We start from the raw sequence: 72089 nt of genomic DNA on the forward strand, positions 1-72089 counted from the left end.
TTGTATTTGCTCCCCACTAAATTTTCATTTTAATTGTACAGATATGAAATCTGCACTTGGCTACATAGCTAGTAAAATGAGATGGGGTTGGATTCACATAAACGTGAATGAACCTAGAGGGTATTATGTCAATTGAGGAAGACACAGAAAAAGGAATACCACCTGGGGGAATCTGTTAGAACTCTCAGAAGTGGGGAGATGAGGGAGGTATTGGCCAAATTGTAGAAATCAGTTTTATGATGTTCAGTTTTCTTTCTTTCTTTCTTTCTTTCATTCTTTCTTTCTTTCTTTCTTTTCTTCCTTCCTTCCTTCCTTCCTTTCTTTCTTTCTTTCTTTCTTTCTTTCTTTCTTTCTTTCTTTCTTTCTTTCTTTCTTTCTTCCTTCCTTCCTTCCTTCCTTCCTTCCTTCCTTCCTTCCTTCCTTCCTTTCTTTTTTATTGGTCATAGGGTTGAACTCTGGGCCTGGGCACTGTCCCTCAGCTCTTCAAGGCTAGTGCACTACCACTAGCCACAGTGCCACTTCTAGTTTTCTGGTGGTTTTATTGCAGAGAAGAGTCTCATGGACCTTCCTGCCCGGGCTGGTTTTGAACCATGACTCTCAGATCTCAGTCTCCTGAGTAGCTAGGATTACAGGCATGAGCCACCGGCTCATGTTCAGTTTTTATTATGTTCTGTTTTAGGATGAATCACTGATGTTAGTGATACTGCATTCTTCACTAAACTTGAAATTCTCTAGCGCGTGCGCATACACACACACACACATACACACACACACACATACAATAGCAACTAGCATACTGATGACATGTGTTGATTTCATTGTGGCAGTCATTATATCAAATTATTGCACTGGATAACCTTACATATATGTATAAAGCTCAATAGTTAATTATACCTATAAAGATGAAAGGAAATAAAAACCAAAAAGTACTGGCACAATTTTGTTAGTACAAAATAGTACTTCCTTTTTATTACACTTATTTCTTTTTTCATGAAAATGTTTTCAAATACATTTATTTACAACTTTCACAACTCTTGACAATTATTTAGTTATGTACCTGGTTTGTTTTTCCACTAGATTTTTAAAAAAATGATTTACAAGAGTTCTTATGTCTTAATACACATTTATAACAAGATCCAGAAGAATGTAAAGGGTGTGGGTCCTTTTGAAATTATAGATGCAGCAACTACTTTGATTTGTATTTTAAACTGTGTCTGACAGTGTGGAGGTTGATGCCACTGATTGTGCAATCTTCCCTGTGTCCCCAGCCGGGCTGTGGTGAGGTGGGCAGGAAGGAAAATGTTTGAGTTTATGGGAAATGCTGAGACAAAACAAGCCCTCGCAAACAGAGAAACCATAGCCTTAAAGCAAGACTGATTCTCATGCTAATAGTCATCTATTGTTAGAACCCTGGGCAGACTTTCAGGTCTGAGTTCTCTGTCTACAAGAAAGACTGGAGAAGGTGGTAGCTCAGTGGGAGAGTGTTTGTTTACCTTGCTGTACCTTAAGTCTCCAGCATTGGAGAAAAAGAAAACAAATGTTTCAAGGAGACTTAAAGGTCTTGATTCTTGAGGACCTTACCTGCCCAGGCTGGCTTTGAACTGCAATTCTCAGATCTCAGCCTCCTGAGTATCTAAGATTACAGGTGTGAGCCACCAGTGCCAGGCTATAAAGACTTTTATCTCCAACAAACCAGCAAAAAGCTGGAAGTGAAAAGGATGTAGCTCAAGTAGTAGAGTGCCAGCCTGGACTGATAAGACTTTGAGATTCTTATCCCCAATTAACCACCAGAAAACCAGAAGTGGAGCTGTGGCTCTAAGTGGTAGAGCGCTACCCTTGAGCAAGAGAGCTCAGGGACAGTGTCCAGGCTGCAAGTTCAAGCTCTACCACTGACATAAATTTAAAAGTTTTTACTATTTGTCTGCCTGGGACTGGCTTTAAACCATGATCTTTAGATCTCAGCCTCCTGAATAGCTAGGATTACAGGTGTGGGCTAACAGTGCCCAACATACTTGGGGATTTTTATAGACTTTTTTTTTTTCCTAAAAGAGTTACTGCTCTGATTTACTCATGTGATACGTGGATGAAAAAAAAATAATTAAATACTGTGCAACAGAGAAGAAAAGTATTCTTGCACTTTAGCAAATTACCTCCTCTCTCTTCGCTTTCAGTAACCAGAGACCAACCAAGCAATCAGGTCAAGCCAGAAAAGAAATTATTTTGTTGTTGCTGTTGTTGCTGCTGCTGTGCTGCTGTGCTGTTCCTGGGTCTTGAACTCCAGACTTGGGCATTGTTCCCGAGCTTTTGCTTAAGGCTAGTGTTCTACACTTGAGCCACAGTTCTACTTCTGGTTTTTTGGTGACTAACTGGAGGTAACATTCTCACAGACTTTCCTGCCAGAGCTGGCTTTGAACTGGGATCCTCAGATCTCAGTTTCCCAAGTAGTTAGGATTACAGGTGTGAGCAACCATTGCCTGGCTAAAAAATTGTTTTTATATGGCAAACCTTGAGTATAATGTTCAAAGTCTCAAAAGTGGTGATTTTTGCATCTTACTGCTCCAAAAACTAGATGGGGAGTCCTGCAGCTATTATGAGAGCTATGTGTGACCTCATCATTTATTCCTACATAACTGATTAAAATGTAGGCCAATAGGTAAGAAGAACACAATGTTTCCCGTGGGACTGAACACATTTCCATTGATAGCTGCATTATCTCATGCTCAGGTGGCCATAACAGGAAATATCTCTTTTTTACATTTGGTACAAGGACAGACACATTCATGCCAGATAAAGTCTCCATATTTGAACTTTGTCATTCTGTGTTGCACTTTGATTTGTCAGGTGCCTACTAATAACTTTTTATCTTAAGTGTCCTGATTATTATAGTAAAACACTTGAAAAACATTCTGTATACCCATCAATGCTTGCGAATTATCTGCATGTACGGTTATTTAGTCTCAGGGCCTCTCTGCTTTCAAAGCCCCTGTCAGAGCCCTCAGTCTACTAGTGTGCAGGGGTTGATATCTTTTCTCTCATTGGTATGTGTGTGTGTGTGTGTATTTGTGTGTATATGTGTGTGTGTGTGCTGTATGCTGGGGACTTATACTCAGGGACTGGGCACTGTCCCTAGCTTTTTTGCTCAAGGCTAGGGCTCTACTCCTTGAGCTATAGCTTCACTGCAGCTTTTTTGGGGTGATTAAATGGAGATGAGACTTTTCTGCCCAGGCTGGCTTCGAATTTCTCAGCCTCCTGGGTAGCTAGGATTGCTGGCATTAGTCATCAGCACCAGCCTTTTCCTCATTCTTGATCCTCAGACCTGCTAATAACAGCCCTTGTGATATGTGCTAATAATATAAACAAACACTTTCTGCTTCTTGGAACTTTCCCAAAATGACTCATCTACCTTAGAAGGCAAGAATGACCTTCTCTAATAGGGTGTTTATTAAAGAAGTCATGTCAGATCTTCAGGTAGTTAAAAGAAGAGGACCTACCTATATTTTCCTTTTGTCTTTTGTCATTTCTATTTTGTTAGCCATTTCTCCCTGGATGCTAAATTATGAATGGTCATGTGTGATAATAAGAATAAGTCAAGGGTAAGAAAAAGGACCAAAGGGGTGGAAAGAGAGTGAGGCGGAAACAGAGTTTATGTGGAAGGAAAGCAGACAGGCCTACTGAATGCTGTCAACATGATAGAACCTTTTAGAAACTCTTCAAAGGTCTTTAGTTCTACATAAAAGCAACAGAGAATGGAGGAGTCTTCCTTCTCCTATAAAGAAATATTACCTCAGGCAGTGGAGGCTCACACCAGTACTCTTAGCTGCTCAGGAGGTTGAGATCCCGAAGATCATGGTTCAAAGGCAGGCAGCAAAGCCTGTAGGACTCTTATCTCCAATTAGACACCAAAAAGCCAGAGGTAGGGCTGTGGCTCAAGCAGCAGAGCTCTAGCCTTGAGCGAAAAGAGCTCAGGGGTAGAGCCAAAGCCCTGAGTTCAAGGCCCAGACCAGTGAAAGGAAAGGAAGAAAGAAGGAAGGAAGGAAGAAAAGAAGGGAGGGAGGGAGGGAAGGAGAGAAGGAAAGGATAAAAGAAAATAAGTACTAATTATATAATGTCTGTGCTAGGCCACTCTGAGGACAGGGTCATAAAGTCTGGAACACATAGATCTATGTAAATAGAGAACACGATGTACATAAGTCATGCTTGCCTAACTCTGAGTTACTTGCTTGTTCAGGTTGACCAGGCTGGATGGAGGCTATTGGGGTGCAAACTGGGACTCCAGAAAAAGTAGGAGAAAGAGATGATTTTCAAGGCAAAAACACCAACTTTTTTTGTACTAGCAATGTAAAAAGAAGATAATCCTATGAGCTTATCACTCAGAACCCACCAGTGAAGCTGTGTATAACTTAACAATATCAGGCCATCTTTTTCCATTTCAGAATTATGCTGCTTCTTTTTCTTTTTTATTGTGATGATACTGAGGAGCTTGAATTTGGGGGGGGGGGGGGAGGGGGCCAGCAGGGCTGGGCGCTAATCCTCAGCTTATTTGCACAGAGGTTCTCTGTTGCTGTTTCCATTTTCTTTCCATTTTGTCTTGTTTATCTGTCTTTGGGAGAGCAAGGGGGCATAGACCTGGAGGGACAAAGGGTAACTGTAACTTTTCTGTATATCACTTTTCTAATAATATTTTTTTTTAATGTGATGGTACTGGGAGTTTGAACTCTGGGCCTAGGCCCTATTCCTTAGCTTTTTTTGCTCAAGGCTACTGCTTTCCCAGCTTTTATTGGTTAGGTAAGAGTGGTTAGGTAAGAGTCTCAAGACTTTCCTTCCCTAGTTGGCTTCAAACTGTGATCCTCAGATCTCAGCCTCCTGAGATATCCTTGTGAATATCTAGGATTACAGGTATGAGCCCCTTCACCCAGGCTTCAAGTCTATATTTTAACCTGCATTCCAAATTCCAACTTCCATTTCCTTTGCTAACAAAATTAAGTCACAATAAGAACATTTAGTAATAGTTTCTCAAGTTCCTCTTGTTCAGAGACAACTATATAGACATACAGTCACCGTATATGTAGCTCATGGTCAGGACTTTTATCTGCCTATCTCACTTGAAAAGTTGTCAAGTTGAGCATTTTCCCTGGACTTTTTAGAAATCGAGACATTTAGACTGGAGAATTTTTAAATTTTTTATTTGTTTTTTTGTTTTTGTTTTTATTTTACCTACTGACATACTTATTTTTATAGCTCTAGTCTTGGTCTCAGTTCAGATTTAAGTGTTGGCTACAGTTATCTAGCACACACCTTTCCTGGCTGATTCTGAAAAGCCAGGTTGGAGTAATCTAATCTGAGAGGCTGATTGTTTACCAGAAAGGCACCCCCACGGAAAAACACTTCCCAGAGGACTACCTGGGAATCACAAAACAAAACAACACGCCCGGGACCTTCCCAGGACCTTGGTTCATTGTTATGTAATGAACTTGTGAAGGCCATAGCAGGTGCATGGCCCTCTAGAAAATGCAAGACTCCAAGCTTTGTGTAAATTACAAACTGCTGATTTGGGCTTTCCATCTCAGGCTTTTGGGATTTTGGACTGATGGACTTCCACCAGAATTTTCCCTCCTCCATCCCTCAAGAAGGGCTGAAGCATTTTTTTTTTGGGGGGGGTGTCTGGTTGTGGGGCCTGAACTCTGGGCCTGGGCACTGTCCCTCAGCTCTTCAGCTCAAGGTTAGTGCTCTACCACTTGAGCCACAGCGCCACTTCTGGCTTTTTCCTTTTTGCTTATGTGGTGCTGAGGAATCGACCCCAGGGCCTCATGCATGAAAGGCAAGCGCTCTACCACTGAGCCACCTTCCCAGCCCCAGCATATTTTTTTTAAGATTTTTATTTGGGGGCGGGGGGTTCAGGCTGGGCATTGGTGGCTCACACTTGTAATCCTAGATATCCACAAGGCTGAGATCTAAGAATTCCAGTTCAAAACCTGCCATGGCAGAAAAGTCATGAGATTCCGATTACCCACCCAAAAGCCTCAAGTGGAGCTGTGGCTCAAGGGGTTGAGGGCAAGCACTGAGCAAAAAAAGCTCAGAGACAGCACCCAGGGCCTGAGTTCACATCTCAATATTAGCAGGACTTCAGGCTCACAGCCAAATTGAGACAATGGGACAGAATTTTCCTTCTTACCCTCAGCCCCGTGCACACAGCTTCCCCACAGGCACCGGAGAGACACAAGGCTCCTGTGGGTGGTGGTGATGATTCCAGGGGTTTGCACAAAGCATGGAGACACATGTTCACCATTGCAGAATCCCGTAATTTTCACTGCTAGAACTCCTCTAGGGGTGGGGGCTAGGCTGGGACGTGCTTCCTTTCCAGTGGGGGGGTCCTCTTATTCCTCTATTTGGAGGTGATGTTGGTCTGGATGCTAATTTCTCGGGGCCAGGCCAAACCTGTCCCAGAGACCAGAGAATTTAGGCCTGCATTCTTTATAGCTTGTGACAGCTGTTTGACTCCCTAGATAACCAACCCCAGTTCCCAGATCTTAGTTTCCCCGAATGACTGGCTCTTTAAGACTTTGGCTCTGCGGGAGGCCGACTTGCAAGCTTGTTTACCAACAGCTTTATGGACAGAAAACACTCGACTCATTCTCCTTTTGATTTATAGCTCTGTAGGACAAGTCTTATCTTCTCCGCTGGATAACAGCTCCCTCTCCAGAGAGATTCCAGCCCAACTCCTTTGTTTTGCCTTGTTTTTGTTTTTGTTTTCATTGGGGGGGGGAGGAGTTATCCCTAGGGCCTTGTACTATAGCTAAGCTAAGCCAATGCTTTACCAATTAAACCAAGTCCCCACCCACCTTTTTCTTTGTAGAAATAGTTTGTTATTGAGACACAGATTCCCTACCTTTGCTTAGGCTGGCATCACACTTGTAATCCTTTGACCTCTGCCTCACAAATACCTGGAATACAGAATGATGAGCGCCACCCTGGCTCTGTCCAAGTGTTTGGAGCACCCAGTGTCAGGGGCAGAGAAGGCCTTCAATATTTATTGAGTGGATCAAATGAAATATGAGTATAGACACATTATGAGCTGTTAGAATGGTTAAACAAGCCAGGCAATGGTGGCTCACACCTGTAATCTTAGTTTCTCAGGAGGCAGAGATCTGAGGATCATAGTTCAAACCCAGCTGGGGCAAGAAAGTCCATGAGACTCTTATGTCCAATAAACCACCAGAAACCAGAAGTGGTGCTATGGCTGAAAGTGGTAGAACATTAGCCTTGAGCAAAAGAGCTCAGGGAAAGTTCCCAGGTTCAAGCCCACAAAAGCCATCAACCTCAAAAAAAAAAAAAAGAAGAAGAAGAAATACCTGATTCAGTCTCTCCAATTATTGGGTAATAATAGTTGCCATTTATTGATCTTCCAGCAAAGTAGCATAGTAAACACATATTCCCAGTCCCTGCAACCACTCTTCAAGATGGCTAGAAAATCTTCTTTGTTTACAAAGACAAGAAACATAGGGGGGGGAGGGGGAGGGAGGGAGGGAAGGAATGGGAGAAAATGAGGGAAGGGGTAACACTATTCAAAAAGAAATGTAGGGGCTGGGAAGGTGGCTCAGTGGTACAGTGCTTGTCTTGCATGCATGAGGCCCTGGGTTCGATTCCTCAACACCACATAAACAGAAAAGGCTGGAAGTGGCACTATGTTTCAAGTGGTAGAGCACTTGAAGTGGTACTGACAAAAAGAAAGAAAGAAATGTATTCATTACCTCTGTTCATCATCTTTACAATAAAATTTAAATTAAAAAATAAACCATGTGGGGAAGGGATGACATTATCCAAAAAGAAATGCACTCTTTATCTGACTCATGTAAATGTAACCCCTTTGTACCTCATGTTTATAATAACAATAAATTCTTTTTTTTAATTTAAAAAGAAAAATCCAGGCACAGGGCAACTCAACCTAATCCTGTGCACTGTGAGGCGCTGGGTCGGGGGTTGGCTGGGCTTTAAAGCTCTTGGGTCATCTCAGACACAGCCAGCTTGAGATGTGAAAGACGACCCCGAAGTTGGGGAGTTCACAGTCCAAATCGTGGCCTCCTGAAACAAATGCCCCAGGAAGGCCGTGGGAGGGGTCTTGGTCATCATGAAAGCCACTGCCCAGCCCTGGGAGTGAGAGAGCCTTGACTGGCCTCTTCCCTTGCTTGGGCGCAGGACGTTTGGCAGCGCGATGGGCAGCCTGTGACACCCCCCCTGCAGGCTGTCAGCTCTCTACCCTGCCAGCCTCTTGCTGAGAAGCTCTAAACACCAGCCTCAGCCATCCAGATTTGGTGGTAAGTGGGAAATAAACAAGCACGCAAGAGCAGGCACACCACAAGCATCCCTGCACTCCTAAACTCAGTCCTGAGACTGGAAACAGAGGCAGTTATTTTCTTCCTTGACTCCATCCTTAACTCAGCTGCTCCCCTGGAGTTTGCAGAACTAATGGGAGCTAAGCTGCGTGTCTGTATTCCTAGCCACTCAGGAGGCTGAGATCTGAGGATCAAAGTTTGAAGCCAACCCAGGCAGGAAAGTCTGTGAGACTTACCGCCCACTGTGAGACTAACCACAGAAGGAGCAGAAGTGGAGCTGTGGCTCAAGTGGCAGTACACTAGCCTTAACCATAAAGGCTCGGGACAGTGTCCAGGCCCAGAGTTCAAGCCCCAGGACAGGCAAAACAAAACAAATCCCCCAAACCTAATGTGACCTTTCCATCAGATCCTATGGATTACCTTGGTTTCCCCTCAGTAAATCACTGGGAAGAGTGGGGGTGGGAGAGGAAGGGGGGCGTTGCTAGAATGATCTAGAATCTAGAATGACCTCATCCTACCAGTCTCTACTGGAGTCCAGAACTGCTCAAGGCTCTCTACCCTGTGGCCTCAGCCCTTTAACCCTGATGGGACTCATTTCTACAACACTGTATATATTGAGGCACCTAGAAAGAGCCCCCCCCCCCGCCAAGAAAATTCCAGGAGCTTGGGTTATAGAAAATGATAATAACCCCTGCAGGTTAGAACTCCATTTGTAGTGTTTAAGCTACTGTTGCCTGTTTCTTCTACTCTTATAACTCTTTAGCTGCTACAGAAGCAAGACTTTTAAAAATCCAGCAGGTAGAGAAAGAGACACGGAGTGGGCTACCATTAAAAAATCATGGGGGGCTGGCAATGTGGCTTAGTGGTAGGGTGCTTGCCTAGCATGCACGATGCCCTGGGTTTGATTCCTCAGTACCACATACACAGAAGAGCCAGAAGTGGCCCTGTGGCTCAAGTGGTAGAATGCTAGCTTTGGGCAAAAGAAGCTCAGTTACAGTGCCCAGATCCTGAGTTTAAGCCCTAGGACTGGCAAAAAATAAAATAAAATCATGGTCTCAGAAGTGAGAGAGTTCGAGTCCTGTCTCAATCAGGATGGACCCTGCAACCTTAGAGCAGCTATTTAATTTCCTTTAGCTCTAAAGAAGGAATCGCCTCCCAGGGATGACAGATTACTCTAGAACAAGTATCACAGCACATCTGCATCACTAGGGATCAGCATGTGCCCACGCCAGACAGGGGTCCACAAAGAGTCCAACAAAGAACAGTCAATGCCTTCCGTAGAACAGGTTAAAGAAACATCACCACTGACATCAAAGTTCTGAGCCAGTAGATGACTTACTTTAAACTTAAATTGCTAAAACCAAAAGACGAAAGAAAAGTAGAAATGGTAAAGTTTTCTGGGAAGAACATCAAGGAAAAGTCCCAAATGTTCTTGAACTCCAAGTTTCTGGTCTAGGGAATCCTTCCAACACAAAAGCATGGTCTTACTTCAAACCCGCAGTGACTACTGAGATCTGACTGTCAAAAACAGGAAAACAGACTATCACAAAAATAGAGAACAGCTGGGCACTGCTGGCTCATGCCTGTAACTCCTAGCTATTCAGGAAGCTGAGATCTGAGGATGATGGTCCAAAAGCCAGCCAGGCAGCAAAGTCCATGAGACTTTTATCTCCAATTAACCATCAGAAAAGACGTGGTGCTGTGGCCCAAATGGTATAGCACTTGCCTTGAGTTGAAGAGCTTAAGGACAGGACCCAGGACCAGAGTTCAAGCCCCCATGACTGACAAAAAATAAATAAATCAGGTCTCCCTGATAAGTAAATGGATGTTAAATCCAAAACGTAAGGTGATAAGACAAAATTAACAAGGCTTAAGAAACAAAGGACTTCCACTCATCTGGTCGAATCACTACTAAATAACCCCATGCTGCTGATTACATATATGGTGTATATGTGCACACTGGGGGGAAACCAGGAGGAGGACACAGAGCTAGAGGGAATCAGGGAAAACATTCAACAGCAGGACCCAGCAGCTGCACTGGACATTGATCAAAATGAACTAAGCAACTCAATGGCAGCGATGGGAGGGAGGGAAAGAGTGGGAAAGAGGGAACAGGTGATGCTATGCAAAACAAAAGAAATGTACATATCACCCAATGTGGAAGAAATAACTGTATTGCAAAGCTCATAGAACTCATAAATATTACAAACCATGATAGACAATTTGCCCCATGAAAGTTAGAATGTGTTTGTGACTTTAACTAAGCATCACTGTCCTACAATACTGTGAAATTTGGGAAATTATGTAATCACTTAATCACAATAAAGAATTTGAAAATAAATAAATAAGTACTAATATAAAAACAGAAGAAGGAATCGTAGTACCTACTACCTCCCTGAATGGGCAGCTATATTATTAAATGGCCTAATACATAAAATAAATGAAAAGCATTTAGTATATAATATGTGTTCAATAGCCCCTGGACATCATAATTGATCCTGGGTAAATTCTTTCTCATTTTTGCTGGGTTAGCTGTGGTACCTAGCAAGTCACAGGTCCAGTATCTGGCTTGCTTCAGTCTTGCAAATCTGTATAACTCTCTCTCTCTCCCTCCACCATCTCCTTAAAACATTCAGCAACATGGGGATCTGCAAAAAATAGGAGTTAAGAGATAATACGAGGGCTAGGATGTAGCTCAGTGGTAAAGCGCTGGCTTAGCAAGTATAATGTCCTGGGTTCGATCCCCAGTACCCAAAAAGAAAAAGAGTAAAAAAAATATGAGAGGAAGGTGCAGGCTGTGATGTGGCTTGGTCTTAGGGTCCTGAGGCCCACCTGGGCTCTAGAGCAAGAGTATGCTTCCAAAAATGAAAGTGGTTGAGGAAGAGAGGGGAGAAGGAGGGAAAGGAAATACAGGGGACTTTGTTCCTTGAATTTTTCTTGACCTCTAGGAACTTTGTTTTTATCGTTTCTGGATTTTGTTTCGTTTTTAATTTTCTGCGATGAGGCCAGAAGTGTCCTGTCAGAAGCATAACAGTAAAGAACCAGCAGCAAAAACGAAGAGCAAATGAGGCTTGGGGATACAGACATGCCTAGACCCTGGGTTCAATCCTGCACTGAAAAGTAATAGCAGCAAACCCACCCAGGTTCCTACAGCACACAGGCTTGTGTCTGTTTTAAAGATAAAATCCTAACTAATGACCTATATTGGGCTTGGCAACCTTTGATCATCAACTTGGTTTCTTTTTGTTTGTGTGTAGATGCTGCTCCTGGGGTTTGAACTCAGAACCCGGTGCTTTCCCTGAAATTGTTTGCTCAGGTCTGGCACTCTACCACTTGACCTACAGCTCCACTTGAGCCTTTGGTGGTGAATTGGAGATAAGAGTCTCATAGACATTTCTTCCTGGGCTGGCTTTGAACTGCAATCTTCCATTCTCAGTCTCCTAAGTAACTAGGATTTCAGGAGTGAGCCATTGGCACCCAACTTTCCTTTGGTTTCTTGACACAAGAATCTCACTGTGCAAGCCCAGGTTAGCTTTGAGTTCACAATCTCCTCCCTCAGTTTTCTGAGTGCTGGGATTATAGGTTTATGCTCCTGTGCTTGGTATACTCTAGGTTGAACATGTCCAAAGCCTTGAGACAGTCTGATGCCAGCCCATTCCCCATTACTCCTTCCCTTTTCCTTCTCAGCCTTGGTGCCCCTCCCCCTGTGCATGTACAGAGCCTGCCGCCAGAAAGCTTTGTCCTTAATTGCATACCAGCAAACCCTTGGGCTAAATTGGAGAGTCGACTTGAATGTGTTTCCTCCACAGAGAAAGGCCCTCATTTAGAGGGCTGGTTAGACAAGGTGGGAAGGACTCCTGCGATTTGGGTTGTCATGGGTCTGCTGAGCTGGCAGCTGGCTTCTCTCTCAGTAGCTCAGGCAAGCTGTCTATTCATATCACCTGGGGAGCTAAAAAGGAAGGAAAAGTTCCGGATGCCAGACCCCACACCGGGAGACTTCATCCAATTTGTCTGGGTTGCAACCCACGGTAGTTTAAAAGTTCCCTGCGGCCACAGAAATGTTCAGGCCTGGCTAGGGGCCAGACACCACACCACACCAGACTTGTGCCCCAGAGGCCCAACATTTGCATTTTTAACTTGCTCCTTGGTGGTCCCAGAAGCTGCATCTCCCTGAGGTCATTCTGTGAGGACCGTGGGGGACCCCAGCTACTCCAGGGAGCCCCAGCATCAGCTGATTAAAAATAGAGACCTTAGGGCTGCAACCTGGCCCTACAGACTGAATGTGGTTTGGACAGGTCTGCAGCGATGCCCGTGCAGGTCAGGGTTTGAGAAGCTGCGCTCCGGACAGTGAGTTCCCTGGAGATATATCACAGGCTGCAGCAAGCACAACCTGACACGGAGTCTATACTGATCAAATGATCACATGCCCACAGAGGGGTGGGTTTTCCCTGTCAGCTGAGCGATCCCACTGTGACACCCACAACGCTCACTACAGAGGGTGACTTACGCAGAACAGGGATCCCACGTGGGACCTCTCTCCTGAAAGATTCACACGGCTTCCCCAACCACAGGTGCACACAATAACTGTAACACTCAATCTCCCAGAAACTAAGATCTAAGGCAGCTCTTTTGGACCCAGCCCAGTGTGTAAACTGCTGAGAAAGACTTTAGTTCCCGTACAAGATGAGCTTACCACGAAGTCATCCTTAAAACATTGCTTCATTCCTGGTCAGGACCAGTGCAGTGACGCATTCATGGAAGAGATGGCAGGAGGGAGTGCCAATGGTATCCTGATGGCTTGGCAGAGTGCGGTGCCACTTCAGAGCCAGTCAGCCGTCAGAAAGCCAGGGCAGGCGGCAACTGCCGGCGGGTGGCCACCCTCAGCAGGGGGCTGGCCAGAATGAAAGGAGGGGGCTTAAGAGGCTAAGTACTGGTCAGACATCAGAAACACCAGAAAAGAAAGAGAACTGGGTGCTGGTGGCTCACACCTGTAATCCTTGACACTCAGGAGCCAGAGATCTGAGGATCAGGGTTCAAAGCCAGCCCAGGCAAGAAAGTCCATGAGGCTCTTATCTTCAATTAAACTATTAAAAAAATCTGGAAGTAGAGCTGTGGCCTTGAGCACAAAAGCTTCAGGGACATCAACCAGGCTCCCAGTTCAAGCCCCAGGATTGGCACAAGAAAGGAGAGAAAGAGAGAGAGAGAGAGAGAGAGAGAGAGAGAGAGACAGAGAGAGAGACAGAGACAGAGACAGAGACAGAGACAGACAGAGACAGACAGAGACAGAGACAGAGACAGACAGACAGACAGAGGAGAGAGACAGAGAATGAAGAAAGAAGGAAATACAAGGAAAGAAAGAAGGATGGAAGGTAAGAAAAGAAAAGAAACCTAGTTGTCAGGACTGAAGGAAAAAATGGTGGATTACATCTTGTGGGTTGAAAAGAAGTCCAGTTTGGGCCTGGGTCACAGATGAATTTTCAGAGCGAGATCTAATACTCAAAGAAGGACAGAAGGAGGAAGGGAGAGATGGAGAGAAAAGAAAACCCATCTATAGCTAGACCTAGTATTCCAGGACAAAAAGGAAGGCAGGAAGGAGAGAGAGGGAAGAGGATGCAGTGAATGAAGGAATATATGTGGCTTTATTTTACAGATGAAGAAGCTAAGACAGTATTTTCCTGAATTTTCTCCTGCTTATAGAAATGGAACTGAATACCTATTTGGGCTTTAACTAAAAGGGAAACAGGCAGCAGTATCCATTTCTGTATCTGCATTTTCTGTATCAGTAATTCTAGAAACTTCTACAGGAGCTACAAAAAGAAATTTCGGAGGGCCTGGGGAGCAGTTGGGTCTTACCAATTTCACCAGAGTGTAGTGAAAGCAGAGGCCCTGTAATGGGAGCTAAAGGTTGACCTAGTCATTCTGGTCTGAGCCCTCCTGCCCTCCCCTTCATTATCTTTGATTGGTCCACTAAGGATAACTCAGACCAATAAAGTATCTAGGAGCCTCTCCAAGCTACTCCAGTCAGAATTGCTGAGGTGCCAACAGGCCTAGGCTTATAAAGCTGTCTTTACGACTGGTTGACTTATCTAGGGCTCCACAAGGAACTGTAAAGTTTTAAGATTCACTTTAACAGGCCGACTTTTGGAGTCAAGCTATGTCCTGGATAAAGTTTCCCCCTAGCAGCAATGAAAGTCAGCTAAATTATCCAGTTCTGCCCTGATTTCATGCATTGGTTAGGCCTTCAAATGGGTAGTTTTCTAATTCTTGGTCAGGAAATAGGCTTGTCTTAGTGGACTTTTTTCTTGGGGTCGGGGGAGGGGGAGTTGGCACATGGAGGCATTTGGCTTTTTATTTACTTATTTGCTTATTTATTCATTTATTTATTTATTTTTTGGGGGGTCTGGTTGTGGGGCCTGAACTCTGGGCCTGGGTGCTGTCCCTCAGCTCTTCAGCTCATGGCTAGCACTCTACCATTTGAGCCACAGCGCCACTTCCGGCTTTTTTCTTTTTGCTTATATGGTGCTGAGGAATCGAACCCAGGGCCTCAGGCATGCAAGGCAAGCGCTCTACCACTGAGCCACCGTCCCAGCCCCTATTTATTCATTTATAGACAAAGCCTCACAACCCAGGCTGGCCTCGAATGCAATGATCCTCCTACCTCAGCCTCTAGCTCCTGAGTACTAGAATTACAAGCCTGCAAAACTGCTTCGGGCCTCATTTAGGATTTTCTGGTTGCTCAGATTTTATTGTTGTTATATTTTTTCCTGTTGTAGAGTCAGTTACTTGGAAATAATGTTTTCTAATTTCTTTTAAATACTCTGTGTGTGTGTGTGTGTGCGCGCGCGCGCGCGCGCGCGTGCGCGCACGAACCAGTTCTTAGGCTTGATTGAACTCAGGGTCCATGAGCTTTTTTTTGTTCGAGGTTACTACTAGCACTCTACCACTTGAACCACAGCTCCACTTCTGGCTTGTTTGTTTTGGTAGTTTATTGGAGATAAGAGTATACTTTTCTGAGAGTAGACTTTTCTGCCTGGGTTGGTTTTGAACAGTGGTCCTCAGATCTCAGCCTCCTGAGTAGCTAGGATTACAGGCGTGAGCCACCAGCACCTGGCTTCAAATGCTATTTTGCAGAGATGTTGGAGATAGAATTATATGAAGAAACACAGGGCTCTTGGTGACCTGTGTCTCTGGGGCAGGCTATTAACCCAGTTATGGTTCGAGAACAATATTCTCTGCCCTCTATCACTTATACTCTTTCCTCTACAAAAACATGTAAAAATGCAAAGACCCAACAGTTATGAATTTCACATAATGGATAATCCAGACCCCCCAAATAAAAGTCATAGGCTTACATATATATGATATATATTCATTTATATTCACACATATATATATTTTATACACACACAATTTCATGATCCTCCTGAGAGGACATTTCCCTTCTGAGGATAAGAACATTGAAGAAGAAAACCCTGGAGTGAAAGGTTGTACTCAAAGTTGCATGACCAAGTTAGCATTTATTACAGATTCTGGGTTTTATTAACACTAAGGCAAGGATTCTGTCACAGCAAAATGTTTCTGGAAACCAGCCCGGCACCATGCCCTTAAAGTTTAAATCGAGTTGGGTGCTTGTGGCTCACACTTGTAATCAGCTGCTCAGGAGGCTGAGATCTAAGGCTCAAGGTTGAAGGCAGCTGGGGCAGAAAAGCCCAGAGACTCTTATCTCTAATTAACCAGTAAAATGCTGGAAGTGGCTCAAGTGGTAGAATGCCAGGCGTGAAAACAAAAAGCTGAGTGACAGCAGGAAGTCTGGAGTTCAAGCCTCAGTACTGGCATACAATAAAGTTTACACTGAAGTGAAAGTACACTAGACTTAACCCTAACGGACAAGGAAATGTCTGAGACAAAAAGCATGACTGCAACCAGGTACTTGCGGCTCACGCACGCCTGTAATCCTAGCTACTCAGAAGGCTGAGAGATCTGAGGATCACCGTTCAAAGCCAGCAAAAAAGCTGGAAGTGGATTTGTAGCTCCAAGTGGTAGAGCTCTAGTCTTGAGCACAAAACCTCAGGGACAGTGCCCAGGCCCTGAGTTCAAGCCCTACAACCAATTAAAAAAAAAAAAAGTGATGGTGTTCTCCAGCCCAACAGTTAAACTCCTTAACCTGGATTTGCGGCAGCCACCCTCCACGTGCGTGTTAACAGTGAGGCCTGCTAGCTTCCTCCGGGAAGGCGCCAGGCTTAGGCCTTGGCCTGGTGGATCTCATTCTGGGCCTGTTCCCTGGGTGAGTGGAGCCCCCCCCCCCCCATGACACCCCCTGCACTGTCAGGTCAGACCCGGAACAGACATAAAGGAAAACGGAATCCCATTCCCAAAAGCTTCCTTCTTTCCCAGAGTGAGATGGGGGGTGTATGTGGGGGTCCCCTCTCCCCTGAGGGTCCCCAGCCCCATCCTGGTGTCAGGGGCCCACCTCGGATCCCCCAAAGAAACCCACGTGGCCCCCGAGCCTGGCCAGGCTAGGCGCGTCCCCCCTCCCCTCCCCTCCTCCCCAGGGCCAGCCAGGCCTGGGGTGCTGAGTTCCGGTCCTACCAGGCCGCATCCGCCCATCCTCGTGGGCTGGAATCCCGGGTTCCTCCCAGACGGAAGCTTTTGTAAGGAAATGGAAAGGATTTAGGCTCTGGGAGAAAAGAGTCCGCGTGCATTTGAACGGGATTTGAACGGTTGTGCCTTCCCTGCCCCAAGGCCTGTTTTGACTGGGGAGAACTCGCTGGGGCCAGGGCCCCAGGCAGGGGGTGGATGGAGGCCGTGGGGACCCAGGAGGAGCTCCCTCAGCTGGGGCCTTACATTCTAATTAAAAAAGAGATCTCTGCTGAGCACATGAGTGGCCGCTGGGGATTTTGCTCTGACAGTTCCACGTGTGTGTGTGTGTGTGTGTGTGTGGTGTACCCCGACCAAGTTCACCCCTAGCCACCGCCCTCGCAGAACAGAGTCAGGTTTTCACTGTCGTATTTACATATGTACAGGTATTTATCCTGGGTCACCTTCCAGAGCCCTTGCTCCTCCTGTGATATCCACCCCTCCCCCAGCCTGTTTTTAAACCTTCCTATCAATTTAAGTGCATATTTATTAAACCTAGTTAAATGTAGTGTTTTGATGGTTTTCTCAAAGGGAGATAAAACTGACCTCCAAATAATCTGGTGCTGCTGAGCCCCGCCTGGCTTTGAACTGCGGCCCTCAGATCTCAGTCTCCTGGGTAGCTAGGATGACAGGCCTGAGCTATCAGCACCCAGCTCGGACATTTGTTTTTATGGATCTTTTGATAACAGGCATAAGCCTCCAGTGCCCGGCTTCATTTTGTTCTACTTTGTGCTGGTACGAGGACTTGGATTCAAGGCTTCCGGTTCTCATTTGGCTGCTTTTTCATTCAAGACTAGTCTACTTCTAGCTTTATGCTGGTTAAAGTCTCGGGGACAGAAGACTTTCCTGGCCCAGGCTGGCTTTGAACCACAATCCTCACTCATTATCTTCCTCAAGTAGCTAGAATTACAGATGTGAGCTATGATGTCCCAGTCCCAAGTTTTTATTTGGACCAGAATATACAGAAGATACCGCAGTGAACAGATCTTCACCAAATTCACCACTTGCTACCATTTTTTCAAATTTTCTTTCTTTTTTATTATTTTAATTTTATTGTCAAGATGATATATGGAGGTGCGAAGTTTCTTTACCTCTGTTCCTGTCTCAGAAACACACGTGTTCTTTTTCTTGCCACATGGTACAGTAAGTTGTAGAAACCAGGTCACTTCACACCAAAAACCTTCAGACAAATCTGAGAATAACCACATTTTTTTCCCCAGTAATGATGCTGTTGTCAAAACTTAAGAAAATTCCCTCCTGTTTAGCACAGAATTCCAGGATCTTCGAAATGCTTTTAATTTTTCAATCTAAGTATCAATCGAAACTGACTCTCTCCTCCTATTTGTTGTTTCTTTAATCTTCCACACCCCCCCCCCCCCACCAATACCACCCCCACTCTTTCCTACTGTCTCCTGGACAAACTAGTGTTCTGCTTGCCTGGGTGCTGGCTTTTGCAGAATACGATGCAAGGCAAAGCTTTTTTCCACCTCTTGAACAGGTGCCTTGTGGCCATTGATTGTGTCATACCTGGAGACACCTGAGATTCGTTACTCTGCTAGGAGGGAGGTAGAGAGTAAGCAGTTAATACAGTTTCTTCAGAAACCCTGGGGTTTCTCCACTAGAATAAGGTACATTTCACTCCACACTATTAATAAGTAATCCATAGGCAACTCTTGCAGGCTGTGCAAGAATCCTAGTGATTTTCCACTCCATACTTTGATGCCTACAAAATGGTAATTCTGCTCCCTTCCTTGTATATTTATTATTATATTCTTTTTTCTTTTCCTCTTATATGTATTAGTGAAAGCTCATTGTCTGTGTGTGTGTGTGTGTGTGTGTGTGTGTGTGTGTGTGTGTGTCTGTGCCAGTTCTGGGGCTTGAATCCAGGCCTGGGTGCTGTCCCTGGGCTCTTTCTCCCAAGGCTAGCACTCTACTACTTTGAGCCACAGCGCCACTTCCGGTTTTCTGGTGGTTATTTGGAGAAAACCTACATCCTCATATCTCAGCCTCCTGAGTAGGTAGGATTACAGTTATAAACCATAAACCATCTGTCCCAGGCTTAATTGTCTTTCTTATTTGCTTGTTTTGTTTTTTAGTGCTAGGAATCAGACCAGACACTTCAGCTGACACAGCTAAGAAATGCACCTGTGTTTGTCCTTGAACCTGTGAATGAATATCACCCTATGCACTCAGCAATGTCTTTGTTATACTACACCTGAGTTCACTTTGAATCCAGGTCCAAATGGATCATTCTAGCTTTCTCACCTTATTTGTCTGTACCTCGCCATTGTAACCATATGAAACCAGCCTTCCCATTGGTCACCTGTTTATGCAATTGGTAACTGATTTTTAAAAACATTTTAGTCTCATTGTTGCTATACTTTTGCTTTGGGGGGGGGGTCTTGCATTGTCACCCAGGCTAGTCTCAATTTTAATCCTCCTGCCTCAGCTGCCCAAGTGCTGGGATTTCTGATGTATGCCACTATTGAACAACCCCAGTCTGGTTTTTTTTAATGGTTTTGTTTTGCATACTTTAATTATACAAGAAAGTTTTATTGTGATAGCTGCATAGATACAATACATACAGTACAATGTACTTGAGCAGGACCACACACTTGATTATGCTTCCTTAATCTTCCGGTGACCTCATTTTTCAGATTTTAGTAGGTCTCCTTATGCTATCCTCATATAAATACATAACATACTTTGTTCCTGTTCACCCTTTCTCCTCCGCTACCCTCACTCCAGTAATTTCCTCCAGTCTTGTTTTATACCCATGTTCCTCCATCATCATCATCATCATCATCATCATCATCATCATCATCATCATCATCATCATCATCACCACCACCATCATCATCATCTCAGCTCTAGATTCCTCAAATAATTGAAAACATGTATTTGACGTTTTGACCTTGCCAGTCTCATTTGTCCATCATTTTGAGACCTGACACAATTTACAATTAAGTTTCTGTACTTTCTGCACCCTCTGGTGGCAAACAGTGGCCTTGGGAAATGTGGAGAAAAGCAGATGGGGCAGGGAGGGGTGTGTATTCACAAACAGGTAAGTACCTATCTGAAGGTGCAAATGAAGAGATGAGTCTCTTAACCACCTTGTAGATATGATTAGATTATTAGTTAATTCAAAGGTGGAAAAGAAGATTGGAACCTCACACATAAAAGTGTGTGTGTGTGCACATGTGCGTGCATGCACATGTATGTGTGCAGGTGTGTGCCAGTACAGGCCTTGAACTCAGGTCTTGGGGCATTTTCACCTGGGACACTTGAGCCACACCTCCACTTGGGGCTTTTTTTTGGAGACTTCAATAGATTTTTAATACGTAACTTGCTACACTTATTAAAAGTATAAGTTATGTAAGTTACAAAAGTATAAGTTACATTGTTTATATGAAACTTGCAAGCCCAGGCATTTCAAGATTTTATTCATTTTTTACATTGCAAATATATAGAGAGAAGGGACATGAATTTAAAACACAACGAACACTGAATCTGCCTCTTAGTCTAGATCATTTGTGACATTTCCCTCAACTCCTTGATGAATGGAAAGTCTGAGAGTAGAGGTAAGACACTGCTAAGGGACCATTTCTTAAGGGAAGGAGTCCTCTCCTTAGATTTTAATGCATAGACACTACTTGGGACTTTTTGCTGGTTAATTGGAGATAAGTGTACATGTGGTATTTTGGTGTGTTATTTTTTTGTACAAGGGGTGGGTTTGAACTTAGGACCTCAGGCTTGCTGGCACAATAGCACTGAGCCATGCATGCTTTCATCCCCATCCCTAGTCTCTTAAGGGTAACATCATATTAGGCCAAACCAAATACAGGTTGACATAAAATGACTTTTCATGAATACTCTCACCGGAAGTGACATTTCACATGAGTGAGGGCCCACATTCTATAGGAATTTTTATCTCTTTAGAGTTCAGTTTAGGACACTGTCATTAGTTGCCAGTGGGTTTTGTTTTTTGTTTTTTGGGGGGTTGGTCATGGGGCTTGAACTCAGGGCCTGGGTGCTGTCCCCAAGCTTTTTTTTACTCAAGGCTCTACCACTTTGAGCCACAGTGCCACTTCTGATTTTCTGGTGGTGGTTAATTGGAGATAAGACTTCCACAGACTTTTCTGGCTTTTTTTGAACTGCGATCCTCAGATCTCGGCCTCCTGCGTAGTTTAGGATTACAGGCATGGGCCACCGGTGCCTGGTTACCAGCATTCTTTGTAAAAATGCCAAATACAACTCTTTTCCTTTCCTGAAGAAACTACTTGGATATTTTTCCTTTGGGAATGTGTGGAGTTTGAGGTGGAAGGAGATAACTGTCCATCTTTCCTGTTCCCCCTTCTCCATATTCCTTTGTCTCTAAGGACTGAGCACAGAGGGTCTGGTTGGCTTTCTGTCTCCACCACCTGAGACTTTTTACTGAAATTAGCAAACCAAGTAAAAATAGTTCACTCTGGGCTATCAGGGTTAAAGTTACTGAGCACTTAATGGGGACTTTTGCAAATACCTTGGTATCAGAGTTGTTTGATAGTAAAGATCAAAATACCCAATTGAAAATGTTTTAAACAATGGGGCTTCTTATCGTATGTGATAAGGGCTGGGAGGGTGGTCTTGACTAGGATTAGTTTATTTTGCAGCTGCGTGAAGTCCTCCTGTAGCCCAGAGCCTCTGCGGATTTCCAGGTGTTTTGTTTAAAGACAAAACAAAGTGCTTCAGTTGGTAGCACACAAGTCTGTAGTCCCAGTACTCTGAGATCGGAGGCAGGATGGTCAGTTTGAAGTCAGCCTGGACTACAGAGTTTGAGGACAGCGTGAGCTACATAGTGAGACTAGCTGTAACATTATGATGATGATGATGATGATGATGATGATGATGATGATGATGATGATGATGATGACGACGACTACTACTATTATTATTTTGCTGGTCCTGGGGCTTGAATTCTGGGCCTGGGCACTGTCCTCCCCTCCTTTTGTTAAAACTCTACCACTTGAGCCACAGCACCACATCTGGCTTTTTTCTGTGATTAATTGGAGATAAGAATCTCATGGACTTTCCTGCCCAGGCTGGCTTTGAACCATAATCCTCAGGTGTCAGCCTCCTGGGTAGCTAGGATTATAGGCATGAGCCACCAGCACTGGGCTCTTTTGTTTTCAGCATGCTTTTATTTGTTTAAAGAAACAATATATATTATATTTCCAGGAAAACTGACTTTCCATTCAATCAGAAAGACAGATTCACAACTTGAGTTGCTATCCATTTGGGAGTTTTTTTGTTTGCTATTTTGTGAGTCCTGGGACTTGAACTCAGGGCCTGGGAGCTGTCCCTGAGCTTTTGTGCTCAAGTGCTAGTGCCCTTCCACTTGTGCCACACCTCCACTTCTGGATTGGGTAGTTTATTGGAGATAAGAATATCAGAGACTTTCTTGCCTGGGCTGGTTTCAAACTGTGATCCTAAGGTCCCAGCCTCCTAAGTAGCTAGGATTATAGACATAAACCATCTTCACTCAAGTTAGAAATGAACTTTTATTTGTTTATTTTTTGGTCAGTCCTGGGGTTTGAACTCAGGGCCTAGACATTGTCCCTGAGCTGCTCTTGCTCAAGGCTAGCACTCTATCACTTGAGCCACAGTACCACTACTGGCTTTTTCTGTTTATGTGGTACAGAGGAATTAAACAGGGCTTCGTTCTTGCTAGGCAAGCATTCTACCTTCCCAGCCCAGAAATTAAGTTTTTGTGTATTTGATTGTTTTTTGTAGCTCACTGGAAAAAATAACTAGCTGGGTGCTGGTGGCTTGTGACTATAATCCTAGCTTCTTAGGAGACTTAGATCTGAGGATCATAGTTCAAAGCCAGCCCAGGCAGGAACGTATATGAGACTCTTACCTACAATTAACCAGCAAAAAGCTGAAAGTGGAGATATGGCTTAAATGGCAGAATGCCAGCCTTGAACATGAATGCCAAACAAGATCAGGAGGGCCTAGTTCAAGCCCCAGTACTGACATGTACATACACTATAATAAAATGACTAGAGTGGCTCACAGCTACTTGTGCATGTGCATGCTGGGACTAACATGACTATTTTTTGAGTACTATTTGACAACACTTTATGTTCTAGAATGTGTGGAAAGAAAGCCACTGGTGGGCAAAGGCTGGCCCTGGTAGTAAATGTACAATAAACTCGACCTCAGTGGTGTGTGTGTGTGTGTGTGTGTGTGTGTGTGTGGCAGTGGTATCAGGATCCAAAAGCCAATCTGGAGTAGGGCAGGGTTGCTGAGTCAAAGATTCGGTTCATGATGCTGTTTTTAAGTGGTGATAGCTCTTGGAGCACTGGGTTGCATTAGGTTCTACTTCTCAGATCACAGCCAAGTGTGCTATTAACGGATAGGCCAAAAGATGGCGCTGTGGGTCTGAGAGAAAGAAAAGGCAGCAAGACTGGAGCCACCTCCCCACCAATCAGGGGCTCCCACACAGCACTGCCTGGGCTTTCTCTGATTTGCTTTCTCCTGGCTTTAGTAGTTTCTCCACACAGAATTAATGTCAATGCCAGGGGGCATGGCATCCCAGGAAGGGCTGGGATCTCAGGCTTATTTGATGTGCAAGCGCAGAGCCCACCCTGGGAATTTCTGTTTGTTTTTTTTTTTGACAAGGGCCAGGTAGGAGGTGACAGGAGGTGACAGGCACAGCTCTGGGGAAAGCTGTGCGTGTTACAAGCCAGGGCCTGGCATCAGTGACAGAGCTGGATCGAGAGAAGAGCAGATGAGCCAAAGCAGAGAGCAAACAAAAATAACTGCCTCACAAATCATCGCTGGGCTCTTGGAACATGTGGATCTGTTTTCGTGTGATGAACACATTTTTTTGTGTCACTTTCTCCAGCTGTTAATAGGAAGGCAAGTTGCTTTGACATGCGATTGCTCCATGTGATTGCTGTGAACAAAATCTTTCACAGCCTACACTTTTCTCTCCCTCTCGTGTGTGTATGTGTGTGTGTGTGTGTGTGTGTGTGTGTGTGTGTGTGTGTGTGTGTCTGTCTGTCTGTCTGTCTGTCTGTCTGTCTGTCTGTCTGTCCTGGGGCTTGAATTCAGCACCTGGGCACTGAGCTTTAGTGCTCAAGGCTAGCTTTCTACTATTTTGAGCCAACTTTTGGTGGTTAATTGGAGATAGGAGTCTCATGGCCTTTCCTGCTGGATTGCAGGCATGAGCCACCAGTGTCTGGCTCTAGATTAGACTTTTAAAATTAACTTTCCTGGTCATATTTTTCTTTTCTTTTTACATGATACCTGCTGTGAGGAGCAGAGATATTCCTTTTTTTTAAATGCAGAATAAAAGAAAAGTGAGCAGGAGGGGAGGAGCCGAGGTGGGGGCAGAGTGGGAGGGAGGGAAGTTGAGGAGAGAAAAGAATGGAAAAGAGGGAAAGGAAGGGGAAGAGGGAAGCTGAAAGAAATGGTGGCTTGGTGGTAGAACCCTTTTAGCAAGCAGAGGCCTCGGGTTTGATCTCTCCCACCACGAAAACAAGCAAACAAGAAAGAAAACTGCACTTTGAAAGAGGTTAGGGGGCAGCACAGCTGAGGGTTAGGGGAGCCCCCTTCACATTTGAGGTGGTGACAGCTGTCCATCAGCACGCAGGGACCCCATCCTTCCTGAACTCAGTGGAAGCTGTTTGCTCACAAAAGCGTTTCTTTCTCCCTCAATATATATGATAACGACCAGCTCATTTGTCCTTTCAGCCTCTTACCCCAGAACCAATCAGTGCGTTTATCCAAATACACGGAATTAAGGAGACAAAGCTGGGTGTCAAAGCACAAGAAATCCTCCATCTCTATCATGTAGAGCTCCAGGGCTAAGACTCAGAGGATGATTTCTGTCATGCCTTGTGATCAAGAGACTCACAGAGGAAGAAATAGTTATACCTCCCAAGGAAGAGCATGGCATCCCATTTATTTGGTAGATGGGTTTAAAGAGGAAGGAGAAAGTAAGGGAGGAAGAGAGAAAGAGAGAAGGAAGGGATTGGCTCAGTGTTAGAGTCATGCATGAGGCCCTGGACTCAATTCGGGAAATCTTCCTACTCCCCCCTTTTTTTGTGGGTGTCAGTCTTGAACTCAGGGCCTGGGTGCTGTCCCTGAGCTCTTATTGCTCAAGGCTAGTACTCTACCATTTTAGCCACAGCTCTACTTTTAGCTTTTTGGTGGTGGTGGTGGTGGGGGGGTAGTTCATTGGAGATCAAAGTCCCACAGACTTTTCTGCCCAGGCTGGCTTTGAACCAGGATCCTCAGATCTCAGCCCTTCTCAGAAACCCTGCTTGCCTTCCCCATGGCAAGCCAAATTACTCTGTCTTGTCTTGTGGCAGCAGGGAGCATCTGGTTGACATCGCCCTGGTGTTCCGGAAAAAGCATCATTAAATCTCACATTTGTCCTGGCAAAGGCCGTCCATTCTCTTCCCACTTCCTTGGAAAACTTGTCTTCCAAGTCTTTAATCCTGGGGTGTTTGGATGGGTTTGGAGTCCTCTCCAAGCTTTCTACACCATCCATCTTCAACTTCTGGATGTGAGAGTGGGTTCCATGTAGTGGAATGTTTTCTAACAAGTTCTAAGTGAAGAATCCTCAGAAGAGCCCGCTCTGCTTTCCTGTGCACACACGCACGGCCACCAGAACCTTCAGTCACAGCATGGGAAACTCGCGTTCAGAATTTCTGCGCAGGAAGCCAGGGGACTTCTTCAATGATGGTCCCATTCAGACACCCGAAATCCTACCTTCCTTCGTCCTCAAAAGGACAAAGGAGATTGGGGTTTTGCTGGAGAATCTGGAAACAGTCAAGGAGGCATTTTTGGAAATCCTCAACTGCTTGTTGCGTGGGAGATTTTAAGGCCATTTTAGGAATGCAAAACAAAGTAGCAATCGCTGGTCTACAGAAGAGAAAGGAACATGTCGGATTCACAGGACCCTGCTTTCTTGTCCCTGTTGACTATGTTGCCTTCAGATGCTTTACCTTATCAACATCCACACTCTTTTATTAGCCAAATTCCATTTGGAAATGCTCAAGTCATCAGAAAAAAATGAACACATACATCTACTCTTCATCTGTAGTCATTAGTTGTAAATGTTTGATTACCTTCCCTTTCTTGCTTGCTTTCTTCATACGCCCCTTCCCTACGTCCTTCTTTGGGTGAAAGATTTGAAAATACATAGTGTTCATCCTAACACTTCACCTCTAGGTATGCCAGCCCCTATCCCTGGAGAATAAGGAGGCTTCCCACATAAACATTACATGACTATCCCTCCTAATAGAATTATTATTAATTCCATGGCATCATCTAATGTATAATCCATAATATAGATTTCCCCAGATGCCCCCAAATGTCTTTCTGTATCTCTTCTATTTTCGGATCCAAGATCCAATCTAGGATTTCTAGTCTCTGGAGTCTTCTCCTAGAACTCTCCTCTCACTTTCTATTAGCTTTTAAGACATTGACTGTTTTGTTTTGTTTTGTATTTTTTGGAAGGATTCAGGTCCATTGTAGCAGATCCCATATTCTGTTTTCTTATGATTAGATTCAATTGACAGAGTTATGTGAAGAATTATCCCTTGGCATTCTTATATACTTCTTATTACGTCCCAGGAGTAGGGATTTGATGCAGTAAGAAATAACAATACTATTCGATCACTTTCCTAAGATGATGTCCATCAAATCCCTCCAAAATAAAAATACATTTTTTTTCATTTTCAATTAGCAGGTAATAATGTGAGTAGTTCTTTAAGTCTGGGTATAAGTTGATTCACCTGATGTGTTTTTGTTTGGTTTGTTTTTGAGATAGGGGGTCATTCTGTGGCTCACATTGGCTGTGAACTTGACATTTTCTTACCTCAAAGTGCTAGGTGTGCTGCAGCGAGATGATCTTCCTGTCTAGTGTTAATCTTTGCCTGTATTAATGCAAGGAGCTGTGAAGAAGCAGTTTTCTAATTTCACCCTTCCTTCCTGTTATGGGCTGGCATGGTAGAAGAGTGCTACCCTGTCTACTTTCAAGTGAGAGCCCTTGACTGTAAGAATCCTTGGCGGAGTCATTGCTAGTGAAGATGTGAAAATGGCAGTGCAGTGCCAATGAAGTCTCCTACATTTCACTGTGGTTGGCTTTAGCACTACATACTGCAGGCAACCTTTTTTCTTCTGCTTCCTTGTTAACCCCTAAAACAGGCCACCAAATGTATAGAGACGTGTGGGATGGATGGAAGGGATATGGTGTGAGTGTTTTTCTCCCCCGCCCCTTCCCCATCATAGGTTGAAATCTCAACTCTGGAGATGATGGAGTTAGTAGGTGAAGCCTTGGAAGATGGTTAGCTCCTGTGAGCACTGCCCTCATGAAGGGACTACATGTCCTTAGAAGAAAGACCCTAGCAGAGCACCAGTGGCTCACGCCTGTAGGCTGAGATCTGAGGATCGCGGTTAAAAGCCAGCCCAGGCAGGAAAGTCTGTGAGCCTCTCATCTCTAACACTGGAAAACCAGAAGGGTTTCTGTGGCTCAGAATGGTAGACTGCTAGCCTTGAGCACAAAAGCTCAAGAATAGCATTCAGGCCCTGAGTTCAAGACCCATGACTGATGAGAGAGAGAGACAGAGACAGAGAAAGACAGAGAGAGACAGACAGACAGATACCCCTGAGCCAGCTAGTTTCTTCGATTCTGTGGGGACACAGAAGAGATCTTGCAACTTCATTCTCTAGAATAAACATTGAAGTCATCTATGACCCTACTTGTTAACCTTCTGTGACATGAATTCAAAGATAGTGTAATCCCATCTGATCTACCCTTAAACACAGCCAGTTCATTGGGATTCTTTTTTCTGTTAGCTGGGGTGAGCCATCTTGTGTCTGTGTGGGCCTCCAGCTTGTTTCTCCCACTCCATCTTCCTCCCATCTAGTCTAAGGAATCACTACAGCTATATACAGACGACACCCGCGCTTCCTGCCCATCGCTTTCCCATCCCTTGAGTTCATCCTCTTCTGACTTGCTTCCTCACCTTGACCTCCTTTAGGTTTTCCTTGACACCTGGCACTTTCTACCCCCATCCTTTGAACGGTCTCCCTTCTATTTCTGCCCTCTCTCTGAGGACAGGTAAGGTCCTGCATTTATTCTCATCTTTGCTCAGCCGTTGCCTGTTCTGAGTACTCTATTTTATTTTAGTTATATTGTTATTGTTGTTGTTATTAGTGCTGGAACTGGGGCTTGAACTCAAGACTTTGGGCTCTCGCTTGGCTCTTTTCAAGGTTGGTGCTCTATCACTCAAGCCATAGTTCTATTTCTGGTTTTTGGTTGGTTAATTGGAGATGAGAGTCTCACACACTTTTCTGCCCAGGCTGGCTTCAAACTATGATCCTCAGGCTTCAGCCTCCTGAGAAGGTAGGATTACAGGCATGAGCCACTGGCACCTGGCTTACAACAAGACCTGCTGCATAGATAAGTAAAATTATCCCCCTTTTGTTAATTTGTCACTAAGCAATTTGATCAATTTTTGAGGGAGAGGTGTTTAGGAACTACTTGATAATTTGAGTGAAAACCAATCTCTTCAAGCAGATCATATATCTTCCCCCAACACATCTTTTAAATTCAGTTTTTCAAATATTATTAAGGTGTTGTCCAGAGGGTTATCTTTTCATAAGTCAGGTAATGGGTACATTCCTTTTTGGACAACGCCACCCTTCTTTCCCTTTCCCTCAGTTTCCCACTCCTATCCCTGCCCACTGAATTTCATTTATACTCTTACTACATGGATGTGTATGTGTAGTTTTGAAAGTTAAATCGTTCTAATTGCTTAAGATGAAAACCAGCATTCTCCTAACATGCCTTCCCAACTTTAATTTTTCAGCCTTTAGATGAAAGTATTTTCACCTAAATGTTTCAATGACTTTTCCTCTCTATATTTCTTATATGTTTACACAGCATTACCCAGATAGATTTAAATATACTATATAAATAGAATATATTTAACATATAATTTAATATATTTATATTGTTTCAGTATTTATTATATTTTATTATTTACATTATATATTTAATCTATAAATATAATATATTTTTTCTTTTTTATTGTTATTATAAAGGTAATGTACACAGGGGTTATAATTCCATAAGTCAGATATAGAGTATATTTATTTATGGACAATGTCACCTCTTTCCTCACTCTCTCCAAGTTTTTCCCTCCCCTCTCCACCCACAACTTATGTAGCTCATTTTCCACATAGTGTCTAGTGAGTACCACTGCTGCATTTGTTCACCCTTTGTCCCATACTTTCGGTATTCTCCTTACCCTTCCAAAGACAGATAAACTAACAAGACCAAAGGAAAAGTAAACAAAAACAGCAGCAAAGGAAAAAGTCTTGTTTCCATTTCCTGGAGTTTTAAATAAAATAGTTAAAAATATTCTTTTGTGACATCTTTATTTAGAAAATGAGGATTTATTGCTCCTGAACTATTTCCTCTCTTCAATATTTCTTCTCTCACTCCACCCTCCTCCTGAATGCAGTAAATATGTCATAGGCTTTGGTTAAATCAATATTCATATGCACATATGAGCCATGTGTAGCTTTTTGTTTTCCTTCGAGATAACAAATGCCTCATTTTATTCTCCCTCACTTAGTGGTCTTTGTGTCATTAATCTATCTTCAAACTCTGTCAGTAAACTATATCTCTGAGTGATTTGAAACATGTCTCGCAATCTCTTAAAATATAATTTTATTGTTATTATTCAGGTGTTGTACAGAGGGGTTACCATTTCATAAGTCAGGTAACAAGTACTTTTTTTTTTTGCCAATCCTGGGGCTTGACCTCAGGACTTGGGCACTGTTCCCGAGCCTCTCTGTGCTCAAGGCTAGCACTTGAGCCACAGCACTACCTCTAGCTTTATCTGTGTATGTGGTACTGAGGAATTGAACCCAGGGCTTCATGCATGCTAGGCAAGCATCAACCACTAAGCCACATTCCCAGTTCAACAAGTACATTTCTTTTTTGGACAATGTCACCCCTTCCTTTGCTTTTCCCGGTTTTCCCTTCCTGCCCCTGCCCCCAAGTTTCATAGTTCATTTTCCACGTAGTGTCCATTGAGTGCTCTTCCTGCTTTTGTGCATCCCTTCTCGTTCTCTTTCTTTTTTCATCTCCTCCTCTTTCCCCTCTTCCTCCTTCTTCTTTATTCCTTTCTCTCCCTTTCCCCTTCTTCTTTCCCTTTTCTTTTTTGTCGGTCATAGGGCCTGATCTCTGGGTCTGGGCACTGTCCCTCAGCTCTTCAGCTTAAGGCTAGTGCTCTACCACTTGAGCTATAGCACCACTCCCAGTTTTTTCTGCTTATATGGCACTCAGGAATCCAACTCAGGGCCTCATGCATGCAAGGCAAGCACTCTACCACTGAGCCACCTTCCCAGTCCCCCTTCCTTTCTTTTTTGAGACATCCCTTGCAGATCCTTTCCCGGCTGATGACGGTACCAGCCTGCTGACTCTCAGGCTCTCTAAAGATGTGGTCCTGGGCCGCTCCTTTCAAATCTTCCTGGAATTTCCCTCGCTTCTCTCCTGGTTCATCTTATTTCCTGTTATCTTTCATGGTCAGCTTACATGGAGCTCATTCCTGAACAATGATGGTAGGAGGAAAAATATTTCAAAATCTTCCACACATGCTTTTCAAAGACAGAGCTCGGAGATGCACGCCAGCGAGGTGTGACCTGAGACACCACCACAGGAGGACTCAACTTCGGGGCTGGCCTGGTGTGTGTCCACACCACTTCACACAAAAAGGGATTTGCCTTATTCTTTTTATTTCAGGTGAATTATCCTTTTTTTTGAACTCTGGGCCTGGGCGCTGTCCCTGAGCTCTTCAGCTCAAGGCTAGTGCTCTGCCACTTGAGCCACAGCGCCACTTCCAGTTTTCTGGTGGTTCTTTGGAGATAAGAGTCTTACGGACTTGCCTGTCTGGACTGGCTTTGAACTGTGATCCTCAGATCTCAGCCTCCTGAGAACCTAAGATTACAAGCATGAGCCACTGGTGCCTGGCTGAATTATCCTTTTTTTAAAATATTATTTTATTGCTAAGGTGATGTACACAGGGGTACATCATCTGTAGGAAGGAAGGAAGGAAGGAGGTTAGGAAAGAAGGAAGGAAGGAAGGCAGGCAGGAAAGAATGAAGGCAGGAAGGAAACTAATTGACAGTAACTAGGAAAACAAAGTTCATTCGATTTTGTTCCACACTTATCTGGCTCTTAGTCATATTTCACATAAAAAGTAGTACTCAACTAGCTAGGAATTCACCAAGAACCTATTTCTGGATGTTTAAAAAGAAATAGTCTCCAGAAAGTTATTGACTAATAATACACTTAACAATTGGGAGACAATTTTCTTACTTTCTTTTTCATTTTCATTTCCTGTTTCTTATCTTACATGCTCAAATTGAGGCCATTCCTTGGCCAGAAAAGCGTGTTTCTCCTGCTCTGCTCTGCCATTGATCAAGTCTGTCTTGACCCCTTTCACTTAATCAAAAGCAGGAGTGAAAACTTCACACACGGATAGGACTGTGGTTTTCTGTTTTTATATCAAGGTCAGTGTGTGTGTGTGTGTGTGTGTGTGTGTGTGTGTGTGTGTGTGTGTATGCAGGGGTGTGTGTGTATGCATGTGTGTGACTGGAGGTGGTGTTGGTGTTAAGACAAAACCATGGAATTGGCTACTAGCATGCCTCACTCAGGATTTTTTTTTTTTTTTTTTGTCGGTAGTGGGGCTTGAACTCTGGGCCTGGGCACTGTCTCTGTGCTCTTCAGCTCAAGGCAAGCGCTCTACCACTTGAGCCACAGCGCCACTTCTGGCTTCCTAGTGGTTAATTGGAGATAAGAGTCTCACAGTCTTTTCTGCCCGGGCTGGCTTTGAACCATGATCCTCAGATCTCAGCCTCCTGAGTAGCTAGGATGACAGGCGTGAGCCACTGGAACCTGGCCTCACTTAGGATTTTTAAGAAAACACCAACAAAGCAATTGTTCCTTTTCTTCCCTGGCAGGGCGATTCTGGCTTCCGTGCTGGGACACCTGATCACACCCACGACTGTGGTCCACGGGAGCCCAGCAAATGTGTCAGGGCTGTCACTCCAAGGAGGAAAGCCACTGGGCCACGACTGTGACCCTCGGAGGGCAAATGAATCATGTCAGGACAGAGGCCTGGCTTCGTTCTTGCCAGTAGTGCTGATTGGGTCAGCCTGGCTGATCCGCAGAAGTTTCCTGATGGATGGCTGTAGCCATGAGAACCACAGACACACCCAGCTACCCTCTTATCTTGCCCGCAGAAACCATCATCCCTCCCTGACTCACAGTTTTGTTTTCTGAGGCTTCACTTACCTGTGCTCAGCAGTCGTCTGAAAACATTCTTGTACTGCAGAGAGGAATTAGGATAGTGACAGAAATAAATCTCATTCACATTTTCTTAGAGGACGTGGTTAGGTTGTATTTTATTATTAGTTATTGTTGTTAGTGTCTTATTGTGCATAATTTATTCTTAGGTGTCATCTTCACCCCCCTCTCCCAGTGAGACAGATCTATCTGCTGTGAATCTACCTCTGTGTGTGTGTGTGTGCTGATACTGGACTTGAACTCAGGGCCTTTTTTTCCACTATGGCTGTCACTCTTACCCCTTGAGCCACAGATCCACTTTCAGTATTTTGGTGGTTGATTGGACATAAGTTTCACAGACTTTCCTACCTGTGCAGGCTTCAAATCATGATCCTCAGAGTGCATCCTCCTGAGTAGCTAGGATTACAGGCCTGGGCCACAGTGCCTGACTCCTTCTCTCTACTGCCCATACCCCTCCCCCCCATCCAACATCGTGGTCACCGTACCACAATCCACCACGCTCTGTCCACCTTCATAGTCTCTCCTTTCACCTCATCTGCATATTTAGATTGGGGCCCCAGATTGCTAGGCAAGCATTCAACAGCTTGAGCCACACCTCTAGCGCTTAGTCATTGTTCCACTACTATAGATAGATTAGATGTCCCTTGTATGCTTAGAATGGATCCATCCTGGAGGGGTTGTCAAGTTCACATTAGTGCTGGGCAGGGCTCTTGTAACAACTACCTATACAATACACTCTCTCCTCCCTCTGCCTTTCATTTCCCATATACAACCCCAGCCCACTGAATCTCCTAATTGATTAGGCTAAATTGGTGAGGTATTCATTTCAAAAACATTATCAGTTATTGGAGATAGACGTTTTTATTCACACCACAGACATTTGAGTTTCTGATTTTAGTTTATTACTAAATACTAATTTAAATTTAAAAATTTAATAATTTAGAAAGCTTTATGAGGGATAAAGGATATGTATGTATGTATGTATGTATGCATTAAGCCTTTTTATTGTCTGGACTTTAGTCTTAATCTTTAGTTTTCCTTGTTGTCTCCCCCTCTTTCTTCAGGTCACAGGCATCTCAGAATTAGCCTAAATCATTGTCTTTTGATTGGTTATGTTCAAGTCTCTTTTTTTCCTTTTCGAGTTCCTTTTCATCATTAGAATTGGTAGGTATTTACTTTCAGCTTGCAGGAGCAGCAAACATTTTTTCTTCTTTATCAGACTTTAAAGATCCAGTCATGGTAGCACATGCCTGTAATCCCAGCCCTCAAGAAGAAGAGGCAGAAAGGTCATGAGTTTGAAGCCAGTCCGGGATACATAGTAAAAACTATCAAAAACTGAAAAAAAAAAAAAAACCCACAAGACAAACAACATCACAACCTTAAAGATTTTTTTTTTCTAAGCAGGAACATGTAAGGAAGGATTCAAATCACAGGCAGTCTCCATCTGCAGCTTTTAAACTTTTCTTTCCTTGGCATAAAACATCTTGCTTTCTTGCCCTTCTCTTAGTCACAGATTTCTCAAACATTTTAACAGAATTTTTTTTTTTTTTTTTGGGTCCGGTCGTGGGGCCCGAACTCTGGGCCTGGGCGCTGTCCCTCAGCTCTTCAGCTCAAGGCTAGCGCTCTACCACTTGAGCCATAGCGCCACTTCCGGCTTTTTTCATTTTGCTTATGTGGTGCTGAGGAATCGAACCCAGGGCCTAAGGCATGCAAGGCAAGCGCTCTACCACTGAGCCACCTTCCCAGCCCTTTAACAGAATTTTTAAAGAATACATTCTTTTAACAAAAGAAAATAAAGTCTGATTTTTTTTTTTTCAGAAGAAGTAGGTTGCCTGCTCTCCAGCCAACAAGGCCAAAGCCTGTCAGTGGACAAGTGACTGTTCAGTGACAACCATCACCTCGTGGCCTGTGAGTACTTGAGATCTTGTTTGGTGCTGTTGGCACAGGTTTTTTGGCATACACCAGCTCCAACACCTGGCCAGAGGCTATTTGAGATTGGTGTAGAGGGGGGACCGAGCGCCATCTAGTGGTAGTTGAGGCTGCAAAGGTAGAACATGTGGAAGTGGCCTGTGCCCTTGGCGTGGTGGTTTCCAGGAGAGGGGGGAAGAGGAAAACCCAAAATGGGCAACTGGTGCTGAATGGGAGGCAAGACAGGAACCAGGAAGCGGGTACAGGGGCCTTGGACGGAGAGCAGGATAGGGAGAGGAGGACAAGCCAGTCTAATGGGAAGCAGAAGGAGGAAGACAGGGAAGGTGGAGCTGTGGCTCAAATGGTAGAAGGCTGGCCTCAGCAAACAAGCTCAGCAGGGACAGCGCGCAGGCCCCAAGCCTCGGGACGGGAACACAGAATGAGAGAGGAGAAATGTATTTTTCTTAGCCTGGAATCCAGCTATGATCCACAGCTTTGGGATAAAACAGAAACAACAAAACAAGAACACATAAACAAAGCACGTCCCCTGTCAGTATTGGGTCACTATCAAAGCATCTGATTTATCTTCTTCTCTATCTAGAAACTAAAAAAAAAAGTTTTGCATATCTGCATTTTGATTTTTAAGAAGGCAACTGAAACTCAACTATTGAATAGTTATAAATGCGATAGAAAACTGAGATGCATTTTCATTCTACACAGTGGTTAGTTAAAGAAGGCAGAGGAAAGAGCAGAAAGAGAGCTGGCAGGTCAAGAGCTAAAAGAGATGATGATGATGATGATGATGATGATGATGATGATGATGATGATGATGATGATGATAGCTTGTCCTGGAGCTTAAACTCATGGCCCTGGCACTATTCATAAGCTTTTGTGCTCAAGGCTAGCTTTCTATCATTTGAACCACAACTCTACTTCTGGCTTTTTTTGGTATTTAATTGGAGATGAGTTTCCTGCCTGAGCTGGCTTTGAACCACGATCCCTGGATCTCAGCCTCCTGAATAGCTAGGATTGTAGGCGTGAGCCACTGACACCTAGCTAAAGGAGAATCTTTTTTTTTTTTTTGTCGGTCATGGGGCTTGAACTCTGGGCCTGGGCGCTGTCCCTCAGCTCTTCAGCTCAAGGCAAGTGCTCTACCACTTGAGCTACAGTGCCACTTCTGGTTTTCTGGTGGTTTTTTGGAGATAGGAGTCTCACGGTCTCTCCTGCCCAGACTGGCCTTGAACTGCGATCCTCAGATCTCAGCCTCCTGAGTAGCTAGGATTACAGGTGTGAGCCACCAACGCCCAGCCGCTAAAGGAGATTCTTACCATGGTAAAACATTTAAAGGAAGATGCACACTGTGGCAGGCAGACCTGTAGGTGAAGAGGCCGGGCCCAGGGACATGGGCCAGTCTGCTGCACACCTACTTGTTGATAACACAGCAGGTAGAATGGTGCTCCTTGAAATGAATGTGTCATCCCAAGTTTCCAGAGGAAGAACTTCTGGGCCAACATGACTGCTAGCTAACTTACTTTCCTTTTTTCAAACACAAGTGAGACAGGCAAAGGCTTCAGAAGTACACAAATTGAACAAGTTCATGATCAAATGAATGTACCCTGGGTTCACAACCAACAAATAGCTTCAGCTGCTTTGGGCCCATGCCTTTCATGTAACCAGCTGGGATGTTGTAGGGGTTCCATTCCTTAGGTCCTTTGAGAAGCAGGATTTGCCTTTTATTTGGGAAATATGTATTTCATCATATAAATGGAACACAGTGTCCTCAGTTTTTCTCTAGGGAAATAGCCTTTATTGCACGATTTGTCAGGAATATAGCAAAGGCAGTAGGGAGGAGGAGGAGGGAGGAGATGCTAGTGAATTGATTTCAGGGATGAGAGATGAAGACATTTAAATAAATAGATTAGGAATATAAAAGCCACAGGGTCCTTTCCCAGGGCACCAACAGTCACAGAACTAACTCTCAGAAGGAAACCAAACACTGTTCATTTTTTGCTGTTTTTTATTTTCTCCATGTCCGTGAATCCATGGAGACAGGCTCAGGCAAGCAGAGAACCAGCTTTAGAAAGCATGATTGAATCAAGGCATTCAGAAACCAAAAGCTCACTTATAAAGAAACCGGAAACCAGAGCACCAGCTAGAAAAGGAAATGGATTCCTGGGCTTCTCAGATATACGTGCTTCTTTGGCTTTGGCCATTGAGAAAAGCTAAAGGCTGATTGGTCTCAGGCTCCTGTTCTGAAGTCAACTTTAGAACCAAAAGAAATTGAGATAGATAGGAAGGAGAATAATAGAAGGGGGTGACATTGATTAAAATTCATTGTACTTGTAAATTGACCAGTTGAATTGAAACCCCTTTGTAGAACTACTTAAAGATGATGATAATCATATTTATATAGTACACAGTTCTATAATTGTCATACAGAAATAGTTAACTGAAAGTAAAAACCAATGTCCAATGCTGGTTTTGTTGATAAAGGAAATGAGAGCTATACTGGACTTTATTCAAGGTTTTCTTTTTTCTTTTCCTTTAGGTCAGGATAAAAGCACTGAAAGGCAAATACATAAACCAACTTGGGAAAAGCCTGTACAAACTCCTCTTTAATTGTTTGTAATGCATTTAAGATATTTGACCAAAAAAAGCAGAAGAGCCAGATGCCAGTAACTCCTGCCTATAATCTGAGCTACTCAGGAGGCCGGGATCTGGAGGACTGCAGTGAGAAGCCAGCCCAAACAGAAAAGTCTGAGAGACCCCATCTCCAAAATAGCCAGCAAAAAAAACAGGGCGGGAGTGGGATGTCACCAGCCAGCTGAGAAAGCAAGAATTGGGGCCCTGACTTCAAGCCCCAGTAAAACAAAAACTAGTAAACAAAGTAAAACAGAACAAAAGCAAACGAAACCCAGGAGGACACTCTGCGGATTCCGAGGACAGAGGCCAAGGGGTCTGCCGTATTTCCTCCTCCCAGGTGCAGACCCGGCGCACGGCCCGTGTGCACGCAGGCCCTCAGCAGATGCTGACTTTGCCAACACGTTAATCTTGGACTTCCCACCCTGCAAACTAGTGTGTAGCTCTTCGTGTTTTTATCAGCCTTAGGGACTGAAGAAAGAGGTCAAAGTTAGCATCAACACAGAGTGACTGGAAGAGTAATAGGTACCTACCTGCACAAATTCCTCTTTGCTTCTCTCCAGAGCAGTTATAGGAAGATATTTTTTTCTTTTTGACTGATTGATTTATTTTGAGTTTGTGCCAGTCCTGGAGCTTGGACTCAGGGCCTATGCGCTCTCCTGGAACTTCTTTTGCTCTACCACTTGAGCCATAGCAACACATGTGGCATTTTGGTAGTTGATTCTCAATAAGAGTCTCACAGACTTTCCTGTCCAGGCTGGCTTCCAACCATGATCCTCAGATCTCGGCCTCCTGAGTAGCTAGGGTTATAGGTGTGAGCCACCAGCGCTAGAAGATCTTTGATCCAAAAGGCAGGACAAACATGGAAACCACATTGTGCCATGTGGAGCTAGGGATGGACACTGCTGTCCATCACTGTGGGAATCCAAAGCACCAGCGCTCTGAGCCTCCTTCCTGACCTCTCCAGCCTGCCACTACACCCAACCACTCCTCACTCTCTTTTTTAAAAATTTCTTTTTATTATAAAGGCGATATACAGAGGGGTTACAGTTTCACAAGTCAGGTAATGCATACATTTCTTTGTGCACAATGTCACCCCTTCCCTTACTGTCTCCCAGTTTTCCCTCCTGTCTCTGCTCACAAGTTGTATGGTCCATTTTCAACACAGTATCTAGTGAGAACCACTGCTGCATTTGTTCACCCTATGTCCTTCCATTTCTGTGCCTCCCCTTCACTCCCAAGTACTTATAAATGAAGAAACAGAACAAAAAGGAAAGAAAACAATAGCCACAACAATAAAAAAATCCTCACTTCCATTTCCTGGAGTTCATTTTGATAAATATCATTTTATATGATATCATTTTATATGATCACATCGGCATTGGGCCTTTGTGTTGTTCTCCTGAGAGTATCCTCCTTTGATCTCACTGTATGTGACTGTGTAGCATCCTGTATAATTTATCATGTCCCTGTGTATTTTAGATCTATCTTCTCCATATGAGAGAAAACATGCATCATTTCTCTCTCTGAGCTTGGCTTCTCTCACTTAAAAAGATTTGTTCTAGGCCCATCCATTTCCCTGCAAATAATTTAATACTATTCTTTCTAATGGCTGCATAAAATTCCATTGTGTATAGGCACCACAGTTTTTGGGTCTCATCTATTGTAGGGCATGTGCGCTGTTTCTGTATCTTGGCTGTTGTGAATAGTGCAGCAATGAACATGGGTGTGCAAGTGTCTTTATGGTATTCTGGTTCAGGGTCGATGCCCAGGAGTGGTATGGTTGGGTCATAGGGAAGATCTATTTTTGGTTTTCTAAGGAACCTCCAGATTTCTGTCCAGAGTGGTTGTACTAATTTACATTCCCACCAACAGTGTAACTGGGTTCCTTTCCCCCCACATCTCTGCCAGCATTTATCGTTTGAATTCACCATGTTGGCCCATCTAATTGGGGTGAGATGGAATTTCAGTTATTTTGATTTGCATTTCCTCATCTGTTTCTTTTCCATTCTTATCTCTTCTGAGAAGTCTGTCCTTAGCTCCTTTGCCAATTTAGTAATTGCTTTATTAGCTTTGAGGGGGGTTGGTTTCTTGAGCTTCTTGTATATTTTGGATATTAGGCCTTTGTCTGATGTATTATTGCTGGTAAAGATCTTCTCCCAGTCTGTTGGCTGTCATTTCTAGTTTAGTAACTAGGTCCTTTGCTGTGTAGAAAGTTTTTAGAAACTGTTTTTTGATGTAATCCCATTTGTCGATTCTCTCTCTTACCTTCTGTGCCCCTGAGACTCTTTTCAAAAAGTTTCTGCCTGTTGGGCGCAGGTGGCTCACATCTGTAATCCTAGCTATTCAGGAGACTGAGATCTGAGGATGGAAGTTGGAAGCCAGCAGGGCAGAAAAGACCCATGACTCTTTTTTTTTTTTTTTTTTTTTTTTTTTTTAGTTTTTCCAGAATTTTATTGGCACAAAATTACATACTTAATTATCATGAGCTGGCAACTTTAAACAATAGGACTTGATTTATTCATTTTGGAGAGTACTAGTGTTTGAATCCAAGAACTCATATTTGGTGGGCAGGTGATCTACCACTTGAGCCATGCCCCTTATTGACTTTAGTTATTTTTTTAAATATTATTTTATTTTATTTGAGAACATACTGTACAGAGGGGCTACAATTACATGGGCAGGATAATGCATACATTTCTTACCAAGCATTGCAGCCTCCTCCTTTGTTTACCCTTCACCTCCCTTCCCAGCCTCCCCCCTCCCCCCACCGACTTTGTAAAGCTGGTTTTGACATGACATTTTGTACTTCTCATTGTTGCAACAGGTCCACCTGAATCCTTAAACGACTTGTTTGCCCCCATCTCCTCCACATGTTATACTGACATCAAATATAGTGAAAGCGGGGGTTACACTGTGGGGGAGGGACATACAAAGCAACAAAGAAATAATCTTATAAATGCGTTAGAAACATATGCCTGAAAGAAACGAAAACATTAAAATACATATTTAAGGGTTCATTTTCCTAACTTCACATTATCTGACCTTTTCTGCTTGACTCATACCTATACTAGATATTGCAAATAAGGGAAACCATGGGACCTATGCTTCTTTGGGCCTGGCTTACTTCACTTAATATAATTTTTTCCAAACCTTTCCATTTCCTAACAAATGGGGAAATGTCATTCTTTCTGATGGAGGCATAGAATTCCATTGTGTATATATACCACATTTTCTTGATCCATTCATCTACTGAGGGGCATCTGGGTTGGTTCCATATCTTAGCTATGGTAAATAATGCTGCAATAAACATAGTTGTGCTGGTAGCTTTAGTGTAAGACCCATGACTCTTATCTCCAAGTAATCATTCAAAAACCAGAAGTGGCCTGCGCTGGTGGCTCACGCCTGTAATCCTAGCTACTCAGGAGGTTGAGGTCTGAGGATCACGGTTCAAAGCCAGGAAGGGGAAGGAAAGGGCAAGAAAGTCCGTAAGACTCTTATCTCCAATTAATCACTAGAAAATCAGAAATGCTGTGGTGCTGTGTCTCCAGTGGTAGAGGGCTCACCTTGAGCTGAAGAGTCCAGGGGCAATGCCAAGGCCCAGAATTCAAGCCTCAGGACGGACAAAAACAAAAAACAAACAAAATACCCCAGAAATGCTTTGGCTGAAGTGGTAAAGCATTAGCCTTGAGCACGAAGAGGCTCAGGGACAGTGCCTAGGCAAATTCAAGCCCTACAACTAACAACAACTAAAAATTTCTGCCTATGCGTATGACTTCTAGTGTTTCTCCTAAGTAATTTCAAAGTTTCTGATGAGGTCTTGGTTTTTTTTTTTTTGTTGTTGTTGTTGTTTTTTGATTAAACATGGGGCTTGAACTCCGGGCCTGGGCGCTGTCCCTGAGCTCTTCAGCTCAAGGCGAGCACTCTACCACTTGAGCCACAGAACCACTTCTGGTTTTCTGGTGGTTAATTGGAGATAAGAGTTTCACTGACTTTCCCGCCCAGGCTGGGTATTAACCTCAGATCTCAGCCTCCTGACTAGCTAGGATTACAGGTGTGAGCCACTGGCACTTGGCTCATTGAGGTCTGTGGTCTTTCTTACAATAGAGATGTATTCAGACCTGGATTCCAAACTGGTCATGAGCCATCTTTCACTCCCAACCAATTACCTTTTCTCCTTTCTCCTCAGAATTACTCAGATCTGCCAACTGACTTGCCATCTTGATCCCTTAGTCCTTTGGACCCTACATCTTGATCTGACTCCATCCACAGTTCTTGTCTTAATCTGACTCCATCCACAGTTCTCGTTAGATCTTAACCTCTCTTCAACTTGACCCACTGTGGATTCCACTGATTCATGTGATTGACATTCCATCGCACTTCAGTGAGCAGCCCAGCAAAGGGATGGCTAGGGGAGGTCCTGGGAGGGACTTCCTGTCTAGACTCAGGAGGGCCCCATGGTACAAGAGGTCTGAGCCCTTCCAAGAGAAGTCCAGATGTGGCTGGGTGACTCACCACTGACTTATTAATAGGTTCAAGGGAGAACCAGGACCAGAAAACTCCTGCAAGCATTCGGAACTCAGGCTATTGCGAGGAAAACTGGGGGAAGAATGTTTGAGAAATCTCTAACACTCTTACAACTTCTCCATAAATCTGCAGTAATTCCAAAGTGAATGTTTATCAAAAACAATGACTCCTTAATGTGGGCAATATTAAGAGACCTTGCCAGCAAGCACCCAGGAAATGGACGAGACTTTTCCTTCTCAGAGGCATAAAGTAAGCTGGGTGTTGATTGCTCACACCTGTAATCCTAGCTCTTCAGGTGACTCAGATCTAATGTTTGAGTTTCAAAACCAGCCCCGAGGGAAGGAAAGTACATGAGACTCTTATCTCCAATAAACCACTCAGAAAAAGCCAGAAGTGGTGCTGTGGCTAGAGCACTAGCATTGAGCACAAAGAGGCTCCAGGGTGGTGCCCAGGCCCCGAGTACAAGCCCCAGGACTGGAAACAAACAAGTCATAAATTAAAGTCATAAATTAATAGATGAATAGTCTTATGAAATCTGAATTAAATGTTCAACAAAATGCTTTAATTTTTTTTTTTTTGGGTCCGGTCGTGGGGCCTGAACGCTGGGCCTGGGTGCTGTCCCTCAGCTCTTCAGCTCAAGGTTAGAGCTCTACTGCTTGAGCCACAGCGCCACTTTCAGCTTTTTCTGCTTATGTGGTGCTGAGGAATCCAACCCAGGGCCTCAGCATGCAAGGCAAGCACTCTACCACTGAGCCACCTTCCCAACCCCCTTTTTAACAATCTTAAAGATAAATTGAATCAAAATTTGAAAAGCCACAAGAAAAATATGATCAATTCTTTGTTGCTTTTTATATTACAATGGCTTTTAAATTTATATGATGTATTTTATCTTAATGCTAGGCTGATGTTGGAGTGAATTAATTGAACTCGGGTAGATGTAACTTTGAAACATATATTTTGCTTCAGAGTTAAATAGAATGAAGCAGTGTTGTCAACATTAATATGAATATTAGAAGAAAATGCTGTTTGAATAATTGATTTATCTTTTTTGGCAAATTGTTAAGCGTGTTTGGAACAATTTCAGTATGCAAGTCTTCTTTTGCCAGTGTCGATGTCATGAAACATAACTGGAGATGGAATACATTTAATGAAATTTAATATCTAGATTAAGATGTTTTGTAATAAGATACAAATCAAATTACAAAGATTTTGTATGGAGAAAGAATGCGAACGCAGCTCATTATTTAGTTATTTAGATTGAATACACATACAATGTTTGAATATATTGAATTTAATATATTGCATTAAATAAAATGCATTAAAATTAATTTCATAAAAAGGGAGAAAATGGGAACGTTTTTACACTCCAAGGGCAGAGTATAGAAGAAATGAGAACCAGGCCTGGGAGGCCACTGGGAAGTCAACTACAGAGGTCACAATCAGAATTCCTCTTCTTACCCTGCATTGGGCTGTCTTGCTTTATGCTGCACCTGATTGTCCTCATTCTCACAGGTCTTCAGGTCTATGGCTGCCCTTCTTTCTAATCCCTCCCACACAGACTCTCAGCGATTCAGTTTTCTCATTTGTCAATGTCACATCAAGAGGGCGGGGGCTGGTGGGCTCAGAACCAGCACAGCTAAGGGCACCTATGAGCTTCTGTGAGGGGAAAAGGGCTCCTCTAGGGCCGAGCAGATGCCAAGAAGGGTGGCTGCCAGGCAGGGCAGGGGAGGGAGCCCTCTGGGAGCTATATGGTGGAACACACTGAAAGCTTTGCAAGTGTGCTGGCTCCTTGTGGAGAGGTTTCTATACTAGGAGGTTATTCTAAGTGAATTGTTAAGCGCGTAAGTGGGGTAATGACTATTGCAGACACATTCCACCCAAGAACAACAGAACAGCCTTGCCTTACATTGTCTGCGGGGAAATGGACTGGGGCTCTTTTAAAACTAGCTGTGTGAGTAAGATGGATAGATGCCCTGAACTTCATTCACAGCCTAGGCAGGGGGGGTGGAGAGTTCTCTAATGCAGAAAACACATGAGGAAGGTGGTGCATTCCCTGGAAATTCTTGTTGGTGGTGGTGGTTGTGGGGCTGGAACTCAGGGCCTGGGTATTGTCTCTGAGCTCGTTTGTTAAAGGCTAGCATTCTACCACGTTGAGCCACAGCTCCACTTCTGGTTTTGGGGGTTAATTGGAGATAAGAGACTTTCCTGCCCAGGCTGGCTTTGAACCGTGATCCTCAGATCTCAGCCTCCTGAGTAGCTAGGATTACAGGCGTGAGCCACCAGCACCCGGCTTTCCCTGTAAATTCTTTAAGTAGTTACCTGTGCCAGGTGCAGTGGCTTATGCCTGTAATTCCTACTCCTCTTGCAGGAGGATCACTGTTTGAGACCAACTTGGGCCACATAGCAAAAGCTTGTTTCAAAAAACAAAACTACAGGGGCTGGGAAGGTGACTTAGTGGTAGAGTGTTTGCCTTTCATGCATGAGGCCCTGGGTTCAATTCCTTAACAACACATAAACAGAAAAGGCTGAAGTGGCTCTGTGACTCAAGTGGTAGAGCGCCAGCCTTGAGCTGAAGAGCTCAGGGACAGCACCCAGGCCTAGAGTTCAAGCCCCACGACTGACCAAAAAACAAACAAACAAACAACAACCCCCCCAACTACAATTATCTAAACTTCCTGAAGCAATTTTTAAGTCATGAGTGTTAGAGTACTTTCTGAATTGGGTAATAAGTTAAGTCTTGGATAGAAAGCTATTTTTGCAGGAAAGAAATATAAGAAGTAAGCAAGTCTAGCAGTCAGCCGGATCTAGAAGTCCTGTATCCTGCTTTGTCACTGGCTCAGCTAGAAGGTTAGCAGATCTTATGATATAAATATGATATGGTTTGCCTCAAAGTGAAACTTACGGGTAAGAACAAAGACTTTTCCAAGCTCAGAGTGGTAGATCCTATGACAGCTTTGCTTGGGGTCAAATGTATGTATATATATAATACCAATATAATATTATGTATAATATAATCATAAATATATTCTGAAACAGTATATTATTATATAATTATTAATTTAGAATATATTACAGATAATAATTGTACCCTATACATTATATAATATGCACTATATAGTGTATATATAGTATATACACTATAGTAAATATAAATTTACTGTAGTAGGATAATATATACTCTATTATATATACCATATAATAGATTGCATTTAATATACTACATAGCATATATTATATATTATATATACTACACATGATGATGTACTATATATTATATGTATTATATACTATACAGCATATTATGTAGTATATATTAATATATAGTAAACAGTATATTTATATTATGTAGTAAATAATATATAATACATATATAGAATAATATACAATAAATAATATAGCAAATAATAATATAATAAATAAATATTAAATAATACTATATATTAATATATAGTAAATATAGGATACTATAATATATACTATACTATTATATATACTATATAATACTATTTGCTATATACTATGTATTTTATATATAGTATAATATATAATATGTAGTATAATATAAAATCTGTATTATAATAGTATATATAATTATACATACTATATGACATATACTATATAGTTTATAGTATAGTATATAGTATATATATCATATAGCAAGAACTGTCCTAACCACACTGACTGTAGCCAACCGTGTGTGTGTGTGTGTGTGTGTGTGTGTGTGTGTGTGTGTATGCATGTGCATGCCAGTATTGGGGCTTGAACTCAGAGCCTGGGCAATGTCCCTTAGCTGTTTTGCTGAAGGCTGGCGCTCTAGCACTTGAGTCATATCTCTACTTCTGGCTTTTTGGTGCTTCATTGGCGATGAGTCCCAGACTTTCCAAACCAGACCCTCAGGAGCTGAGGATCCTCCAATCCACAGACCTCAGACTCCTGAGTAGCTGGGATGACAGGCGTAAGCCACTGGCACCTGGCTAAGTGACCAGTTCTTGAGAATTTCACAGCAGTTCCATGAAGATTCAGTGCCATTATCATCTCCACTTTACAAGGGTAGAGGATGTCAAACACAAATTGCATCTGTGTATATGGGTGTGTCTGGATGTGTCTATGTTCATGTACAAGTATATACATCTATGTATAAATCAATCAAAATCACATCAAAATTATCAAAGTTATATCTAGTATACACAAATCAATATTCTGATTCTCTGCTCCTGGAGGAAATAACTTTTGTTTTCTCCTATCTGCATCCCTAAACAAGCAACACAGTATAGAAGCTTTGTAACTAGCCATTGACTATAGCACAGGGCACACGATAGGCATTCCTAAATATTTGTAGATTGCCCAGCATTTAACCACAAACTGGAGTCCACTCTGTGGTAGTGGGTCCACCATACCATCTTACCTGTGTGCCGCAGAAAGATGAGAATTAGAAGGAAACACAGAAGAGAAGCGAGATCAGACAAACGTCCTTCTACCTTCATTTGTTTGCTCATGACTGAAGGAGTAAGTGCTCAGCCCCTGCCCACACCAGCTGCTGGCCGGGAGAAGAGAAGGCTAAGAGAGGAGCTCCCACACATGGCCCCCCATTTGCCAGAGGAAGGTCGACGCTGCACACTCCGTTCGCTACACATGCATGCTATTTAATGAAATATTTTTTTCCTGGCATTTTGCAAAAATGTGAAGCATAGGTAGATGATATAGCTTTTCACTCGGCATGAGCCAGAACCAACATGTTTCAAGGAGAAGAAAGACACCTAAATTATTTTCTCATTGTCTCTACATCAACTGCTTTCTCATTTATTTTAAGATGATTTCAGGGCAGTAGAGACAATATTGCATTTCTCATTTTCCCCGTATGAGTTTCCTAATGGTTTCCATCTGTGGGGTCTGTCAACACCTGCCGTTCCTGTGCAGGTATGATGGCGAAGATTATTCCTCGAACTCATAAATTCCCCCCAGCACTTACCAGTGTATAGACGACTGGAACTGGTGGTTATTAAAATGTGGAGAAATCGTTATCTGAATTTAATATTTCCAAAATGAAAAGACTGCTTAGAGTTTAGAAACTGTTATCCAACAATGACTACACCAGGTATTTCATGAATGCATTTTACCCTAAAATTTAGTACAGTCTTGACATGTATCATTATGCATAAATAAAAATGTATCAACTACAGTTTTTCCACTATTCGTTTTGGATTTTTGGATCTCTTTAGTACAAAGAGAGTCCTCAATTGTAAATGCATAAGTGCATTAAGACAATGTAAAGTGTTATGAGATAAATAGTCATATCATTGATACCTAATACTGTTATAATTGAGGTATTATAGCAAGTAATATATATTATGAAGATTAGGTGTGGATAATAGTTTCTACAGCTAGACAAATAAAAGAAATAAAGGACAGAACCTCTATTAACATTGGCTTTGAACTTTAAATTTTTTCTTTCAGTCCTGGCTTTGAACTTGTGGCCTAGACACTGTCCTTAAGCTCTTTTGCTCGAGGTTAGAGCTCTACCACATTGAGCCACAGCACCACTTCTGGTTTTTCCACTTCTGGTTTCATGGACTTTCCTGCCTGGGTTAGCTTCAAACCACGATCCTCAAATCTCAGCTTCCTGAGCAGCTAGGAATACAGGCATGAGCCATCATTGAGCAGCTTGAATTTTAAGAGAGCTTTTAAACTTACCTAATACTATTTAGTATGTCTTTTTAGTTTGTAGAAAAATCATCCTTAAAGACTTCCATATTTTCTTTAACTTTATTTGTTTGTTTGTTTGTCAGTCTTGAACTTAAGGCCTGGCTCCCGCCTCTGAGCTTTTTTGCTCAAGGCTAGAGCTCTACTACTTTGAGTCACAAAGCCACTTCCTGTTTTCTGGTAGTTAACTGGAGATAAAAGTCTCACAGACTTTCCTGCAGGAGCTGGCTTTGAACCACTATCCTTAGATCTTAGCTTCCTGAGTAGCTAGGATTACAGGTATGAGCCATTGGCAAGTGGCTCGAAGTTTATTTCTTAAAATTGTATTGTAAGCTTAATATAATAATTGTATGTGTGTGTGCGTGTGTTAGTACACATATACCAGTACTGGGGCTTGAGCATTGGTCTTGAGTGCTATCTCTTAGCTTTTTTGCTTAACTCTGATGCTCTACCACTTGAACCACAGCTTTACTTCAAGCTTTTTGGCTGTTAATTGGAGTTAAGAAGCCAGCTATCAAAAAAGATGTAAGAGGAGCTTTGGCTTAAGTGGTAGAGCACTAGCCATGAGCACAAAAAGCTCAGGGACAGCGCTCAGGCCTTAGGACCAGCACACACACACACACACACACACACACACACACACACACACACACACACACACACACACACACACACACACACACACACACACACACACACACACACACACACACACACACACACACACACACACACACAAGCAAAATCACAAAATACAACATCATACACACAACTACGATTTGTCCATTAAAATAAGAAGCAAAGCCCTGCACCGGTAGAGAATGACACAGGCCCAGGAGGCCACCGACCCATGGTCCCTGGGGAATGGGTCACTAGCGTGTGCACACACAGCCATCGTGGTCCAGGGCTTCAGCGTCTGTGGTTGTTGACATTGCCTCCAGCTAGAGCCAGGCGTTGGCACGAGAGGCTTGTTGACTTCCAGTCTGAGAGCAATAAACACGGATTTATGAATGACCTCACACTTCTGCCTCATGCACCCAGCTGCCTTTTGATCTCCAACTAGAACCATCTGCGTGCTGTGCTGTGCTGCACACATTGACAGAGGCTCCTTCTTGGCCATGGGAGGGAGCAGAATGATTCGTACCCCAGAGCATCTGCTTCGCTCTCCTGTCCTGCATGTCTGCCCTTGTGGGGAGGGGCAGGGCGAGGTGAGTTCTCATCCTGGGTTGCGGTGTCCGTTAAAGCTGATGTGTGGTCATGGGTCCCGTGCGCGTACTGCGGGCAGATGTACACATCACCCTTTGCGGGCTGCATGGGATGCAGTGTTCCTGATGTCCCCTTCCCAGGGGAAAGAGAGCTGTTGCTTTCCAGTCCCCATCTTTATAACCGACTCTTTAGAATACAATGCATCTCTCTCTAGGATCTGGTTTTTATTCAAGCCCAGGTGAGGGGTGTGGTTGGAAAAATAGAGAGCTAGATTTATCAGCGTGTGTCTGTGCTGGTATTGGGGCTTGAACTCAGGGCTGAGGCCTTGTCCTATAGCTTTTATTGGTCAAGACTGGTTGGCTCTATCACTTGAGCCAAAACTCCACTTAGGAATTTTTGGTGGTTCATCGGAAGTAAGAGTCTCATGGACTTTCCTGCCTGGGAAGGCTTTGACCTGGGATCCTCAGATCTCAGTCTCCTCAGTAGCTAGGATTACAGGCGTTAGGCACCAGCACCTGGCTTTCTTTAGCAGTAATTTTGTTTTCATTGTATGCTCTGTGCCTAACAGCCTGTACAACACAGGTGCTCGGTAAAAATTTCTAGGGTGAAAAGAACGTTTCCTAACTGCAAATATCTTTTGCATTTCAGCATTTATATATTGCTGTCTACCATTCAGACTCTTGCTTCTAATACCATAATGATTTTGATATATTTAAATTATATATATAAATTTAAATTATGGTTTTTTTGAGATGGGTTTATGTTGCTCAATCTGACCTCAAATTCCTGAACTCAAGTGCTTTTCCTGTTTCAGCCTCTGATTAGCTGGTATTACAGGTGTAGCACATTGCATCCAGCTTTATTCTAAAGTTTTAAGCACAATGGTAGTTTAGATTTTTAAAAAAGTGTAAAATTAGTTGTGCTGTGTGAGTTAAACATACCTATGAGAATTGTTTCTCTTTCTCCCCCCCTCCTCTCCAATAGCCAGGATGTCGCCTTACCACCAATCAGACACCACCAAGTAGTTAGGAAAACATGGGAACATTCTCAAATCTCATCCTTCAATCGGCAAAACAAGCAATAGACCTGTCCTTAAGAACAGAGGTAATAAATTAAGGGCAGAGTGAAGCAAACAAAGTGGCGATCAACCACACAGCGTTCTGACAGCTGCAACTGCCTACAAAGCAGGAATCACGAGGTGCCATTTCTACAGCCCAGGAGCCAGCAGCTGCCCAGAATGAAGCCCTCACCCCAGGGAGTGTCTGCCCCAGAACTGACAGCCCTGCTGAGGTCAAGGACGTAGAAAGAATCTATTTAATTCTTTCTGTGTACTACACAAAGATTTCCCTTTGGGAAAGTCAGTGGAGCTAAAAGATGTCCAAGAAATGAACACTACGACAGGGCTCCTAACCTAGTGCTTTCCCTGGTGATCACCGTGGAAAGAATGGCAGAAGGGCTGGGTACTTGCGGCTCACGCCTGTAATCCCAGCTATTCAGGAGGCTGAGATCTGAGGATCACAGTTCAGCCAGCTTGGGCAGGAAAGTCTGTGAGACTCTGATCTCCAATAAACTTAGAAAAAAACTGGTAGTGATGTTATGGCTCAAGTGGTAGAGCGAGCGCTAGCCTTGAGCACACAGAGGCTCAGGGACAGAGCCTGGGCCCTGAGTTCAAGCCTCATGAGTGGCAAAAACAAAACAAAACCTCAACAACAAAAGAATGGCAGAAGGAAGGGAGGGAGGACAGGAGGGGAGGGAGGGGAGCGCCTAGTAGATGGCCAGAGTTCAGACTGATGCACCTGACTTGAGCATAGGGGCCTTGTTCAGTTCATGCTCAGTGCCCAGGGCTCTCTCATGAGATCGCTCCCATTCCTCACAGTGGGAACTCTAAATCCAAATGGCCACTTGGATTCTTCCTCCTCCAAAGATGTTCATTTCCCCAGCTCCTTCTCTACCACCCAAACTTCCTTGTTCTGGATCGTCTCAAGTCCCAGCCTGCCTGGGCTCCTTTCCCCTTGCCGACACTTGCTTGTTTTACCCCTTAGACGCCAAAGATCTCCAGAGACACCAAAGACCTCCCTAAGAGGAGCTGGCGGTGTGATCGCAGGTGGATCCCATTTGCTTGCAATCTGGAATTTGCAGGCAAGCACGCAGGTGAGATTCCCCAGCTCCAGAGGACAAGCATTGGGTTTGAGTGGGGGAGGGCAGCCTCCCCTCCCCTCCCCTCAGGTGACAGCCCACTTCAGGGAACATAGTGGATTCCATTGGAAAATCCTCCTTGAAGCTGAGGCTACAGGGGAAGGGAGGAGGGGGAGGCGGGGGGGGGGTTAGCTCAATTCTGGGCTTGATTTTTCCAAGACCAGTCAATCCAAATGTTTCATTTAAAGTTCTTTTCAGGTTTTAACTCGGCTTCTTCTGTTTATATCTCAGCACTATTGGAGAGCAATGAGGCAGTAATTCTTCTCACAACATATTCTAATTATGCAACAGAAGGCAGAACTTAAGTATTGGTCTTCCCAGGCAACGTGACTCAGTTTCTCTAGCATTCTCCTCATCAGAACCCCGACTGCACCAGGTTTGCGCAATCATAAACTTCTGGATTTGATGCAATCTTTCACCTTGCTCTCCCCCCAAACCCCCCCAAACCCCCAAACCCCATGGGTTTTGCCTGGTTGTTCTTATTGTTGTTCTCATTGGAAAGTAACCAGTGCATGCAACGTATTCCATATTCTGTATTCCTTATTCCATATTCAACAGAGTGCTTGTTTCCTTTGTAGGGGGTGCATCAAGTCATGTATCCCCCAAATGTTAAAAAAATATCTAAACTAAAAGAAAATTGACTCTCAGTCTCTCTCTTGAGCTTCTCTGCATCCCAGAAAGTTCCTAGTAAAAAAAAAAAGTCATCTGCAGCAGATAGCAGGCGCACAGCCCCGAGCCCTCGCTCTGCCTGTGGGGCTGATTGTATAGACAGTGCTTACGGCTGACCGAGGAGTGAACGGCTTTCCCTCTGTCGTAGTCCCGTGTCTTCCAATGCTCGTATTTAGCAAACAGACGAAACGTGGGCTCTGAAGCACAGCAGTGGTATTTCCACTGCTTACTCAGACCTTAATCTCTTGTCACATTTTTGAGTCTGCTTTCTAAGCGCGGGGATTACAGGAATGGTTCTTTGTAGGAAGGCCAGTGCCGTGCCCGTGTGCGTGAGCTCTGCAGGCTTTCTGCCTCCTCCCTGTTGGGGCAGCGCTGTGACTGAGTCATCAGAGGGCAAAGCTCTCCCCCGAGCTGGGAAGGGCTGGCCCGGAGGCTTCCTGAATGCTCTACTGAAACGTCTCCAGAGAGGAAGACGCCAGACTATCTTCTTTGGGGTAAGGTATCCGTGTCAACAGAAATATAGCCATGCTATGGAAGACAAGGGTTGTCTGTGCACAGTTACTTCTTTCCCTTCCTTTTTTGAGGTGGTGGTGGTACCAAGGATTAAACCTAGGGCCTTGTGCTTGCTAGACAAGTGCTCTACCATTTGAACCAGGCCCCAGCCCTGAGTCATGACTTTAGTTTTCTAGCTGCCTTTACCTCCTCCTGCTCCTTCTCTTCTTTCTTCTTGCTAGTACTGGAATTTGGATCCAAGGCCTTGCAGTTGCCGGATTATCTTCCTGAGGTCTTTTATTTCCTTCCTTCCTTCCTTCCTTCCTTCCTTCCTTCCTTCCTTCCTTCCTTCCTTCCTTTCTTCCTTCCTTCCTTCCTCTCCTCCTCCTTTTTCCTCCTCCTCCTCTTCCTCCTCAATCTTTTTGGCAGTACTAGAATTTGAACCTTGTACACACCAGGTTTCTATGCTGCTCACCTGGGACCTAACCTCCTTTGGCTGGTTAAGTGGTCAAATGCCCCCCACAGGCCGCCACGTGCTCCACACAGAGGGCAGCAGTGTGCATGTTTCTACCCGCTTAACAGTGGACAGTGCTTAGAAGCCTCAAGCCTTCCCTTTACCCTTTACAGCTCTGTTTCAATGCTCTGAGCACACACTATCTTATATAACCACAGCACAGATACCAACTTCAAGAAATTCAACAAGAACATTGTCATTCTAGGTAATCTACAAGCCATATTCCGGTATTGTCTGTGGTTCCCATTTGAGCATTGTTCTTTTTCTGTGAGCCACCATCACGACTGGATTTTATTGTCATTTAGTGGGCTCTATTGTGCAATGGGTTCCCAAAGTCTCTTTGTGTTTATGACACTGACTTAAAAAGATTCTTTAAGTAGTTGTCCAAAGAAGTTTCAGTTCAGCATGTCGCTTGAGCACTTGAACATGGACCTTTTCAAAGGCCGGACCTCTGCTTTGTAGAAACTTCTCAAATTAGGGTTTTTTGTTTTAGTGTTACCTCTTTGGGGAAAAGGCTGTTCCATGAAAAGCTAGATAGAGACTCTGTTTTCCATTATATTCAGAGTGAGGTGTGACTACTTTGTGAAAACCTGGGCAGCTTCCTCATGAGAGGCTCACGCTGCCTCAGGCCCTTTGACCCTGCTGCCCCGGCTTCTTCGTGGTCTGCTCTTTCCCAGGGATATTTGCTCCTCTTGCTCTCTCATTCCATCCAGACATATTTCTACAGAGATAATCTCAGACTCCATCCCCGGCATCGTTGCAATGCTTGAGGCCCTCCTTGCCCGCCAGGCTTCTACAAGCCTGTGTGTGTGTGAGTGCGTGCGCGCGCGCTCCTCCTCCCAGTGTGCATGCTTGTGCAACATGATTCCTAGTTTTCATTCTTTGGCACCAATCTGCTCTTCCTTTGATGCCCATTCATAGGTAAACCACTGATGATTCACTGGGGTGAGGGTGACCCCTAGTGGTCAGCGAGAACCACCATGGAGGTAGAAATTCCATAATCCTAGAAATTCCATAATTCCATGATCAAAACAAAACCACAACAATAACAAGGACAAAACACTTCCCAGGTGCGATGTGGAAACCTAGTGAGGGTCCCAGCAATGGCCGACACACCACAGGTGGTTAAGGATGTCTGAGGGTTTCGATTTCTTTGGTGAGTGGAGGAGTGGCCCAAGTGGTAGAGCCCCAGCCTTGAACAAAAAAGCCAAGTGAGAGTACAAGGCCCTGAGTTCAAGCCCCAGTACTGGCTGGCACACACACGATTGCTATTGTGTGGCTGGGGAGCTGAGTGTGGAGGGCTGGCCCGACAGGGACAGCAGTATGAGACGCTGTGGGAGGCGGCCAAAGCCAGCTCAGCTCAGCTTCCAAGCGCCAGGCTCAGCCCTGGAAACGTGAGAGCTGCAGCGGGTGTGGGTCATCACCCAGTGCCACTCTGATTAGAAATGAATGACATCTTTCATGCGATTGTGTCTAACACATTTATAAGATGATTTCTTTGTTGCTTTGTATGTCCCTCCCCCACAGTATAACCCCTGCTTTCACTGTATTTGATGTTGGTATAATTTGTGGAGGGGAAGGGGAAAAACAAATCATTTAAATAGGGATACAGGTGGACCCATTGCAACAATGAGATGTACAAGTCGTTATGTCGAAAACGAGCTTTACAACTTTGGTGGGTGGGGGAGGGGGGAAGGGGGGCGGGGAGGATTGGGTGGGGGGAAGGGGGGGATGGGAAGGGATGGGAAGGGGAAACAAAGGAGGAGGCAACAATGCTTGATAAGAAATGTACTTATTATCTTGCCCATGTAATTATAACCCCTCTGTACAGTATTTTCACAATAATAAAAAAAATTAATGACATCTGTCCCTGTGCCGCTTAGCTGGGAAAGAGATACATCTTCTTACTATATGTTAAGATCTCTGTATACACAATATCTGAATATTGGAACATCTAAAAAGAAAGCTATGAAATGGAAGATAAAGGAAGGTTAGCACATGTTTTTAATGATTTTCATTCCAATGAGTAATGCACAATGAGTCCATTTGCTTCACCCACATCCGCAAGCTGGATTTCCCTCCCTCCCTCCCTCCCTCCCTCCCTCCCTCCCTCTAACCTTCCTTCCTTCCTTCCTTCCTTCCTTCCTTCCTTCCTTCCTTCCTTCCTTCCTTCCTTCCTTCCTTCCTTCCTTTCTTCCTTCTCCTTTCCTTTCTCTCCCTCTTCCTCTCCCTTCTCTTCCTTCTCTCATTCTTTCCCTTTCTCTCTTCCTTCCCTTTTTCTTCTTCAGTACTGGTGCTTGAACTCTGAACCTTGTACATTCTATACAAGTACAACTCAGCTATACACCAGACCCCAAATTTTCTTATGGTTTGGGTTTTTGTGTCACACATAGAGAGGCCTTTCCTTTTCAGAGATTGTAAGGAGAATGTTGCAAGGGGTAACACTGATCAAGATACACTGTACTCATTCATAAATTGACATGTCAAAAGGAAACCCCTTTGTATAATTATTTAAAGATAATAGAAAAATAAATTCATGAGTTTATGAGTTCATAAACCCCAGTACTTGGGCCTATTACCTGACTATATTTTCCCTTAATTTTTTTTTTTTTTTTTTGCCAAAGAACAGACACAAAGGCCCTTGTTTTGCTTTGGGGCATTCTTGGCATTTTCACTTAGCAAAGTCTCTGCAGCAGGGCTGGAAAAGATGTTGAGTTTCTGAATGAGGATGCTGAAGTTCCTGAGCGCATTCTTCCTTTCTCATCATCCTCCACTGGACCGTTTTTGCTGTGGTTAGATAAATCTGTCCTGTGTCCATATTCAATAGAGACCCCATTTTGGCAAGGCTTTTTATCCATCAAACTCTAGGCTTGGGACTAAGGACAATATCACTATAATTGCATGCTCACAAAATCTCTTAATCATAGGCAAATTTTTGCTCACCCTATTAAGAAATGATGAGCCTTGTTGAATGTTTAGGAAAGTTGACAGAAATGTGAAATTATTAGATCAAAGAATGCTTGGAGAATAAAATGCACAAAGCCATTCACTTTCCAAAAACCCATTTAAACATTAAATCTAGAAAAATCTTCCCAACATTTATAAATAGAGTCTAATTCTGTTCCAGCATCAACCCTGGAAGAGCACTTCCAGCTTTATGACTGAGCAGTGACTGAGGCCAAATGGGTTTGGAATGGAAACTTCTTTTTCATCTGGCTTATTGTTCTCCCCTTTTGTGGCCACAGTATTTGTCTGGGCTCTGGGATTACTCAATCAATCAAATATTTATCGAGTAACCAGACAACCAATGGAAAAATGAGACTTGGATCATATTATATTCTATACTGTTGATGTGGGCAGGTTTATCTTGAGGTCTTCAGGAGAATTAAATGGCTAATGCTCAACTTTGCTTTGGAGCTTAGAGAACCCATTCATGTGGGAAAGCATAGTATGCACATGCACAAGTAAATACACACTTAGGACACTTGGCAAATGACATGCTCACACATTCACCCATTCTGTGTCTGTTTATTCATGTTTCTCACTATTTTTAATATACTAATGACACCAATGACACCATTTGAAATTGACAGCTCTATTATATTTTCAGTCTGTATCTCTGTAGAAAACCTTGGAAACTCTAAGTTCAATTTAAATGATGTGTGTGTGTGTGAGAGAGAAAGAGACAAAGAGACAGAGAGAGAGAGAGACACACACACACACACACACACACAGAGTGCATGTGTGTTGAGGGCAAGAATATCCATGCTCATCATGTTATTAAAGAGGAGTCATTAAATATGTTTACGAATATTTATTTCTCTTCCTTCTGGAGACCACTTTCCCATCCACTTGGCCACATGATTTAGCCAATGTGAGAAGGAATAATATGAGTTTCTCCTGCACACTTGTTTTGTGTTCTCTTCCTTTGTCTGTGGCAACTTCTGATGTTCCCATTGGTCAAGGCTCTACCATCTTAGTTCCCTGAGAGATGCTAATATAGAGAAGTCTCCATGAACCCAGATGAAATATATAGCAAGAACAAAAGAGGTACTTTTGGTCTAGGATCCTGAGATGTTGGGATTCCCTCCACCCCCATATATATATATGTATATATGTGTATATATATATATATATATGTATATATATAATAACACAGAAATTGACACATGGCCGGAAGAGGGGTGCCAAGAAACTGTGCCTGAAGGCGTTTAGGATGCACATCCTCATCCTGATGAAATTGTTCCTTAAGGAGAGGAGATCAGGAGAGAAGATTAGTGTTAGTCTCATGTGCTGTCTTTCCAAGGCTGTTTGAGCAGGATGTTACAAGAAAGAGGGGAGCTCAAGAAGGGTCAATTCATTTTGAAGCAAGAACATTGTGAAAATAGAGTTCAGGGACTTAGGATCCAGAAAGAGAAATCAATCTTAAATAATAGCAAAGATCAATGAGGCATTACCCCCACATTTAGGGACAAATTAAGGGTACAGTCATCTCACCAATTGTTAAGATCTATAAATAAATTGTCTCTGAATCACAGTTTAATCATATATTGTCCACAAAACTCAGTCCTTCCGGTCTTACAAAATGGCTCAGGGAAAAGAAGACTGAATATGAGGCTCTCTCACTAAAACCTGCTAGCTTTGGGGAATTGACATTAAATTGATACGAGAGGCACTAGAATGAGAAAGAAAAGTAATGTGAATATGTGAATTATGTCTCAAAAGGAACTACAGCCAGTAGCATTTGAAGCTGATTGGATAGAATACAAAAGAAGCTATATTTAGGCAGAGTCCAAATATTGACACAAGTTGCTCTGGACAAAAGAGATGGCAATGGATTAAAACTTAAATGGACTCAAGAGATTCGAGTTATGTAAGAGTGGAAAGTGGGCTGAAAATGTTGTGCATTTCCAACGAGGATCTATTTTCTGCCTTTGTCTATTTGGACTGATATAACAAAATGCCATAGACTGGGAAGCTTATAAACCATAGAAATCTATTTCTCCTATTTTAAGAATTATACTTTTATTGTCCTTAAGTAGTTATACAAAAGAGTTACTGTTCAACAAATCAGTTTGTGAATACAATGTGTCTCAATTGATGATTCTTTCCCATCCCTCCCAACTCAACCCTCCCCTTCATTTTCTTAGTTTCGTAAGATACTCATTGTATTATTGAATTTTATGACCATACTCCCCACAGCCTGTGCCCCTCATTCCTCATTCACCTGTCCCCTCAGCCTTCGCCCCATACCTCATGGACCAGTTTCTGGTACTCATGCCCACTGAGAGTCAGCTAGGCGGATCCTGTCTCTTGGTTATGGTGAATTATGCAGCAATGAAGAATTCCAGGGACCCCAGATTCTGTATGTGGTTCTCATTGCACACCTGCTCCTCATGCATGCTGGCTTCTAAATGTGCTTGCCTGATGCTCGCCTGATAGAGGGGCTTCTCAGGTATGTCCACGAATCTCATTCATGAAAGCTCCATGTTCTAATGACCTCATGTTCTAACCACCTTCCAAAGGCCTCGTGCCTCCATACCATCCTCACCTTGGTGGCGACGAGTTTAATGCATGAACTGTCAGGGAACACAGTAGTTCAGGCCATAGCAAGGCAAGACAGGTGAGGGGAAATGAAGCCTGAGAACCAGCTGCCAGGAGTCCAGACATAAACACTCTTTGTTGTGAGCAGCTTGATTAAAAGAGCAGAGACACTACTTTCTCATTCCCTGCACTAAGCTGCAACACACACACACACACACACACACACACACACACACACAAACACATTCACACACATATTTAAAGAGGCAGCTCTTGCTCTATCCTTGACCACTTGCCCAAATAATTATTCTGCTTTGAGGCACTGAACAAAAATATCCTGGGGGGAGGGGGAGCTAAAATAACTTCTTTGATCACAGAAGTGTTTACAAAGAAGAAAAAAGTTATCTTCGGGTAGGACATCTGTCTTAAATGGAACATCTGGAAGATATGGCCTTTTGTTTAAACAAATGCATAGACATCTATGTCACCAAGTTTCAACTTGTGCTGGTACTGTGGCTTGAACTCAGGGTCTCTTGCTCTCTTGCTTAGCTTTTTTGTTCAAGGCCAAGTCTCTTGAGCCACATCTCCAGTTCTGGCATTTTTGGGGTTAATTGGAGATGAGTCTTTCAGGTTTGCCTGGCCAGGATGGCTTTGAATTGTGGTCCTCAGTTCTCAGCCTCTTGAATAGCTAGGATTACAGGCGTGAGCCATCAGTGCTTGGCTACCAAATTTCACATTTAGCAAACAGACAATCTTGATATCTCTGGGCTTAACTGATAAACTGGTGACAAAGAATGGCTGGAGGTGCCAGAGAGACAATGATCTTAAAGTGGATTTAAGCCACCCCTCCCCTCAACCACCTTTTCACCATGAATACCCCTGCTGTTAAAATCCTCACTGCACCTGGTACCAGATGTTTCTACTCCCATATCTTGGTCGTGTACTGTCCTTTCTTGACTTTGCTTTGCTGAAAAGCTTTCTGGTCTCTACCTCGATGTGTCCTGAAATCATTTATTTTTGTATCTATCATATACTCAGCATCCAAGGACCTCTTCCTTTCTGAAGCCTCGCCAGTTCTGGTAGCAATGGTGCCCACTTCCAATGCAGCAACAGAATAAGGGAAAAGAATCTTTCATTCCTCAAGTCAGGCCTCTGGAAGTGATTATGGAATTGTTTTTCTCAGGGAGAAGAACACTAATCTAGTCAAAAAACTTCCTATACCCAGACAGGAGCGCTTGCAGTCTCTTTTCAGTGGGATTTTAGAATTTCTACAGGGATTTGGAGGCATGGTTCAGTTGGTAGAGCGCCAGCCAATGAGTGAAAGTGTCAGGTAGTGAGATAGTGAAGTGCTACAGACCAGGGCTGCATTCCCTGCACTTCTGAAGGGAGAGAGCCTCATTGAGGGTATCAGGTTCCCCTTACACTGCTGAAAGGTGGGGCTAAAAATTCAGCTTCCCATCATCAATCCCTGAATCATCTAACTGTTTCTTTAGCTGGGCCTAATATAAAAATAACTTGTGGAGGAGATGGGGAAAAACCAGTTGTTTAAGGATACAGGTGGACCTGTTGCAACAATGAGAAGTACAAGTTGTCATGTCCAAAACGAGCTTTACAACGTCGGTGAGGGGGGGGGAAGGGGGGGGAAGGAGAAGGATTGGGATTGGGATTGGGGGGGAGGGGGGAGGCTGGGAAGGGATGTGAAGGGTAAACAAAGGAGGAGGCTGCAATGTTTGGTAAGAAATGTACGCATTATCCTGCTCATGTAATTGTAGCTCCTCTGTACAGTATGTTCACAAATAAAATAAAATTAAATTAAAAAAAATAGCTGTGTAGTTTCTAAAATCTTAACTTTAAATTCAAAGTCCTGTCAGAATGAGATGTTCTGGTTGTATCCTTGGAGGAAAAAAATGAGTATATTTTGCAAGTGGAAAGGAAAGTGAACTGAATGTGTAGTAGCAGAAGGAGCAAATTCACTCTATTTCTACAGCTGCTCACCAATAATTCTGGCTCCTTTTCTTTTCTTTGTGCTAGTACTGGAACTTGAACATAAAACCTGGCCATTTTGCTTTGCTTTTTCACTCAAGGGGGACACTCTACCATTTGAGCCACACCTCTATTTCTATTTTTTTTTTTTGCCGGTTACTTGGAGATAAGACTCTCCCAGATTTGTCTGTCTAGGCTGGCTTCAAACTTTGAGACTTAGAGCTCAGCTTCCTGAGTTGCTTGGATGATAGCCATGCACCACCAGCTCTGCTAGTTTTATTTTTTGTTTTTTTTTTCTAATTATAAGTGGAAGGTAAGAGCTAGTCACTTTGATGTTCCTTGGGATTGTGACTTGCTCTCAGAAAGACTTGCAGACGAAGCACTTGCTTTGTCAGATTCCCTTTCCCAGCCTTGGTTCCCAGTCTAGTTCCCTAAGCCAGGACAATGGAAAGTGAAGGACCCTGCTTGTCAATCTTCAACCTCTAAGAGGTGCTGGTTGCTACTGCAGGGCAAGCTAGCTCATGCTGACTAATGTAGGTAAAATACTCAAACAGGATGTGGGAATCTTGAAAGTTTTTTCCCCCCTCATAGACAGAAGGAATATTTCTTAGCAGCACATCTACTGATAGTTTCTCACATATTTCTTTTGAAGACTTATCAAATGACCTAACTTCAGATTGCAGGATGTCATAGTTTCCTTTACAGAGGTGTCTCCAGCCCTAATCTTACTATCAAGTAATACATGGTAATACATTTTCTTTTCTGACATGGCATCTTGCCAATTTTATTTGACTAAAACTCACCTGTTCCCAAACATCACACAATAATATGAAGCATATGAATCTAGACAAATAAAACATTTATTTTAAATATATGTACCACAAGAACAGAACTGTCTTGAAGCATTTGGTATGGATTAAATCACTGCTATAGAACACTAAATCTGCTCCTGGCACTGGGTTATGAAGTTGTCATGTTATGAAGCAAGCATACCCAGTTCCCTAGAGACAAAATCCTTTTCAGATCCTTTAAGGATGGGTAACATGGTACGCAATGTCTGAAATTGTGATTTTTATAAAATATATGAAATATTCTTCCAGTGGGTGCTTTATTTCTTCCCTCCAAGATTTAAAGGCATAACATTAATCTCAATTCTATGAAAGATGATCCACAGGGAGTTAAGATGATGGAGTGCAGTTTTGTTGCTTTCAGATGATCTAATTTGCTTCAGGGATAGGTTTTACAGAATCAAGAGAAATGGAGAGATAATATATTTCCTCCAAACCCCCAACATTCTCAGCAAACGTTTGGCAAGTGTTGAACTGTAGTTAGCTTGTGACTGGTCTCTTTGACAAATGCCTGCAGTGTACATTTTCCTTGTCTTCTCTTGCTTAGTGAATATTGTCCTTAGGCTACCCCTTCTTCTATGGAAGCCCTGAGCCCCAGTGTGATCATGTTGCATTCCCTCCTTCTCCATGGTTTTGCTTTCTGTGATTTCAGTGACCCTCAGTCAACCCACATCATCATGGCACCATGATGTTCAAAGGTCCATGGTGACCTGACGTTAGATCATAATGCCTCTATCAGTCACTTCATCTGATGATGGAGGAACTATCATATCATCCCAAAGAGGGTGACTGCTGTCACTAAGATTTTTTTGAGGAAGACACCACATTCACATCATGTACATTATAATGTATCTATACATATATATATATATATATACACACACACACACATATATATACAATTACAATTGCTCTATTTTATTATTATATTAATCTCATGGCTAATTGTTCAGCTAAACTTCAGTGTGAGCATATATGTATGTGTGTGGCAATATGTATGATGGGTTCAATACTATCCGTGGTTAAAGGCATCTGCTGGGCACCTTGAAATGTATTTCTTATGCATAAGGTGGTATCCATAATGAAACCTGGAGCCTTTGGGTAGTAATAGGTTTAGATGAAGTCATGAGGGTGAGACCGCTATAATGGGGTTAGTGTCCTTATCTGAAGGATGGTGACCATTGTCTCTCTGTCACGTGAGGATACAGAGAGAAGGTGACACTTTGCAAGCCAGGAACAATATCTTTCAATAGGAGGCAAATCTGCCAGAACCTTGATCTTACATTTTCAGCCTTCAGAAATAAACGTATGGGTTGGGAAGTTGGCTCAGTGGTAGAGCGCTTACCTTGCATGCCTGAGACCCTGGGTTTGATTCCTCAGCACCACATAAGCAAAAAGAAAAAAAAGCCGGAAGTGGCGCTGTAGCTCAAGTGGTAGAGCGCTAGCCTTGAGCTGAAGAGCTGAGGGACAGCGCTCAGGCCCAGAGTTCAGGCCCCATGACTGGACCCCAAAAAAGGAGAAATAAACGTGTGTGTGTGTGTGTGTGTGTGTGTGTGTGTGTGTGTGTGTGTGTGTGTGTGTGTGTGTGTGTGTGTGTGTGTAGACGTATAAGTACTGGGGCTTGAACTCAGGGCTTGTGTGCTATCCCTTAGTTTTTTTACTCAGAGCTGGTACTCTCTGAGAACACCTCCCTCCTGGAATTTTTGCTGGTTTAATTGGAAAAAAGAGTCTTATGGACTATCCTGCCTGGGCTGGCTTTGAACCCTGATCCTATCCTCCTGAATAAGCCTGAGTAAGCCACCAGTACCCAACAAGTCTTTCTCTTTCCTTCCCTCCCTCCCTTCCACCCTCCCTCCCTCCCTCCCTTCCTTCCTTTCTTCCTGTTTTTGTTCTTTCTGCTTTTTCTGCCTTGCCTTATCAAACTGTGGCACCAACCATCAAAAATTCTTCCTGTTTTTCCTGGCCCATTTTCTCCCTTCCTCATTTTCTCCCACTTTTCCCCCTCCCAACCCCTCTCCCCACCTCCCAAGTTGAAAAGTTCATTTCCAACATAGTGTCTAGTGAGTATTACTGCTGACTTGGCTTACCCTTTGTCCCACCAACAAAACCCACTAGCTATAGTGTATTGAGTACTCCCGCATCTGTGTTCCTTCTAAAAGTCCAACAACATTACATACAATAAAGGGTTTAAAAAAAACCATAAAACCTTCAGGATAAAGGCCAGAGAGAGAGGACAGTTACATGATTCTCAAGGTGGAAAGCAAAGGGATGAATATAAACTCACTTGGAAGGGATTCCCTTTCCCCTCCCCAAATCAGATAAACATATATAAGACAAAGGCTACAGAAATAAAAAACAGGGAATAGGCCAAAGGAAAAAAGAAAGAAAAAGAAATAACTCAAAACAGTACAATAAAAACCTCTTATTTCTGTTTTTTGGAATTCATTTCGATAAGCATCATTTTACAGTCATATGCATATAGCTATAGAGCCATTGTGATCCTCTCCTATGAATATCCTCCTTTGTTCTCACTGTGCAAATGCTTAGAGTGCTGTTTAATTAATCATGTTCAAGTGTAATTATTTGTCTTTTACTATCCACTGGATTAAGTTATAGATTTATAGACATATTCTAGTTATTACAAATGAGGGAAACCATGAAGCCTATGTTTTTTGGGGGGCTTGGCTTACTTTGTTTCATATAATTTCTTTTCCAAATCTTTCCGTTTCCTTATTAATGGGGCAATGTCATTCTTTCTGATGGAAGCATAGCATTTCATTATATATATGTATCACATCTTCTTGATCAATCTGGGTTGACTCTATATCTTAGCTATGGTAAATAATGCTGCAATGAACATAGTTGTGCTAGTGGCTTTAGTGCAGGCTGGCTTGTCATCATTTGGGTAAATGCCCAGCAGTGGGATAGCTATAGGCCCAGCTAAAATGTTAATCGTTTATGAAACATAATGTCTTTTAAAATTAAATTTTTTTAAATTTTGTTTTATTGTAAAGATGCCATATAGAGGGGTTACAGTTACATGAGTAAGGCAATGAATACATTTCTTATTGAGCATGAAACACAATGTCTTATATTTCTAATTGGGAGTATCTATTTTCCAAGGTACCAGACATTGGGTAAATGAGTTGGGGATATCTCATTTAATTCTCATTGTGAGATTATGGTTTGGAATTACTATTACCTGCACTCATCATTCTCTGGCCTAGAATTCAACAATTACAGAAATCCTCTTCTGTGGCTTTTGTATCATACATAAGTGGTTTGCTTCGTAGCTTAAAATTTCACTAATGCAGCTGAGTGATCTCCAGCCAATCATTTAACTTTTCTGAAATAATAAGCCCTGGGCTAATCCTTTGACAGCCCAGAATGCCTTGCGCCTCCCTTCTGTGCTTTAGATGTTACCCCGGATGGGCACAGTTTTCCAGTTCCTATTTTGTTTTGGTAGGCTGTATCTTTCCACATGCTTTCCAACAAAGGGAACCTGATTCAGGAGGCATGCTCATGAGACTTGACATGTCTAGAAATTTGTTTCTTTAAGAGGCAGTTGGTGCCTCATCTTCTACGCTCTTCTGGGAAGACCTCTTCTGGGCTCATCAGTGTTGGTAAATATAAATCTGATTTTTTCCTATTGCCAACGTAGGTTTCATGTGCCAACTGAGTTTATATACATCTCCTGGCTTCCCACCTTGAGAAATCACAAAGCAGTCCTTTCTCCCTGGCCTTTATACTGGAGGTTCTTTTGTTTCCTTTTAAATCTTTGATTGTAATGTAATGTTGTTGGACCTTTAGAAGGAACACAGACGGGGAGTATTCCATCCACAATAGCTAGTGAGAAGTGACACTACTGTTGATTTAGTGTAACTAGAGTTTGCCCATATAGAATGCCATGAGCTTGGAGCTGGGAGATGATTCTGGTTTAGATAAGGACAGGTAAGTCATCAGTATCAGCAATGGCGAGGCACATATGTATGGAGACCCAGGAACAGAGCAGTGTGTCGCCTAGAGCCTGAATTGTTTCCTAGCATTCCCTTATGCTCGCTTCACAAATCTTCCATACTTGGGATTCTTTTTAAACACATTTTTAAAAAAGTAAATTTCAAACCCTCCTTTTTCTATTTTTTAAAAAGCATTATTTTATCTTTAAACCTTTCTTTAGGAGCAATTTTAGGTGGCTACCAAAATTAATCAGGAGGGAGAGTTCCCACATATGCCCTGCTTTCTCTTATTGTCTCACAGAGCGGGACATTGGCCTGCACTCACACATTGTTTACCACCCCCCCTTCCCACCCCACCCCCGCCCCGGCCACCCGAGCTCATCGTTTACATTAGGCATACTGAATGGTTCTCTATATTCTGGGTTTGGACAAATGCATAATGGGCCTGTGTCCACCACGATGGTACCATCCAGAGTTGCTTCTGACAAAATCTCTGTGCACAAATCTCCTTTCCAACGCTGAGCTCCAATAGTGCTCTCCGAACCTCAGCAGAACCTCAGGGGAACAACAGATAATGGTGACCAGCAAGCTAAGAGACATGGAAGATTGCCCCCCAAAACTATGGATTACCCTAACAGATCAGACTGGTTTATAGACTGTCACTAAAAACTGGCTTCCCCTATAAATATGCACCGAGTTGACAGGCTAAGCCAGCAAGCCTGTTGTTGAAATGGCTCATACCAGCTTGGGATCCAATAAATTCTGACAGGAAGTCAAACACACCCCAGCAACAGTAGCCTCGAAGTTATATAACCTTGAACTTCCCTTTCTCCTGTCTGGACCTTCTCAGTGCTAGGATTGCAGGCATGTGCCAACAGGCCCAGCTTAATTTTAATGACTTTGAATTATGCAATTCCAAGGTATGAAGTATACTCATGATGCTATAATCGCAATGTGTATTCATAATATAATTACACTGCTAGCTATTTATGGAACATTTTAATCACCCCTAACTAGAAGTCTATATTCATTAAGTAATCATTCCTTTGATTTTCCTTCTCCTGGTCCTATTAGCCACTATTCTCTGTGAATTCACCTCCTCCACATCTTTTCATGTATTCTTAGTTTTATTTGACAGCTTTGCAAGAATGTTCTTATTTGAATATTTCTATCATTTCAATTTTGAAATCTTACTAGGTACTATTAGAGTATATAGTTTCATAGGTTGAAATTAATAACTTCTTATCCTTTTTCTCTCTCTCTCTTTTCTTGGGAATAATATAGAATGTGTTATAATTGGCTATTGTTAAATTTTGAGAAATTTATGGAAATATCATCTGGCCTAGATACTGTTTTTAATTCTTATTTTTATTTATTTTTTGTTAGAGTCCTGGGGCTTGAACTTAGGTCCTGAGAGCTGTCTCTGAGCTTCTTTTGCTCAAGGCTAGCACTCTACCACCTAAGCCACAGAGTCATTTCTGGCTTTTTGGTTGTTAGTTGGAGATAAGAGTCCCATGGACTTTTCTGCATAGGCTGGCTTTGAAGAGCAATCTTCAGACCCTCCTGAGTAGCTGGGATTACAGGCATGAGCCATTGGTGGCAAGCTGTTGTCTGAAATTTTAAGAAAGCCATGGAACTATCATCTGGCCTAAATACTTTTTGAAAGTATCTTAAACATGTATGGGTATGGGCCACACACAGTTATTTTACCCTTGGCATTGGTGTGAGGAGAAGTTGGGAGGGCATGTAAGGAGACTCGTGGAAACATTAGACACATTAGCACATCAGAAATGGGAGAGGTTTCAGAGACCTTCCAGTCTCATCTCCTTATTTGCAGACCATGACTCTGTCCCCTAGAGAGGACAAGGACATTTTCCTCCAACAGAGCCAAGACAAACACCCAACAAACTCCCCTCCAACAGAAGGATGTACCATTTGCATTCCCATTTTTCTTGGAGGTGAATCAGGCTCATCAGTCTGATGTAAGAGAAAGATAGTGCTGGAAGGCTTTTCCAAAATGTTGCTAGAGATTTGCCGTTGTATTTCCTTCTAAGAACTCTTCTCCAGGGGCTTAAGACTGAACTCCTCCACCCTGTGTGAGGAGGAGGTTGAAGGCTGGCCAGAATCAGTGCTGATAGAGGGAGTTCTGTGACTAGAACTTAGGAGGATGCTGAGATCCAGGGGGGGGGGCCTCTTTCATTATGTGGGCTGCCTATCCAGAAGTCACATAAAGAAGAAAGGTCAGAGGCCAAATGGAAGACTAGGGAGAGACAAGCAGAAATAAGAGTGAGACAGACAGACCAATCCATGAAACAACTCTCACAGTTTGTCTTTCCTCGCACAGCAGGCTCCAGCTATCTTTGAAATGGAACATTGCATTGTCTGAAAGAAAATGCTGACTTTATATTGATAGGAACATTGTACAGATTAGAAAAAGTAAGCTCACAACTAATAAGAGAATTAGAATTTGGATTTTTTTCCCAAAACTGTTGCAGTCAAAAAAGAAAGGATAAGATAAGACAAAGTAGAGTATTCAATAGATTAAATATAATTTGAAATTCCAAAGGAGTAGAAAGCCTGAAATAGCATGGCCAAGGAAAGGCCCATAGAGAGTTATAAATTTCCTAGTAGCAGGTGGGTGAGCTGGCGGCTGCAGGCCGAATTTTCTGATGGGCAGGAGTTCAGGAGGAGGCGGGACCTCTGACATCGTAGCCAGTGGTCACCAGAGAGCTACAGACTGTGCGTTCCCAGGCCTGAGAGTAGAGAATTTCTGGGAAAGAAGAAGGATTTGGGTGACTTGTTTTCAACTGATTTTCTTCAATGAGCAAAACCCAAAGCAAACAAACACATCTCTTCCTACCCCATGGTTAAGAGTGCAGATACATGCAATGTACCATTTATTGCTTGGTCTACTGCCCTACTGGCCTTTCTGGTCATTAAGATCCCAACAGATTTACAGAGAATCATGACATGCAGATTATGGGTATATATATTTTTTAAGTTACTTCCTAGAGTAAGGAGCCCATACCTTCCTCTATTCTAGAACCTGTCCTGTATTATATCCCAAAGAAGCCAATATCCAAAGCACGGCTTTCACATTAAGAGTTGCCAGAAGCTTGCATAGACTCTGAGGACCAACCACAGGACAGTGAAATTCATGTTGCAAGTATAAAGGCCTGGCTATCTGGATATTTTGAAAGTTTCCCAACGGATTCCACCATTGGGAAGGTTGCCACCACTGAATTAGGTCTCAGTTGTTTATGGAACCTTGGTTCTATGTGCTGGGAACTGTGGAATGGAGAGCTGGGGTTGGTGGAGCCAAGGTGCTCGGAACTCTTGAGCATTAGAATGCGTAGAGCTGGGGCATGATGGGAAACCTCCCCCTTTGCGCTAACTCCTCATGGCTCCATTTTACCGTCCTAAGGCATGCAATACCAGGTCCAGCTCACCCGCTGCAGGCCTGCTCTCCATAGCCAGGTGCAACACGAGATGCACCGAAAGGATGAAAAGGAGCCACTGAAGGCCAAATTTAAGCATGTGCCTTGGGTCCTGTCTCCTGGGAAGACAGAGATTTTACCCCTTTCTTTCTCATTCAGGTAGCCCAATTACATTTATCATTATTAAATACTTCTGTAATAGCCAAAGGGGGAGCAATGTCACATTCCCTTTTTATAGACTTGGAGTCAAACGCACAACAGCACAGTTTCACAAAGGAAGTCGGAAACTGTCCTCCCAGCCAGCTGTGCTAATGGTTTGAAGAGGAGCCGTTCTATTTCAACATAAACAACCAGCAGATAGCAGGATGGTTTATTTAATTCTTCCTGTTCTCTTTATCAGAGATCATTAGTACCTTGGTTGGTTTTTTTTAAACTAGGTTTCATAAAAAATTTGTGACTCTCTTTGTTTATTTCTTGTCCTTAAGGAAATATTCCTTGTAGCCTTTTTATGACCCTCATAGAGGACAGAAAGTTATAACATGAGACATTTTCCAAAATGTGTTCCAATAGATGTTATGCGGGGAAAAACTAGAAGAATTCTGTGGTCAGATACACTTGGGAAACATTGAATTCAACAAATTTGAACAGGTTTCTTTGCTGTAAGACTTCTCCAATCCATAATATACCATGTGTCTTACAAAGTTCTGCAGATGGTGCGCAGTATGCAGGGCGTCCAAAGTCTTTTTATTTTTTTCCCCCAAATGTCTTCTTTAGCAACCAGCTAGGGGACAGGGAGGCTAAGCACCAACAGAACATACTTGAAGAAAATAAAAATTCACCTAAAAGCAGCAACAAAGTTGTTGAGCACTAGCAAGTTTGAATAACTTGACAGACTTACATGGAAGAATGTGTTGATTCAAAAGCTGGGAGAAGCCTAGGACACACTGCCAAGAGAGAAGTGTGTTTGGATAGTGAGGAGGTGAAAGATGTATTGTTTCTACTGGTACCAGACCACAGAGGATTCCTGGGAGTATAATAAAGCTGCATTACAGCCTTAAGCTTGTGAGAAGATTTAAGACAAGAAACCTAATAAACTTATTGACTACAATTTCAAATTTCCATAAAGAGACTTGAGGAGAAGTATTTATTATCAACAACAGAACTAGAGTTATTTTATCATTGTATTAAGAGAATAATCATTGTACAAGGTCCTGGGATCAATTCCTGCACCAGAAAGAAAAAAATCCATTTAAAACCAGTCCTTAAAGATTGTAAACATAGGCTGTATTAGGGTTTTTCAAGGTAAAAGAACTGTGTGTGTGTGTGTGTGTGTGTGTGTGTGAGAGAGAGAGAGAGAAAGAGAGCAAGAGAGAGAGAGAGACAGAGAGAGAGACAGAGACAGAGAGACAGAGACAGAGGCACAGAGACACAGAGGCACAGAGACACAGAGACAGAAACAGAGACAGAGAGACACACACACACAGAGAGAATGTATTGGATGGGATCCAGGGGAGTTGATGTAGCTAGTTCTTTCTTCTATCCGCCACATGCCAAACCCACAGGACAGTTTTTCAAGTGCTTGTCCAGAGATAGGAATGGCAGCTAATAAAGGTTGAATGAGTAAAAATAAAATCTGCAACATGCACATGACTTTTTTCTGTGTGGGTGCCTGTACTGGGGCTTGAATGTGGAGTCTGGCTTTGTTTCTTGCCTTGGCTGATGTTCTACTACGTGAGCCACATCTCCATTTCCATCTTTTTATTTCCTGATCAGTTGGAGATGAGAGTCACATAGACTTTTCTGCCTGGTCTGGCTTTGAACCTTAATCTTCAGATCTCAGCTTCCTGAGTAGCTAGAATTGCAAGTGCCTTCTTTTTCTTCAAGGCCAGGGATCAAACCCAGGGCCTAGCATATGCTAGACAACTCTGCCACTGAGTCTCATCCCCAGTTCTCAGCAATAACCTGTCTTTAATAAATAGTGCCAGAATGAGTGCCATCCACACATAGAAGAAAATAAAAGAACAATAGAGAATCTAGATTCAGACCTTATATGTCTTTATAAACTTATACTAAATATAAAAATATAAAACTATTTAACTCCTAGAATAGAACAGGAAGAAATCTAGATGATTTGGGGTATGACAATGGGTTTTTTAGATATTGTACCAAAGGCAAAAAAGAAAGAATTAAAGAATGACTTTATTAAGAAGAGAATGTTCTGACCTGCAGAAGACCCTGTCAGGGAAAAAAGAAGACAAGCCATGATTGGGAGAAAATATTTGTAAAGGATACATCCAATAAAAGACTGTTGTCCAAAATATGCAAAGAGCTCTTTAAAAAGTCAATAATCAGCAAACAACCAGGTTTAAAAAAATAGGCCAGCCTGGTGTGTAGGAAGATGAGGCTGGAGGATCCCAAGTTCAAGGTCAGCCTGGGTTACATAGTGAGTCTCTGATTGAAAAGAAGTTATCATACAGTAAAGGAATGGAAGTCCTTAGCTGACATTTCATCCAAGAAGATAGAGTGCCATGTGCCTGTAGATCATGCCTGTAATCCTTGCTACTCCAGAGACTAAGGTCTGAGGATCTAGTTGGAAGCTAATCTGAGCAGCAAAGTCAATGAGATTCTTATCTCCAATTAACCACCAAAAATCCAGAAGTAGAGCATTGGCTCAAGCAGTAGAGTGCTAGCCTTGAGCAAAAAAAAGTACCTGGACAGTGCTCAGACCCAGAGTTCAAGCCCCCAGGATTAGTACACACACACACACACACACACACACACACACACACACACACACACACACACACACACACATATCACAAAATAATATAAAGATGGTGAGTAATATATGAAAAGATGTTCCATGTCATGCCATCTGGAAAGTAAATGAAAACAATGAGATGCCATTATTACCTACCAAAACCCCAAACACTGACAACACTAAACAATGCAAGGAGGAGCAGCCGTGAGAAGTCTGATGCATTGATGTGCAGAATGTGCTAAGATAGCGCAGGTAGTGTGGAAGACAGTTTGGTAGTTTCTTACCAAACCAAACCTGTCTTTACCACACAACCCAGCAAACACAATCCTTGATATTTACTTATATAAGTTGAAAAAAAAACTTAAGTCTACCACCAAACTTCCAGAAATGTTGATGGCAAATTTATTCAGTTTTCAAAACTTAGAAACAACCAACTCATCCCTTAGCAAGGGGATAGATGGACTGTGGTCCCTGCAGTCCATGGAATGTGATTCAGTGTTAAATAAAAGGAGCAGTCGGGCTGGGAGTGTGGCTTAGTGGTAGAGTGCTTGCCTAGCATGCATGAAGCCCTGAGTTCAATTCACATAAACAGAAAAAGTCAGAAGTGGTGCTGTGGCTCAAGTGGTACAGTGCTAACCTTGACCAAAAGAAGCTCAGAGACAGTGCCCAGGCCCTGAATTCAAGCCCCAGGACTGGCAATAAATAAATAAACAAACAAATAAATGAATGGAACAGTCAGTATGAAAAAAATATGGAGGGAGTTTGAATGTATATCAGAGAGCTAATGATGCCAATGTAGAAAGATTTACCAACTATATTATTTCTAGCATGACATTCTAGAGAAGGCAAAGCTAGAAGAAAAATAAGTGATTCAGTGGTTGTGTGGAGAAAGTAGGGAGGAGCAGGCAGAGTATGGGCGTTTTCAGGCGGTAAAGCTATTCTATGGGATACTGCATTGGTGAACACAGGTCATTGTACACGTATCCAAAGGCATGGCTTGTCCGACACCAAGAATGGACCCTACTGTGAACTGTGTGTTCTGGATGCATCAGTTAATCAGTTCTGACTGAAATGCCACATGACAGTGGGGAGGCCGTGCGCATGTGCAGTGAGTGGGAATATGGGATGCTCCTTACTTCCCACCCAACGTTTTGGTGAATTCCTCTCAAACTATTAAGAATGAAAAATATGTAGGGGAAACTCTGTTCAATAAGAAACATAGTTATAGCTTTTGCCCAGCAGAAGGAAATTGACTCAAACTTTCCCTGGCTCTCCGTCCCATCTGTATTGTAGAGTACTGGAGGGCATAAAAGGGAGAATAAGCAGAGGGCTGAACATCCATCATGGACTTGAAAGTGACTA

This window comes from Dipodomys merriami, unplaced genomic scaffold (assembly GCF_024711535.1).
Source record: "Dipodomys merriami isolate MVZ:Mamm:240054 unplaced genomic scaffold, mDipMer1.0.p SCAF_2, whole genome shotgun sequence".
Taxonomy (NCBI): Eukaryota; Metazoa; Chordata; class Mammalia; order Rodentia; family Heteromyidae; genus Dipodomys; species Dipodomys merriami.